This window comes from Podarcis filfolensis (genome assembly GCF_964270895.1).
Source record: "Podarcis filfolensis genome assembly, chromosome: 5".
NCBI classification, from domain to species: Eukaryota; Metazoa; Chordata; class Lepidosauria; order Squamata; family Lacertidae; genus Podarcis; species Podarcis filfolensis.
In genome coordinates, this window is record NC_139608.1 from 9,203,994 (window position 1) to 9,276,082 (window position 72,089).

The window sequence follows — 72,089 nt, forward strand, 5'->3', positions numbered from 1 at the left end:
ACGAAACACAGCCAGTGTTTGAAATAATTGCTTCTCCAAATTTTGCAACGCAGTTCTCCAGACAAGTCATGTTTGCAAAAATGCATATATTAGGCTAAAGGGTGCATAAAAACCACAAACGGATGTGCAAATGTGGGAAACCGGAATTAAGACTGGAAGAAAGAGGAACGCCTTTCCCTAGGTGGAGGTGGTCCAGGCAAGTTAGAAGACAATGTAGTGCAGGGCCAGATCGGCTGACTGACAGTTGGAAGGGGATGCAGCCGAGCTGGATGTCGTGGGCAGCAGTAACAATAGTCGTTCGCAGTTGTTGCAACCTACGGCTAGAACACTCGAAGCCTGTTCCAAGTGTTATTGTGTCCTGACGCAGCACCATACAGGGGAAGCTTCTGTAGGAAGGAAGCTTTCAGCTACCAGAGGACCACCATCACTAGGCTCAACGAAGCAGGTAACATTGTCAAGGAAAGTGTGAAAAGGGGTGTATAGTTTTACTCTTGGCTGGAAGTTATCAGAGAACATTTGATCTAAGGTGCAGCAGCCTGGGAGTCATTCTGGACTCACAGCTGTCCATGGAGGCACGGGTCAATTCTGTGTCCAGGGCAGCTGTTTATCAGCTCCATCTGGTACGCAGGCTGAGACCCTACCTGCCGCGGACTGTCTCGCCGGAGTGGTGCATGCTCTGGTTTTCTCTCGCTTGGACTACTGCAATGTGCTCTATGTGGGGCTACCTTTGAAGGTGACCCAGAAACTACAATTAATCCAGAATGCGGCAGCTAGACTGGTGACTGGGAGCGGCCGCCGAGACCATATAACACCGGTCTTGAAAGACCTACACTGGCTCCCAGTATGTTTCTGAGCACAATTCAAATTGTTGCTGCTGACCTTTAAAGCCCTAAACGGCCTCAGTCCAGTATACCTGAAGGAGCGTCTCCACCTCCATCATTCTGCCCGGACACTGAGGTCCAGCACCAAGGGCCTTCTGGCAGTTCCCTCCCTGCGAGAAGCCAAGTTACAGGGAACCAGGCAGAGTACCTTTTCGGTAGTGGCGCCCGCCCTGTGGAACGCCCTCCCACCAGATGTCAAAGAGAAAAATAACTACCAAACTTTTAGAAGACATCTAAAGGCAGCCCTGTTTAGGGAAGCTTTTAATGTTTAATAGGTTATTGTATTTTAGTGTTTTGTTGGAAGCTGCCCAGAGTGGCTGGGGGGACCCAGCCAGATGGGCGGGGTATAAATAATAAATTATTATTATTATTATTATTATTATTATTATTATTATTATTATTGGATGACTGTATTCTCACATGGCGAAACTCTGAATTACAGGCACTGAAAATGATAAAGGTGTTAAAAAGGATGGTTGCACCTTTCTTTCGCCACTTGGGGGCGCACTTGCACAACCATTAACGATGGAAGACTAGCAGGTTTTTCTGACCTCATAGTTTCGAAAACCTGCGAAAAACACACACGGGGGGGGGGGGAGACAAACAACATGTAAAGCTCACCCTTTCTCACGCAGATTTCAAAACCCTGCTATTCAGCTTGAGCAACTGAAGAAAGGGTAAATTTAGCTGAGGAAACAGTTTTTGTCATGCTTGCGCATAGTGTAATTAGCTTAATAAGAGAAGCTATTTTTAAACGTTCGCTCCGGTGAAGTGGTCTTGGCTTCTCTCCATGCACGTTAATTCACACGGCGAAAGGGTACCAGCCCAGTAGGTCTGGTTAGGCCTGCGGTTCCAGCCTAGGAAGACAGAAGAGGGTCCCATCAGAACTGTCACTCACTTTGACAACTTGATTTGCCACACAGCATTCGATGCCATGGCAACTGGAAAATCCCAAATTGAGCAATGATTTGCCGAACATTGCAGGCAAGGAAGGGGCTCTCCAATTCTACGTTACGAAAACAGATCTCAGAGTTACTAAGATTGGGGTGGAAAAATACGTGCTTCGGGATGCGAGTTTCACAATAAAAATAGCATCACGAACCAAAGCCACAGCACACCCATTTGCAGTTGCCCCTACTGCTTCTGGCCCGCCATTTAAAAATAAAATAAAATCCAGACTTCATTTCTTCTTCTCTGGCTATATGCAAGTACCTCAAAACTCCCTCGGACCTTCTTTTTTTAACATTCTGGATTTTAGCCTCCAACTCTGACAAGTTCCTGTGACATATACTTCAGCTTCAAAGAACATTAAATTCATGGCTCTGACACCTGCACCTTTCGTTAGTGAACTATAGAGAAGCCTTCAGGAACTACGATATCTTGACTTTGAAAAGTGAAGAGTGCAGCCCTGGACACCCTTGTGAGGATGAACGGGTTATAAATTGAACAACAACAACAGCAACAATTTATGGCTGTAATCATGTCAGGATTCAGATAAGCCCTTCACAAGCTCAAAGATGGAATACTCTAAGCTCTGCCACCAATGCTGTGTGTCTCATGACTGGGTTGCAGATTTGAACCCAAGTCTCCCGGGTCAACGTTTGACATTCTAAGCACTACAACACTCTGGCTCTCTCTAATGAGAGTAATGTGCCCCCAAGACATTTCACCTGGAGGTACTACCCCTACTGATAATGCTGGCATCCTCCTGAAAGTTCATCTTCTATGAATGCACACCCCACCATCAAATCTTGACATAGCCAATGTTAGTCAGAGTCCCTGGCACCTGGATCTCCCCTCCACCTTTGAAGATGGAGACAACATTTGCCCTCCTCCAGTCTGCAGGGACCTCACCTGTTCTTCAAGAATTCTCAAAGATTATAGACAGAGGCTCTGAGATCACACCTGCAAGCTCCTTTAGTACCCTTTGGTGCAGCTAATCAGGCCCTGAAGATTTGAATTCATTTAAAGTAGCTAGGTGTTCCCTTACCACCCTCCTTGTATTGTTTACTCCGTTCTCCCCAGGTTGGGCAATGCATTCCTTTGGGTGAGGACAGTGACAAAGTAGGTGTTGAGCTGTTCCACCTTCCCAATAGCATTTCTCCATCTTCTCCACATAGAGGACCTACTATTTGCTTGTTCTTCTCAACCCACTAGGTTTCAGTAATGCCTAATAGGTCATATTTGCCACCCTGTATTAAAAGCTCCAATTTGTTTTGCTTGTTTCCCATACTCTGTGCATTAGTATAGAGACAGCTGAAACCACGAGCCATTTCATCCAGCTGCTTCCTTCTTGTAGTTTCCTGCCCATTAGCAAATTTGCTAATTCATCTCAAGTTTGCAACAAAACTCAGTCCAGTGAATTAGCATTTGCAGTTGTTGCTTTCGGTCTATAAATGATACATTTCCCCTGGATTTGCATTGTGTTTCCTATGCCTTGAAACGAATGGATCGGAATAACATAACAACCATGTAACTTACTGACATAATTTCTCTACAGCAGCCAGCGAGGCAAATAATGTAATTTTTGGTGGAAGGAGAGATGCAGTGGAATAGAAACAACGCCGTATGCAACTAGTAGATGGTGGGATGGAAAACGATGCCTTCTTACATCCCTCCTTCCCAGTAACTCTTATCTATTTCATTGCAAGTATATTGTAAGCAGCTTCAATAACTAGTAGGTGGGATGTAAATACTAATTAATAAATATTGCTGTGGAGACCCCTTCCCTTTTCTGCTTGAAAGGACGCCAGAAACTTTCTAATCTCTTGCATGTTTGTTCTGCCCACACACCTTGATCATATAACCTTAAAGGGGAGTGGGGGGGGGGCACCAGCCAAGTGCATATGAGGCTACTTGTGTGCTTTCTGTGGCATTAGCATCTGCCGGGGTGCTGCGAGTCCCTGTATGTAAGAGAAATCCTCCCCGCGGGAGTTGCTTAGTGCGAGAGAATGATTAGCAATTGCTAGTGATTAGTAATTTTCTCCCACAGATGGCTTTTCTGCATTCCTGTAGAGCTCCACATACACGGTGGCTCTGCCAATGCACTGCAAAGGCAGAAAACACTATGTGGCAGGAAAGGAAGAAATATCTGGCAGGCTTCTCTCCCCCCCCTTTTGTGTTATTGTTATAAACAAGCAGCCTAATCGCACTGGCAAATAAGCAAGAAGGGGAACAAATGAGCTGGGTTCTGAATTATTTTGTACACATGGGGCGAGAATCATTCCATGTAAATCAAAGTTCTCCAGGGGATCAGGGCTACATTAAAGTGCATGTTGGGGTGGGGGGAGGTAGACGCCTGGTGAACCAGGCAGCTTAGAGGTTGAATTGCACACTTCCCATGAGGTTAGGAATCGTTCTACCAAAATAATAATAATAATTTATTTATACCCCGCCCTCCCCGGCCAGAGCCAGGCTCAGGGCGGCTAACACCAATAAAATTACAATAAAACATAACAGGGGAAACAAACAAACAAACAAAAACAAAACCAGTTTATTAAAATAAGGGTTAAAATACAATTTAAAATGCAGCCTCATTTTAATAGTAGCCCATAGATCAAAACCATAAGGGGAGGGAAACATAAGGGTCAGACTGAGTCCAAACCAAAGGCCAGGTGGAACAGCTCTGTCTTGCAGGTCCTGCGGAAAGATGTCAAATCCTGCAGGGCTCTAGTCTCTTGTGACAAAGCGTTCCACCAAGTTGGGGCCAGTACTGAAAAGGCCCTGGCCCTAGTTGAGACCAATCTAACCACCTTGCGATTTGGGACCTCCAAAGTGTTGTCATTTGTGGACCTTAAGGTCCTCCGTGGGGCATAGCAGGAGAGGCGGTCCTGTAGGTAGGAGGGTCCTAGGCCGTTGCTTTGGTTGTCTTGTTTTATTCCCTCCAGCCCCCCTGCAAGGTGATATTATCTCCAGGTTGGAGGGGGAGAGGAGCCTTGCTTGGGCAACCCAGTGAGCTCATGGCAGAAGTAAATTTTAATTTTGATTTGTTGCTCAGTCTCCTGGCCAGCACGCTAAGCAGTATTTCTGTGTGCTCTGGCACTCGTCATGGTCCTCCATGCGCCAGAAGCGGATTAGTCCTGCTGGCCACATGACCCCGAAAGCTGTCTGTAGACAAACGCTGGCTCCCTCAGCCTGAAAAGCAAGATGAGCGCCACAACGCCATAGTCGCCTTTGACTGGACTTAACCATCCAGGGGTCTTTTACCTTATTTACTGGAAAGGTAGGAAATAAAAATAAAAACGTGAAGTGTTAGAGAAATTTGACCCACAGTCTTCCCAAATCTGCTCCTGAGGCTTGGGGAACACCCTAAAACAGATTTGGGGAGGTTTAGGGGAGGAGAGGCAGAAAGTTCCATTGTGTGCTTTGGCTATACCCCCACACGTCTTAGTTTTAAACTGGGCCTAATCCTGTGGCCACCACCACATCTGGTAGCGATGAGTTCCAGAGGATAAGTGCACAAAGTGTGTGGAGAGGAAAGGACTTCCTTTTTATCAGGCCTCAAGCTCTTGCCTTACTCATTATTTCTTGTTTGCGTATTTTGCAAAGACCGTTTATTAAGCCAACAGTTTTAAGGCCAGAAGCAGCAGCCACAACAAAAAGGATTGTCATCGTATCCCTTAGAGACGGTGGATGATTCAGGAAAAGTCTTGCCAAGGCCACACAGGTAGACATTCTCCCGTCTAAACAGGTGTAATGACTGAGGGGACGGAGAAAAGGCGAGAAAGTGAGAGATTTTTTCACAGTACAGGAAAAAGAGTGATTCCAAGTAAAATGAATACTTGGTGGAACTCCTCCACCTGAATGGGATTGAAATATACTTGGAGTCAAGAATGGATTTCATGCTCTTTATTCAGCTCATAGTGGTGAGGAGGAATGAAAGTTCCTCCAGAATGTCTGCTTTATATACATTATTTACACAATGGGCCCCACGTGATTGGCTAATTCCGGGATTCTCCTGTAGGCCAATCAGGTTGCAGATTCACTTCCACCTGGAGCTGGATTGGGTGGCTCCTGTGGACCAATCAGACTGCTGCATTCTGGATCCTATTATTCTAGGACCAATCAGACTGCTGCATTTTGGATCCTATTCAACTCAGTACATAACAGGGACGTTTCCATTAACAAATATGGCCTTCATCTTGTTTACTTTTGAGAGTGTGTGCGTAGGGGGGAGATTAATGCATCCCTGCAGCTTGAGCTACTGGGGATTTAATTAAAACCACCTCTAACCCACATTTAAAAAGTCTTTTGTTTTTGCTCTGTACAATGAGATGGACGTTAGAAACAAATCACAGTGAAATTAATTTCCACATGCTCAGTGAGTCTCGAGGTGGGGAGAGAGGGGAAAAAATTGCACAGGCTTCACTCAGAGTCTTCGTTGATCTCTGCTGTGGGCAGAAAGGGCCTTCAGCATGTCTCTGAGGACAAAATGTTGGAGGGCAGCTTGAGCTCTTGCTGCAATAGCCTGGGCTACCCACCTTTCTGCCTTAGCTCCAATGGGAGCCGCATACAACATTTAGCCAACTTATCGGTTAGCTGCTCACCTGCTGTCCTCCAGATGTTGGGGTGACAACTCCCATCATCCCCAAGCAATGTGCATGTTATTTCTGTTGAACATATCGGTAGCTGCTTCTGCTGCTGCTTCTGCTGCTGCTGTTCATCAATGTGCATGTTATTTCACAAAGTCAGCTAATGTGCAGTAGGGGAATAGCATAGGACTAGGACCAGGCAGACCAAGGTTCAAATTCCCACTTCAACGGGTGACCTTGGGCCTGTCACATAGAAGATGGAACAACCTTATCGGTCATGATCAAATGGGCACAAGATATAGTGAAGGAATGGGTTTCCTAAATCTAAAAAATCTGACTGTGTAGTCAGTCTGGAACGGGCCCCAAAATCCGCATTTTTCCTTCTCCAAAGGAGCATTTCTAAAATGCTTTAACTTGAGCTCTTGAGCCAAAACCCAGCTGTATAAACAAGTGCTCAAAGCGCTCTCCTTTATCAGTCCGTGACGAGAATGGATGACCTTGGCTGTTCCAGTGGAGCAGGGATGGCACGTCTGGGTCTTATCTTACATCCTGACAACACTCTGATGCACAGACCTAGTCCAGGAACAGCGCCAGGAGACCTTCTTACCCCAAGATAAGGAATACAGGAACAGGAACACCCTTATATGGTCAAGAGTACAGGAAGAGGAACACCCTTCTATGGTTAAGAATACCGGAGCAGGAACATGTGTGATGTTAACCTGCGTGTATAAGCTGACGTGGCTGGATTCCTGGGGAAGAGGGGAGAGGGTGCCTGGAGGATATATATACTGCATGAAATTTCTCATTTCTTTGGACTTGCTGTGAACTGACCACGCAAGTGCCTTTCTGCTGCTTCAGAGAGCAGAAATAAAGAACTCTTTCTCTGAGCCATCCTCGGTGTCTTTTGACTCTTTCTTCCCTCTCCGGGAGCAAAGCTCACCCAACCAATCGGTAGTCTAATAAGGCTACATTTCGACATAATATACAATTTGAGGACTGGGGAAAATTGTGGAAAGTAAATTTGAAATTTACAGACTGTTCTATTTTGAAAGAAAATTATATGAAAATGATGTATAGATGGTATATTACACCAGTACAGATAGTAAAAATGTATAAAACCGGCTCAAACATATGTTGGAAATGTAAAGAAAAAGAAGGGACTTTTTATCATATATGGTGGGAATGTAGAGAAATTAAAAAATTTGGGGAAATGATATACAGTGAATTGAAAAAAAAAATGTTTAAAATGACATTTGTAAAAAAACAGAAGCATTTTGTTAGGGATTGCCAAGAAAAACAAAGAATCTATTTATGTATGCTACAACAGTGGAAAGAGTCTTGATAGCACAAGGATGGAAGAATGAGGAAATCATTTTCAGTGGCAAGAAAAATTGATGAGCTATGCAGAAATGGCTAAATTGACATACAAACTGTGGGACAAGGACAACTGTGACTTTAAGGAAGAATGGGAACTTTTTCCAAATTATCTAAAAAGACAACAAAAGGAACTGGACTCCTTGGCAGGTTTTGAATAAACATACACAAATTTATTGGTTGACAACATGATAATATGGACAACGCAAGGACATGTATAATTCTATAACATGCAAAGAATAATATGTGCAGAGAAATCAGAGAGAGGAGCTGAGGGAAGTCCCTGGTGCGGGAGGAAGGGAGCGATGGAAGGGGGGGAAGGGGAAAAAATAATGTATGTGATTATACGGTTTGATCATTTGTTATGTTGAAATTGCTTAATAAAAATATTTTTTTTTAAAGAAAAGAAGATGGAGCAAGCTTGCTTTCTCCTGCTCTCGAGGGTAGGACTCAAACCAATGGCTTCAAGTTACAAGAAAGGAGATGCCAACTAAAAGGAAGAACTTTCTGAGAGCAAGAGCTGCTTAACAGTGGAAAGGACTCAGGAGGTGGTGGACCCTTGGAGTTTTTAAGCAGAGGCTGGATGGCCATCTGACATGGCTGCTTCCATTGCGTTGATGGGGGTTGGACTAGATGCAGGTATAAATGCAGGAATCTTGGCACGAATTAATAGAAGCATGGTGTCCAGATCACGAGATGCATAATATCTCTAGCACTCCCATCACTTGATGTGCAAAACTGTTATGGTTCCTGGTCGGGTGAGTGGCGTTTATGGACAAAACTCAGTAGACATTGGGTGTGTGTGGTTTTGGTGGTGGTGGTGGGGAATAAGTCATTCTCTCATAACTCTGGCAAGTGGCAAGGTGACATGCCTGCTTAGGTGATGCATTGGCTTGTAATGCACAGAGGAATCTCATGTTAAAGTCTGCACAGACTGCATGTAGGAGATGTCGTCTCCCTTGCGATGCTCCCCTGTTGAAATATATAGAAAACTATCATGCCAGAGAGAATGAATCCCAAACTGCGGTCCACAGACCATCCGTGAACCTGGATGTTCATGCAGGTGGTCTGTAAAAATAGAATTAAAAACCAGGGAGCATCTAGGACAGCACTTTACAATAGCTGCAAGTGGCGGGAACAAAAACACATTAAGCAGTCCTCGAGAACCACTGGCCTAGCCTTTGCCCTGTGGTGTTGTTTTTCTACATGCAAGGGGATTTTTCTGTGCATTAAACAGAACAGAACAGAACAGAACAGAACAGAACAGAACAAAAAACAAAACAAAACAAAACAAAACAAAACAAAACAACAAAACAAAACAAAACAAAACAAAACACAAAACACCCTCCTTGTGCAGCCTGTAGTGATATAGACTGAGGAAAAGTTTACCACTTCCCTGCTGGTTGTATAACCTGGCCCAGAGTTTCCAGTCCTTACACCGTCTCCTGAAGCCTAAATGTGAAAAATAGACCCTCTGTGCTCAGAACAGGCCCTGGCATGTTGAACTGAGAGACCAGGGTTCAAATCCCCATCAGTGGGTGACCTTGGGCCAGTCATTGCCTTGGTTTACCTCACAGGGTTGTTGCGAGGATAAAATGAGGGGGAGCTATGTATCCTATTTATAGGAAGCGTGAGATATAAATCTAACAACAGCATAGAACAAAGGTACATCTTTGGTACCCAAACTCTGCTGAGTATGAGAATTTCTCCAACATCAGGTTTTCTTGAACCAGGAAGCATGTTTCTCAGCCCTGCCTGCCTGTTCACTCCTGTCAGACATTCCTGGGTTGAGTTGAGGGCCAAAACTGAAGCGACCGACCAGCTGTGTTTGTTCTCCTTAATCCTCTGTACAACTACAATCAGGTGCCAGGTGACGGGCATCTCCCCCCGCTTTCTGCCAAGGCTTATTTCCGCATGCGTTTTGATATTTACCTCATACGGGGTGGCGGCAAGTAGTCAAGTGTAGAGAACTGGAAATCCTAGTTTATTTTGGGACTTTTGTAAAGTCCACAAAACAGGCATTTGGGGGCAAAGTCCTGACAAGGGGTGGAAATGAGACTGAAGCCATGTTTAAAAAGGTAAAGGGACCCCTGACCATTAGGTGCTGTCTTGACCGACTCTGGGGTTGCAGTGCTCATCTTGCTTTATTGGCCGAGGGAGCCAGCGTACAGCTTCCGGGTCATGTGGCCAGCGAACCAGAGCAGCGCACGGAAATGCCGTTTACCTTCCCGCCGGAGCGGTACCTATTTATCTACTTGCACTTTGACGTGCTTTCGAATTACTAGGTTGGCAGGAGCAGGGACCGAGCAACGGGAGCTCACCCCGTCATGGGGATTCGAACCGCCAACCTTCTGATCGGCAAGCCCTAGGCTCTGTGGTTTAACCCACAGCACCACCCACGTCCCTCTAAAGCCATGTTTATTTTTTTTAAAAAAATGATATTTATTCAGAATTTCTTTAATACAAAAACAAAAACAAAACAGAAAAAATCAGAAAATACAACAAAAAGTAAAACAAGAAGAAAAAACCAAAAAAAGAAAAATACAAATCTCAAATTTACAACTTTCCATTTGCTTATTTCTTGAACCTCCTCACACCTCCCTTTTTGTATTCTAGTTTAATTCGTTATTTCAGCAAATTCTTCCCATGTTTCTCAATTTTAATTTAAATTATTAATCTTCACAATCTATCTTATCAATTAATTCAACATTGCCTTTCCATCTTTTAATATAATCTGTTATTCAATTTACCTTAATCTTTTTAACCTTATCTTATCTTAAAAATCTTAAAATTTCAAAATTTACATCATATTCATTCATATCTCCTTAAATCTTTTCTGCTAAAGCCAATTTAGTTCCTTTCCAGCATGTTCCCTAATATTTCATTAATGTTACACTAATTCCAAAATTAACAAAAGAATTTCCCTTGATATCTCTAGTTTTTATCCAATGTCCCTTCTTCCTGGTATCGGGTCATGTCATTACTTTCTGTCCATTACATCGAGTCCATCAATCTGGTGTTCTTATGTCCGAGGCCCTTAAGTCTCTTCTTGGCCCCCTCTGCACATTTTCTTGTCCTTGTTTGTGCTTGTGCACTTCTTTGTCTATTGTTAGCTTCTTGGGGAGTGGGTCTCCGGAGGGTTCCATCCAGTAATAATTTCCATTTTCCTTCATCAGGCAAGTCCCTTCCCCCCAGTCCCACTCCCTGTCGTCATCTTTGTAATCCAAAAATTATTTATCCAAAAGATAGTTGTTTGCCTGTTTCATAGTCCTACTAGAGTTAAGAACTTCCTTGACTTCAAACACTTCCCAACACACTCCAAGTTCAATCAGTAACTTTTGTTCCTGCTGGACTTTGGATCTCTCCATTCGTGTTGTTTGAGGGAGAATCACTGCCTCTTCCTTCTTCATCTGCCCTTGGACCTGCCTTATCAAACCAGATTCTTGAGTTGGTCGCTGTATAACTTCTTTATCCTTATTCCCTGTTAAATCATATTCACTAGCCACAGCGCTCATCAAATCCAATTTTTCATGCATCAAATTCATTTTTTCATGCAGCTGCTCCAGCAAGCCAAGGGCAGACACTAAGCCTTCCTTCCAACACATTTCTGCTCAAGGTCAAACGGCAGGTCCCACGATCCAAATCTTGCAGCTGTGAGCTACAACAACAAGCTGACAAACTCCCTCTAGGGGACACAGTTTCTTTTTGTATCCATTTTTAAAATGTATCCAACAAAGGAAATTACTTTCGATTTCAAATCCTTTCGATTTTCAAATACTTTGTATCTTTAAAATACAGAAATGCAGAAGGTGGCGTTGAAGTTAATTTGTTTCTCTTCTTTTTTAATACTATCTGTCAAAGCACTCCACTTTCAGTCAATGGACGTCTCAAACAATTTCTGTCCCGACACCCTGTCCCCAGGTTTGGGACGATGGAAACTTAAATTCCTTTACTCTCCTCTTGCAGGATTAAACAGTCAAATCCCCCCCCTTTTCTCCTGCTTTCAAGGGGGGTTTTATTAGTTGTAGATGCAGGAAATTTCCAACTTTAAAGCAGTTTTCCAGGCTATTAGTTTGCAAGGTCTTTGCTTCAGTCTATATACAAAAAGCGGAAGGCGGACTTCCTGTTTAAACCTTCCCGCTTGTGCCTAATTCATAAATTTTACAAGTTTCTTGATCCAATTCTCCGTTTTTACTCACGGGTACTTGATTTAGAGTCCAAATCTCATCAGGAAAAAGTCAGCGCTGTCCGGCGATGGCTGCGCGGCTTCCCTCCATGGAAATAGCGATCGGTTCGCAGCATGGCGCTGCTCACCCCACTTCACTCCAGAGCCCCGAAAAGGGGTTTCCTCATGAGTAGGGGAGGCGCTCTTGGTGCTCTGCCGAACCCCACGTTCCCAGGCTTCTCCGCCTGGGATTTCTAGTGGGCCCCCGCCTTCGCCGCGGCGGGAAGACCCAATTTCCACGGAGCCCGTTCCTCCGATCGGAGGAACTCCGCCATTCGTCGTTTGCGCTGACCCGGAAGTCCCCCTCTAAAGCCATGTTTAGAGAAGCCTTATTGAAATTCAGTTACTATATTTAACATCATGACTCTAGGCCCAATGGCTCCCGACTTTGGCCTTCCCCTCATTCTTCATATTGCAACTGTCTGCGTGGCCCTTGCAAGGATTTCCACTGCTCAGCCCCATGGCTGGAGGAGACATTTAGTTTGAGGACTGCTAAGCCGCTGGTGTCTAGAGGACTTCCTGGCTGCACAGAGCACCTCAGGCAGCAAAGCTACCCCTGGTCAGGTGCTTTGTCACCATCACAAACAAAATTCCTTGTGTTCAATGGGGCACATAGTGTGCATAGGACTGCAGCCTCGGTGCATGGCAATGTGTGGCTTGATAAGGGCCTACAATAACCATTACACCATTAGCGATCTGTTACAACCTGTGGTGTTGCAAGAAGCCCTTTGGTGTTGTATTAATTTTGCTCCACCAGTGCTGAATGGTTGAGCTTGTTCATAATTCAGCAGCTTACAAAGGGCTGTTTTAATGCTTAATCTGCTGGTAGTCGGCAACCCTAAAATTTACTGCCAAGGCAACGAGATTTGGTTTGCAGCCTCAGCCTCCCCTTTGCAAGATGTCCTTTCCCCAAAGAGCAGGTACAGCCTTGCGTCATGGGAGCTGGGCATTTCTTCTTTAAAAAACCAACACTTCCGATTTCTTTCTTCTTTGTAGCCTGGCCCGCGGCCGTTGTATTTCAGAGTGCCCTCTTTGTTCCTCAGGCCTGCAGTCCTTAAACAGAGAAATGGCTATTTAAGGAAGAATGCAAAATGCTTTAAAATAAAAATATTCACACACACACCCTTAGAACTCCCCCCTCCTAGGGTATGGGGTAAATCAGCAACAACAACAACAACTAAAAGATGTGGATAAGGCTTGGCCTATATTTCCACCCCCCCCATATGAAGTAAAATGTTGGCCACCTGGTGCCGCTGTTTACTTATGTTTTGGCTGGATTTCGGAGGCTTGAGCCGTTCTGTTTGACTCTTACAAAAGAGCCAGAAACAGAGAAGCTGCTGAGTTTGAACTGGATTGCCATTGGCAAAGCTTTGAGGTTCAGCTAAGGATAAATTTGTCACCTAGGGCCTCTCTGGAGCATCCTAACTTTGTGTGCAAAGAAGATAACAATTGAACATCTTCTTGACCCTCAAACAGCAATATTCATTTGCAGGGAAAAGCAATTCTCTGCTCCGGCCCCCCAGCTAGAAATCCACTGCAATTTTGAGTCCAGCGAGGAATGTACAAGCGTGAGAGTTACTGGATATGTGTGCGTCTATGAATGTAAGAAGGCACAGAACCCCACGCTTCTCATGCAGAGCTATTTCTGTTCCGCTGCAGATTGGCTTCCCACGAAAAGCAGCACTTGCCTTGCTGTCTGCTCTGGTGGAATTTTACATGATTAATTACATTACTCCACACCATTCATTTCAGTGCAAAGGAAACATAATGGTGGGTGGGAAGTAATCAATTACGTATTGTCTGTGGACAAAAAATAGCAACAGAGCAGACCCACCGTATTCGCTGGATTGATTTCCGTTCTAGTCATGGAACGGATATGTGGGCACAGGCAACTTCTGCTCCCATTTCCATCAGAATTCTCCAAAAACCCTTAGTATTATCATTATTATTTACCTGGCCTTCACCCTAAAGTCCCTGGGCGGGCATAGTATTAAAAGAAGAGTATTAAAAGCAGTTTTAAATTACTTAGAACCTTAGAAATAAGGAGGGTCCTAAAAGTGTACAAATGTCAAAAGCCAGGATAAAGAGGTGCATCTTCTATATTCGCCAAAAGCTGTATAATATGAATCATAGAAATGTAGAGTTGGAAGGGACCCCAGGGGTCATCTAGTCCAACCCCCTGCATCGATGGAATCTCAGCTAAAGCATCCATGACAGACGGCCATCCAACCTCTGCTTGAAAACCCCAAGGAAGGAGAGCTCACCACCTCTCGAGGGAGTCCATTCCACCGACAAGCAGTTCTTCCTGATGTTTAGTTGGAATCAACTTTCTTGTTACTTGAAGCCATTGGTGGAGAGGAGCCATCATGTCTAGTAGGCATGGATAGCCCAGTGAAGGTGTCAGATGCACATATAAGCAGGAGGGAGAGGCACAGAGAATGTCCACTCCTGGGCCACCCTGCCTGGTGGAATAACCAAGAGGATCCTCTCTCTCCTGCTCTCAACACCCAAGAGGATCTGTAAGGAAGGAGGCAGTTTTACAGGTATTTGAGACCCAGGTTGTTTAGGGTGGCGCTGTGGTCTAAACCACAGAGCCTAGGGCTTGCTGATTAGAAGGTCAGCGGTTCAAATCCCCACGACGGGGTGAGCTCCCGTTGCTCAGTCCCAGCTCCTGCCAACCTAGCAGTTCGAAAGCATGTCAAAGTGCAAGTAGATAAATAGGTACCACTCCGGCAGGAAGGTAAATGGTGTTTCCGTGCGCTGTTCTGGTTCGCCAGAAGCAGCTTAGTCATGCTGGCCACATGACCCAGAAGCTGTAAGCTGGCTCCCTCAGCCAATAAAGCGAGATGAGCGCTGCAACCCCAGAGTTGGCCATGACTGGACTTAACGGTCAGGGGTCCCTTTACCTTTACCTTAATTTGGCCTGGAAATGAATGGGCAACCAGTTGTAGCAGACCGTGTCCACTAGTGATGGGCAATGTGCCTTTTCTGCTCTGCCATTTTGTGTGTTTTTATTTTACATATATTATTATTTTATTAAATTTTCTGTTTTGCAATTTAAAATACTCATTTTACACCCTTAAGAAATCAACGACTTCCCTTCTTCTCTTTCCATGGTTCATTTTACATATCATAAATCCCTGCATATTTTACAAAAACTGTACCATTCAGTATTCCATTATTGCATCCATCAAAACTCATTCACACTGTTGAATTTATCTTCATGCTGCCAGCATTTTCAGCTGTACACAATTATTTCCCATATATTCAATAAAAGTTTTCCAATGTTCTTTAAACGTATGTTCATCTTGTTCTATTATTCTATATGTTAAGTCTATATGGTTGTGTGTTTTTAAAACCCCCCATGTCCTACACTTAGACACAGTGAATTAACTGTGCCGATCCAATCTCTAGCCTTCTCTCCCCTCCACTTTCATCTCTTCCCTTGGCCTGGGCAAAACTCTGTCCAGACTTGTGTTAACAGCTCTGTATGTGACCCTTGCTGATAAACCGACAAAATTAGCAGCACCTATGCAGAGCCTGAACCCCAAAGTCAAGATTCAGCAGGCAACGAGGACCCAAGTTTTGCAGCGCAAATGTCTGGATGTTCCCCAGTAAGTGCAGGCTTATTTGGTAGGCCAATAGACTAAAGCTTTAAATAATTTATTGCATAAAATGTATACGCCACTTGATTATTATTATTAAAAAACCTTCAAAGTGGTTTACGAAAAGAATAAAACAAAATTATCATGAAAAACAGCGAAAAACTACTTCAAACATTTTTTAAAAAGTGATAAACTAAAAAACACACTGGCATTCTACATAAACATGGACTCAGCTATACAACTGCAAATATAACATTTTAAGTGTGTTTTAAGTGCATTGTACAAATGTGGCACTAGATGGCGATGGTGAGCTAATGGCAAATTCAATATATATTTTAAATCTTTTTTAACAAGCATTTTCACTGTGTTTTTTTTAATATATGCCTGGATTCAGCCACGTTCTATGTTAATTCATGATAATATTCTTGGTTTTCTTCCCCACAGTCACTGAGGGTCCATTTTAATATGAGTTGCTGACTTCTGAGTAGACATGGTTAGGATTGCACTGTGAAGCCACATTTGATACTGATCTCCTCAGCTGAAACTTTTGAGGCATTTTGAGGGAAGCCAAAAAGACACTTCGGATAAGTGTGGTGAAATCCACCAATTTTGTTTGGCTGCTGGTTGCCTAAAGCAAAATTCGAAGCAATTGTGGGGGGGGGGGGGGGTTGGTCACAGAGGGAAGCCAAAGGGTTTTGAGAAGACTAAAGAGGTTTCTCAAAGGGTGCATGCCTCTTGAAAATCCCAAGTTTTTCATGACAGGGCCTGAAATTAACAACCCACCTTAATCTTTTAAAGACTGATTTGGTGCTGATCTGTTAATGAACAGTAGATTTTGTTCATTGAATTAGAATTCATAACTTCCACCAGTGCTTCATAAATATTGATGTTTTATCAAATGCACATTGTAATTCATTGATTGGTTGGTTGAAAGGCAGATGGGTTAACTGAATAAGAATTCTTGAATCATTTGGTGGCCCTGCTTTTTTGTTTATTAAAATTCATTTTATTGGGGCACGATCCAGTCAAAGGTAAGCAAATCCAAGTCCCCTTGAGCTCAGTGGGAAAATTAATTGGGCGTACATAGAAATCAGATTGCATCAAACAGCTTCCAAGGTTATGCACTCCTCCTCTCTATGGTTGGATAAAATCTCTGATGATATATATTTTTAAAAAATGCAAGCAGTCTCCACAAAGCTACCCCATACCACCTGACTTTTGCGGTGGTTCCTGTATTGCAGGGGGTTGGACTAGATGACCCTCAAAGTCCCTTCCAGTCCTATAATTCTATGATTAAAAAGATAAAGGGACCCCTGACTGTTAAGTCGCAGATGACTCTGGGGTTGCGGCGCTCATCTCGCTTTACTGGCCGAGGGAGCTGGCGTTTGTCCGCAGACAGCTTCTGGGTCATGTGGCCAGCATGACTAAGCTGCTTCTGGCGAACCAGAGCAGCGCACGGAAACGCCGTTTACCTTCCCGCCGGAGCGATACCTATTTATCTACTTGCACTTTGACGTGCTTTCAAACTGCTAGGTTGGCAGGAACAGGGACTGAGCCATGGGAGCTCACCCCGTCATGGGGATTTGAACCGCCGACCTTCTGATCAGCAAGACCTAGGCTCTGTGGTTTAACCCACAGCGCCACCCACGTCCCCATAATTCTATGATTACATGGTTTTAAATTGCATGCCAGGTGAAGCATTGCACCACTGGTATTAGATCGGGGCAAGCATCAGTTTTGTTGTTGCTGTTGTTTAGTCGTGTCCGACTCTTCGTGACCCCATGGATCAGAGCACACCAGGCACTCCTGTCTTCCACTGCCTCCCGCAGTTTGGTCAAACTCATGCTGGTAGTTTTGAGAACACTATCCAACCATCTCGTCCTCTGTCGTCCCCTTCTCCTTGTGCCCTCCATCTTTCCCAACATCAGGGTCTTTCCCATGGAGTCTTCTCTTCTCATGAGGTGGCCAAAATATTGGAGCCTCAGCTTCAGGATCTGTCCTTCCAGTGAGCACTCAGGGCTGGTTTCCTTAAGAATGGAGAGGTTTGATCTTCTTGCAGTCCATGGGACTCTCAAGAGTCTCCTCCAGCACCAGAATTCAAAAGCATCAATTCTTCGGCGATCAGCCTTCTTGATGGTCCAGCTCTCCATGAAGCATCAGTATAGCTGTATAAAACCAAACTGGGTTCTTTATTTTGTCATCTGGAAATGTCCAAGTACCAAGAAGACCTGAATGCTCAGTATCAGCTGAGGGAGAATCATACACTATTATAATATTATTGTTTTACTGTATGGATTTGGCACTTTCCTCACAAACGGCTTACAAAAACAATACCAGTTATATCAAACGAAACCAATAAAATCCACAACACGTCTGCATAGAGAAAATACAGGCCTTACAGGTCCTACCCCACTAAAAGAAGCCACAAATGACTGAAACTCTTCAAATTAAGGACCAAAAGCCTGGGTAAAAAGAAAAGCGTTTGCCTGGCACCTAAAAATAGATAAGGATGGTGCTGGGCATGCCTCCTTGGGGAGACCATTCCACAAGTAGGGAGCCAACACTGAAAAGGCCCTGTCTCATGCTATTTTCCAAACCTCTCATGGAGGAGGACACATGAAGAAGGGCCTCAGGTGATGATTGCAGGATGTTGGTTGGTTCATGTGGGAAAAGCTCCTTGAGGTATTGAGATCCTCAGCCTCATAATGCTTTCTTTTGATAATAATTGTTATTAGTTTTCAATTGCAATCTCATAATAGCCTCATTATATTAATACCAATTTATAATACAATTATTTTAAGCATTTAAGAACCATATTGTCAGGAAAGCTTTGTTCAATGTTTGGATAAGATATAAGGATTTATTGGAAAATAAAACCCCAAGGTGGCTGTCACCAATGGAAGCAAAAGCCCAGAAAAAGCTCAATATGGAGGCCAAATGGCCGAAATATTGGGAAATTTTGGAAGAGGGAGATAGACTAAAACTGCAGAGTTTTGAGAAACTAAAAAACAAAGTGCGAGATTGGCTTCATTATTATCAGATAATGGAGGCATATAATTTGGACAAGAAAATTGGCTTCCAGGTGGAAAAATCAAAATTAGAAACAGAACTGTTAGAACCCAAAACTAAGATTTTGTCAAGGATGTATAACTTGCTGTTGAAATGGAATACTCAGGATGAAACGGTGAAATGTGCTATGATTAAATGGGCACAAGATGTTGGACATAACATTATGTTTGCTGACTGGGAACAGTTGTGGACCACGGGTATGAAATTTACGGCATGTAATGCCTTAAGAGAGAATATTATGAAAATGATATACAGGTGGTACATGACCTCAGTCAAGCTTGCAAAAATATATCATTTGCCCGATAATAAATGTTGGAAATGTAAAGAAACTGAAGGTACATTCTTTCACCTTTGGTGGACGTGCCCAAGAATCAAGGCTTTCTGGGAGATGATATATAATGAAATGAAAAAGGTATTTAAATATACCTTCCTGAAGAAACCAGAGGCCTTTCTTCTGGGCATTGTCGGCCAATTGGTGCCAAAGAAGGACAGAACTTTTTTTATGTACGCTACAACAGCAGCAAGAATACTTATTGCAAAGTATTGGAAGACACAAGATTTACCCACTTTGGAAGAATGGCAGATGAAGGTGATGGACTATATGGGATTGGCAGAAATGACTGGCAGAATCCGAGACCAGGGAGAAGAGTCGGTGGAAGAGGATTGGAAGAAATTTAAAGACTATCTACAGAAATATTGTAAAATTAATGAATGTTAGAATGCTGTTGGATAGAAATTAAGTGGTTTCCAGCTGTAATGCTTTAAGAGAATATGGAAAAAGGGTTATAAATAGGTAAAAACATAATTAAAAAGATGTTGGATTGGAAATAAGTGGTATTAGCAACAAAGTTAATAAGAATATGCAAAAATGAATTGATAATGGATGAAAATACAGAGTTATAAAATGTTAAGTTATAGAGATAAGACAAATGAAAGAGGGTAGGGATTTGCTGATTTGATTATTTAAATGGGAATACAAGAAGGGGAGGTGTGAGGAGGTCAAAGAAACAAGCAAATGAGTTTTAAGTTATGAAAAATGGAATTGTTTTTAATTTTTCTTATTTTTTCTGTGTGTTTATTTTTATTTCTTTTTTTCTTTTATTATGTGTTTTTGTATATTTGTTTTTGTAAAACTTTAATAAATATTTCTCAAAATATATATATATAATACAATTATTTTAGTATATGTGCTGCCGAAGCGAGCACTTTATAATACAATTATTAATACCAACTGTTCAAATACCGAATTATATAATTTAGATAAGGTGGGGGGCCCCACGTGCTAGAATTGATGGCTTCATTATTTGCTTTATTTCTGCGTTCTAAAATCTTACTAATTTCCATTGCATTCCGGTCATCATCATAATAATCCCTTATACAACAACTGTTATATTAATAACTTCTATTCATGTTGACACATTAAATGATTTATAAAACTACAAGTGAGGCACTCAAACTATATCCATGTTCTTCCTGTGTGTGGCAATTATTCTGTCTGTGGTGTTTCTTTCTGTCCTTCTAAGATTTTATGTCTTTGTTTCCCCCGGTTGTTGCTGTTATCCATCATGCATTGGGTGTAGCTGATATCCCATTGTTGTTCCAGAAATTTCTCCATTGCTCTGTCCCATGCTTTGTTGTTTTGCAACTTTAACAACAGCTGCAAAAATGTCCCAATAAATAACCCGTTTTCCCAATTTTTCCTCTCATCTTGGGAAGAAGAGTAGTCTGTCGAACTGCAGATGACTCAGTAATGAACCTTATCAGTTCCTTGGCAAGTTCATAGACTCCTTTCATCCTTCCATCCAACAGAAAATAAATGAGCAATTATACTTCCAATTAAATTAAATTCCAAGTCCTCTTAGTGTTATTCCGTTCACTCCGTAAATAATAAAGGATGGGGAAAAGTCAGCTCTAAGTTTCCATTGTAAACCTTTTGCAAAACAGAGCTTCCCTCCCATTTTCCTTTTTTTTTACATGCACACAGTTCCATTTAATATTATATTCCATATCTATAATCCAATTTCTTCCCTCCTCACTTGTATAAATATAATTACTTTGAACTATCATTTAGAGGAGGGTTGCCGAAACATAAATGTAGAGAAGAAAACTTTAAATAAAGAAACTGTAGGCTCCCCTCCCCCAACCGTCCTTTGCAGCAAATCAAATCTTATCTCAATTTCAAACCTTAAAGTACTTGCAGTTGTTATTGTTCCACGGTCTGTGATTTCATCTTTTCTAGCATGCACCTGCACTTTAGTCCAATTAAACTCTAATTAACAGGAGAACCTCTGCTTCTTAATGGCGGCGTTGGAGGATTTTTGGCAGGAAAAGTGCTTTTGCACTCAGTGCCTCCCTGCCTCCTGCAATCCATGCCAGAGCGAGACCCAGATACCGAGACAAACTGCGAGTGAATCCCATTCCCCCTGTACCTGGGGGACTTTGCAAGGATAATTACCCTCAATCATCCTTGTTTTTCCTTTGCCAATGATCTCCCGCTGTCATGGGAGCTGCCTCCGGAACCGGAAGCTGCCTCATAACGCTTTCTAGGTCAAACCAGCACTTCGAAGCCTAGAAACTAACTCACAGCCAGTGCACCTTCGTTGAACAAGTACATTAAGCTGTTGATGTTCCTGTGTGCACAAAGATTTGAGGCCTACACTTGTATTCACAGGTAATGTTTGACAAATGCACAGTCCACGTACCTGCATACACAAATAGCTGAGCTGTACAATTAGACAAGGGTATACAAACACTTGTACATGTTATAGAGATAGCTTGTGACTGTGTTCAGTGTCACATGCCAATAAGCCTAAGGAATCAGTGGACACATTTAATCACTGGCGCCAACTCTAGAGGGCCCAGGGGGCCTGGGCACCCACCAATTTTTTTAAAAAAATAATTTTTATTAACAAACCAATCAAATCACATTAATTCCAAATTACAGAGCCAAATTTTAAATTTTTGTTGGGGGTACCCATATTTCGAGCTCCGAAAGGGATCCGACCATCTTATTGCTGCTGCTTTGATGTTCACAGTTCTGTCCAAATAATGTTCACAATTCTATCCAAGCCTCTCTTTGTTGTTTTCCTCATCTCTTCTTGTTGTTTTCGTATATTTTTCCTTTCTCTTTGTGACCTCTGATAGTCCCCGCAAGCGAGTTGAAAACAAGTATTTTTATAATCCTGTGTGGGTTTTTCCATTCATCCAAGAGTCATATTCAGATGGCAGACGCATTTCATCACTTCCATAGAAAAAACAATCTTACCGTCTGCTCATTAATCTTTGCAGGCCTGTCACTCCCTTCTCGATCTTCTAAGGGGGTTCTGCCAGGAGTCCAATATAATAACAAAGCCATAGCTTCCTCCCCCTTGATCACCAATCCAACAACAAAGCCTGCCAACATGGCGACTCTCTTTTTATAACTGTGTCATTCCAAAAGCCTTTCATTCTTTTCCAGAACTCCATAAGCCAAGCCTTTGGTTAGTAATTCATTTCCACACCGTTTCTTAATCATCCCGCTTATAGTCAGTTGTGCAACAGTTCTTTCTTGGGGAGGGATTGTTAGGTAATCACATAGAGAAAAAAAGAAAAGTCCCCCCCTTTCAGTCCCGTTCCGACATACCAACCCTTTGATGTATCTTCTTCTTGATATATTTTCCTGTTGAATCCAGCCCATCGCTCCGCTTCACAGAGGTCACTTCAATTAGCAGTCTTAACTCCTGTTCTTCACTCGAAATATGTGCATTTGCTTCTCTCTAATTGTTTATTTTGAGCTGCTGCAACCAGGCGCGCTATCAGAGACAGTGTCTGGGAGAGCCATCCCACACAAGTGCTGTGCACCTAGTGCCCTCACCCCCTTCTTTCGAACTCGGGGGTGATTTTTGGCAACCGAAGGCGAGGCAGTGTTTCCCCATTCCCTGGGGGAACAAGGGAGGCTGCATACTCCCATATCAGCCTCTTAATTACCTCATGTGAGCTGGAGATATGGTATTGTTGGCCATCTTCCAATGCGCCCCTAGTGGCCCCCCGGGCACCCACCAAAATTGTTGTGGGTGTTCAGTACCCACACCATGAGGTCTCTGACGCGATGTCCGGTGCCTCGAGAAGCAGCAGAAGTAACGTCTGAGGCCTCGCAAGACTTCTGACACGACTCCCGGTGTCTTGCAAAATACAGGAATTTTTGTGGGTGCTGGGCACCTTCCCCCCCCAGTGCTTCTGACGCGACTTCTGTTGCTTCGCAAGGCCCTGGAAGTTGAATCTGAGGCCTTGTAGGGCCTTGGAGGTCACTTCTGAGGCCTCCAATGCGATGTCTGAGGCCCTGCGAGACCTCGGACACAACCTCGGAAGTCACATCTGAGGCGTCGTAGGCACTTCCGGTGCTCCCAGGCCATGCAATGTAATGTGACATCATGTCACAATACGGGTGCCGTTGGGCACCTACAATCTGGGGCCCAAGTTGGGGCCCCTGCATTAAATATTTAAAAATATACACAATGCTTTCTCTGGAAATGGTTTGTTGGGCAAGCATTCACATAATGAGCCCACGATTTCCATGGATTCCTATGGAAACATTTCTAATCCAGGATTTTCCCAGTCTCTCCCTCCTTTTCCCCCAATGGTTTGTTCCTGAAATGACTGCAGCCAACCAGCAAAAGAGAGACACAGGAAAAAACTTATTTGTCCAATCTCTCTCGCTCCCTGATTTGTCCGATCTCACTTGGTTTCTGCGTGGCTTGTGCCTGAAAATGTCTGCTACCAACCAGCAAAGCATGAACAAGCAAGGAATTATCTAGACCCATTTCAATCTGGTTTCAGGCCTTGCTACAGTGATCCATGCGATGGTCACCTCCAGGCTTGATTATTGTAACTCACTTTACGCGGGGCTGCCCTTGAAGCTGAGCCAGAAACTCCAGCGGGTGCAGAATGCTGCAGCGAGGCTCTTTACAGGGTCCTTGCCACGGAATCACATTCATCCAGTGCTTTACCAGCTGCACTGGCTCCCAGTGGAGTACAGTTTAAGGTGCTGGTTTTGACCTTAAAAGCCCTATGCATCCTAGGACCCACGTACCTACGGGTCCACCTCTCCTGGTATGCCCTGTGGAGGACCTTAAGGTCCACAAATGACAACATTTTGGAGGTCCCAAATCACAAGGTGGTTAGATTGGTCTCAACTAGGGCCAGGGCCCTTTCAGTACTGGCCCTGACTTGGTGGAACGCTCTGTCACAAGAGCCTAGGGCCCTGCAGGACTTGACATCTTTCCACAGGGCTGCAAGACAGAGCTGTTTCGCCTGGCTTTCGGTTCAGACTCAGTCTGACCCTTATGTTTCCCTCCCCTTATGGTTTTGATCTATGGGCTACTACAGTGGTACCTCGGTTTAAGAACTTAATTGGTTCTGGAGGTCTGTTCTTAACCTGAAACTGTTCTTAACCTGTAGCACCACTTTAGCTAATGGGGCTTCCCGCTGCCGCCGCGCCACCATTGTGTGATTTCTGTTCTCATCCTGAAGCAAAGTTCTTAACCTGAGGTACTATTTCTGGGTTAGCGGAGTCTGTAACCTGAAACGTATGTAACCTGAAGCGTATGTAACCCAAGGTACCACTGTATTAAAATGAGGCTGCATTTTAAATTGTATCTTAACCCGTATTTTAAATTGGGGTCCCCCCATTATGTTTTTATTCTAATTTTACTGGTGTTAACGGCCCTAAGCCCGGCTCTGGCTGGGGAGGGCGGGGTAGAAATAAATTATTATTATTATTATTATTATTATTATTATTATTATTATTATTTATGGGACGGAAGCAGTTTTGTTCACCTTGGGGGGATGACGTACACCAGGAATTGGACAGGGAAAGTGTGTCCCTGTTGGTTCTGCCAGAACTCTCAGCAGCTTTCACTACTGTCCACCACGGTGTCCCTTCTGGGCTGTCTTCCTGGGATGGGACTTTGAGGCAATGTTTTACTGAGGCTCTGTTCCTTCTTGGGGGGGACGAACCCAGAAGGTGGTCTGGCTACTTGAAGTCTGGGCTCCCTAGCACATGGCATCAGCAGGGGTTGCTGCTGGATGCTGATGCCAGCCTTGCTCCTGTGGTTTCTTCCTAAAGATCTTACTGGAGAAGTATGAAATTCAGCCACAAATGCAAGTCCCTGCCCTTTTTGGGCCATCCTCTCTCTGCCTGGATCCCTGCCTTCCTAGTCCTGGGCAGACCTCCTGCAAGATTGCCCTCCCTGGGCTCCTTTGGCAGAAAGGGGGGAATACTGTATAAGTTTAATAGAGAAATGAAGAGATAGATAAATGTATAAGATGTGATGGCCTGGGATTCGGACTCGGATGCTGAACCTGAGGATTCCCAGCCTGCACAGGATTCCCCGCCTCCAGAACCAGCTGAGCTGGGGCTGGGGCTTGAGCCTGAAGGGTCCTCACCTGTGCTGGATCCTCAGGTGCAGGCACCAGCTGAGTCTGCTCTGGCTCCTGAGGTGATGGAGGACCCATTTCCTGCAGGTGCTCCACTCTCAGCCCCGTCAGGGGAAGCTGAGGTTGCCTCTGGGTCTGGTAACCCTCCAGCGCTCTTGAGCTGCAGAGGCTCAGGGCAGAGAGGTGGAGGGAACTAAGTTCCCGCAGGAGGAGTGCTCGCCTCCAGGCCAGGAGAGGCAAGTCACCTGTGCACCGGGGCCACCCTGTGCCTCGGGGCAGATAAAAGCCAGCCAGCCCAGTCCCAGGTTGCGGGAGCAACATTGTTGGTAGGCTGTTCCTGCCTGCACCCTGTCCTGCTCTTCTGCCAGAGTTCCTGACCTCACCCGACTCCCTGTCTTGGACCCCGCTTCAGCTTTGACGGACTGCCTCCATACTGCACCCTTGACCTCGGACTGGACTCGGACCTCACCACACGGTTAACCCTTGGGACCAGCACATAAGATCTGCCAGTGCATTTCATTTCAAATGACTGGGATTCCTGCCTTTAGCACCCTCTGTGGATGGCTGCCGGAATCCCACCAACTGGGGACCACTCAGGGCTGGCACAGCCATTAGGCAGAGTGAGGCCATACCCTCAGGTGGTGGAAGGCCCCAGGCAGCACCCCCACAAGCACCTTGCCTGCGCTGCCACCTCTACTGCCAGCATTGGCGCAGATTTCGGGCGAGACTGTGCTGGTTCTGGGCGTGGTCTTGCCGAAATGGTGTAAGCTACTGCCACAGCGCGTGAGATCTCGTGCGATTTTGGTGCTATCCCACCTGAAATCGGCGCGATCTCGCCCGAAATCGGCGCCGGAGCCGGCAGCACTCCTCCCCCGACAGCGGAGGTGGTAGAGTGGGCGGTACAGCCAATGACAGTGGCTGCTGGGAGCACCGCCCCAGGGGCCACTAAATAGGAGGAAGGGGCCTTTCCGGGTCACTCTTTGGCCATCGTTGTCCTAGGCTTACAAGAGCCCTTAAGTTTCAGTGGCAGAGCACATACTTTTCAGGCAGCAAACCTCAGTCCTCCCAGTTGGGAAAGGCTGTTGTCTGGCATTCTGGAGAGCTGGTACCAGTCTTTGCAGACAATGTTGAGCTGCAGAGAGCAAAGGTAGCTCCACATGTTGGCTATGTTGCGCCATTTCTGAAGTAAAACGTGCCACGGAGCATCCCTGTGGAGAGAACTACCTCTTATCAAGAGACTACTGGGTAATCTAATTATCAGCGGAAGCACGAACCACACCTCCTTTCCCCATCCCTGCAGATGTTTCCACCATATTTTCCTCAAGGCCCAGTTTTGTTTTAAGTAATAAAGGAATGAATGACTACCAGCAGACGTATTATTCAATATTGAGCATTCTTATTTGAAATGTGGCCTCTCTGTGTTTCACATTCTGTGGGTTGCGCTTTTTCTTTTTTTTTAAATCCACACGGCATAATTGATAATTGCATGAAAAGCTTTGGGAGGTTGGACAAGATAATAGCAGTTTTGCAAGAACCCAGGAGACACTGCAAACTTTTGCAGGATTTTCTTTTTAAATGTATAATTATTATTTTCCCCCCATTTCCCCCCTCATACTTAACGGTTGTTCCTGGCATAGTTTTAAATGGTTGGGTGGACAGTGTGTTTAATGTGGTACTTCTGTAAGATGGATTTGGGTTCTGCCTCTGATGTGTGGGATATACCATGAACCCACCCCTATAGGAAAAAGGGGTGGTTATCGATAACTGGTCTTGTAGCAAAGTACTGAATGGTGTTTAAACCGCAGCCATGAATTAAGATGACAAACCTGCTGTCGACCAATATCTAACTGAAATGAATGTAATAATTGCAGCATTAGACCAAACTCAGCTTCAGAATGAATCACTCTGCCGTATCTGGAACATTTTCTCTGATAACTGCAGTACTATACGGTATGTGGCAGTCAGAGCTGGTGGTCACAAGGCAAAGAAGAACCGAAGAGACAGTGTGCCTTAGTGGTTAGATTGTTGGACTAGGACCTGGGAGACCAGGGTTCGAATTCCGCCTCAGCCAGGAAGCTCACTGGGATGACCTTGCGCCAGTTACCATCTCCCAGCCTAACAGGGTAGAAATTTTGACTTTCGCTTAAGCTGCTTAACTGAGGAGCAGTGTTCATAGATTACCAGATTTCCCTTCAGATTGCGGAAGAAACTCCCTCCAGATTTAAGCCAAGGTTAACTCAACACACACCCGCATAAGGTGAGATATTTTAAATTTCTCTACCCCCCCCCAGCATTTTGGATGCAATAAATAAATAAATGTCCAATTCGGACTTAGTTTAGTTAATGTTGATACTTTGGACTTTGACTATGAAAAGCGTTCCATATGCATTATGTCAGCGGTTTGTACAACAACTCTATAAGGCAGGACAGCATCATTATGCCCAAACTGCAGGTGGGGAAAGAAACTGAGGCAGAGAGATTGTTAACTGACAAAATGTCCACATATCTCCCCCTTATTGCCCTCTGCGTTACTATATTTATTTATATAATATATATTTATTATACTGTCCTCCTGACTTGAGCTCTAGGGAAATTATTTATGAAGTGTGTTGTCTGCCAACCTTCAAGCAAAGCAACTGTGTGTGTGTGTGTGTGTGTGTGTGTGTGTGTGTGGAGATTATGGTGTCTGAAATCCTATCTATTTTCTTTTACCTTAGTAAACTTCTTCCAGGTTCTTTTTTAGAAGAAGAAGAAAAAGAAGAAGAAGAAGAAGAAGAAGAAGAAGAAGAAGAAGAAGAAGAAGAAGAAGAAGAAGAAGAAGAAATATCCAGACATATTATTAGCAATAAAATGGCTTGTTGGTGGGTTTTTTTTGGTTTTTTTTTAAGGGCTAACACCGTTCTTCACGAAAACAGTATTTCTCATTACATTAATCTACAGCCTTTCAGGAAAGCTACAGTTGTAGCAGCCCATTATGTCCTGCTGTGATGACGCCACGGGTTCCTCTTTCTTTTTTTTAAAGACAAAGATTTCAGGGCCTTATTTCTCTCTCTCTCTCTCTCTCTTTCCCATCCCCCCCTTTTCTTCCTTTAAAGAAGGAAGCTTCAGCCCGGCACACCGAACACAGAAAATGTTACCCTGCCAAAGCTCTTTTGGGAAGAGGCTTTCATCTCCACCCTCTGCTTCCTCCTCATATTGTAAAGCGTGATGTAAATTCTTTTTGTGTTCCTTATTCCTCGTTTCTTATATCCTTGCCAAACCACGGAGGTCTTTGTGGGAGTTACTGGAGTGACCCTCCATGGCTGGGAGGGATGTCAAATTGCCAGGTTTCTCAGACTCTGAAATTTTAGGGCCTGAGACCTGGGGTGGCTCCTGGTGATGTCCGGGGGAGGGGGCAAGGCCTAGTGATGTCACAGGGGACAGACCCCGGTGATGTCATTACTCACGACACATTGAGATGACTGAGAGCATGCCATTCAAATAATAATAAAAACCCCATGAAGTCTAACAAACGACCAAACGTGTCACCGGTTGGAAATTAAGAGAGATGCCACAGAATAGTTGGATGCAGAGGAATTGGGGGAGGCACCAGTTGGGGAACCACCAAGGGAAGAAGTCCTGGGAGTGGTGGTGGGACAATGGTGAGTGGTCCGAGGGAGAAGACTGCGAAGAGGAGGTGTTGGAAACTGAAGAGGTATCAGGGCTCAGTGAGCAGGGGGAGTCTGTGGCAGAGAGAAGTCCAGAACTGGGTGCAGAAGCTGAAGCAGGCAAGTGGGAGGAGGCAGAGATAAGTCAGGGGACGAGTCCCTCCTACTGCGACAAGCTCCCCTCCCTAGAACCAGAAGAGGGCTGAAAAGGGCGGAGCAGCACCAGGCCACACGCAGGCACAGTCTCCGATTATCGGTACTTGAAGAAAGCCCTGGAGAGGAGCTGACTTAGACGGTTGTGGGGACACTCAGTCTCGGCAACTGATCCATGCAGGAAGACCTACATGTGCAGATTGTGTTTTAGCCAGGGGTGCCGACTTGGGCCCCAGATTGTGGGTTCCCAGCAGTGCGCAACACCACACAAGGCCTCAGACTTGAATTCTGTCTCACAGTGCCTCGGACAACCCCCTCCGAGGCCTTCCAAGGCTTCGGCCTCCACTTCCAATGCCCCTCGAGGTCTCTGACGTGACTTCCTGTGGTTTGTGAGACCACGGAAGTTGCGCCAGAAGCCTTGCGAGGCCTCGGACGTGACTTTCACTCCTTCTTGAGGCACCAGAAATCATTTCGGAGGCCTCGCGGTATGGGTACAGAGCACCTGCAACAATATTTTTTGGGTGCTCAGGACCCCAGGGCCTGCTATAGTTGGCACCAGTGGTTTTTGCCAATAGTTAACTCAAACTTTGAATGGTGTGATTAGCTGCCGGTTTGCTCTGTGACAATAGAAGACTTTGATAAAGGGTGTATTTTAGCTGAAGTGAGAGGATCTTGCCTTTTCACCTCAGGAGAGTCCCGAGAGCCACACAGAGAGTTTTGGGGGCCCATATTTGATTTCTGGGCCTGAGGTTCCCTGCTCCTGTTCTGAAACATGCTAGAATTGATGCATCACAGATCACAAAGACAAGAATGTTGCAGAGAGAGAGTTGGTGTGGCAGAATATATGCTGCCCTGTCACTAGCTGCAAAGTGAGATTCAACTGTCAGTCCTGTTGGCTTCTGTATGAGGAATGAGAGGGGCGGGAGATGCCATCTTGTGTGCCTCAGGCAGCACAATGTATTGGGGTGCTAAACTTCTCCCTACATATCTCCTCCCCACAGTGTGCTGACCAGGCAGGGCCTGAGAGGCAAAAATATCCAACTTTTATTTTATAGAGACATCAGCAGAAGGCCAATGAATGCCTTTCAGATCATGAAAGATATGAGCATAATAATAACAAATGGAAGTCAACAGCACTTTATACACAAATGACTCTTGAGGAAAGGAGAAATAAGGAACAGTGTATGCAAATAATGATTATATGGAAAATTATATGTCCCCTCGTCATTTCTTCCCAGGTGATCTCCAAGGTCAAAAATAATCCACTTAAGAGGCGGGGCTTGTGCAGGAAAATCCTTAGCAGGCAAGAGAAGGGTTAAGCACCCACCTCTCACCTCTTAGGAAAGCTCTCATGTTACCATTATTTGGCAAGCGTGAATTTGGGAATGCGTGCCTTTTGCTTAATATGCAGCTGCAGCCAAAGACTTCACCTGCCCCATGAAAAAAGCTTTTTTCAAATGAGTTGTTCCACGTAGCAATATGGAGACATGCACTCCTATTCCATAGTTGTTTCTCACCGTTTAAACAAGATTTTCCCCCTCCCTCTTTTGTTTCCCCGCGACCGAGTTAATAGATTTATTCATCAAGTTCTCTAAATTTAGACATCAAACTGATGTCTTTCTCCCACTGTTAATTTTATTCTTAGCAGCTCTTTACTTAAATAGTTCGAAAGAAGCAGGAAGGTGGAGTGGCTTGGGAAAGGTTAGCAGCAGCAGCAGCGACAACAACAGCAGCAGCAGCAATAACCGAGGAAGGGTCAGTAGCAGAGTGTCTCTGCCTTGCAAGCAGAAGGTCCCAGGTTCAGTCGCTGGAATCTCATTTAGTTGAAATTCCTGAATTGCAGGGGGTTGGACTAGATGACCACTGGGCTCCCCTTCCAACTCTACAATTCTGTGATTCTGTAGGACGCTATAATGCAGATGGGGTCCCTCATCTCTCTCAGTCTCATTTTATATACCTTCAATCAATGCACGCAGTGCTGTGAACACATTTTGCTGGGATTCCGTTTCGTACATCAATGAGGGGGGATAATATCTATCCTGTGCACAGTGGTACCCCGGGTTACAGACGCTTCAGGTTACAGACTCTGCTAACCCAGAAATAGTACCTCAGGTTAAGAACTTTGCTTCAGGATGAGAACAGAAATCGTGCTCCGGCGGTGCGGCAGCAGCAGGAGGCCCGATTAGCTAAAGTAGTGCTTCAGGTTAAGAACAGTTTCAGGTTAAGAACGGACCTCCGGAACGAATTAAGTACTTAACCTGAGGTATCACTGTATATATTTGGAACCCATTCAGTATAAATTCTTCAGGTTTGTTTTGTAAAAGAAGATTGTTTCCCCCTGCGGACAGGACAACTAATCACTCCCCCCCCCTTTGATGCTTAAACTTGTCTCTTCCATTTAGCTTAATTATTTGAGCCTCCAGCATCCCCGAAGCCCATGGTCAAAGGGCTTCTTTCTCTTCCCAGTACATGGATGTCATAGCCATTAGTATCAATGGGAGTCAAGTATGCGCCCCGGCACAGAGTGTAGAGGGAAACACTGGCAGAGACAGGAAGAAGAGGAGCGGAGGGCCAGTTAGCTAACAAATAAGTGTAGTCGGCTCTCTTCCTATGCCAAATAATCTTTTAAGATAAACTAGACCCATTGCAATTTATTGGTCCAGACTATTGTTTCATAAGGCACTGCTAGGTGCATGATCAGCACATGCAGGGCTTTGTAAAATTAACCTTGCTCCTTCGTTCTTTTTTCTTAACTGGCCTCTGTCCAACATGGCAGAAAAACAACCTGTGGCCCATTCCAGAACGCGGGGAAAGATTGTGCTAACCTGATGGTGGTCACTCCAAAGTAAACTGGAATTGAATTGGCAAAGAAGCCTTCAGGAAGCTCACATTTGTGCAGGACGGGGCTGCCCTGGATGCTTCAGTTGAGATTCCTGCATTGCCGACGGTTGGACTAGATGACCCCTGGGTTCCCTTCCAACTCTATAGTTCGACGATTCTTTGTTTAGTCATTTAGTCGTGTCCGACTCTTCATGACCCCATGGACCAGAGCACGCCAGGCACTCCTGTCTTCCACTGCCCCCCACAGTTTGGTCAAACTCGTGCTCGTAGCTTCGAAAACACTGTCCAGCCATCTCGTCCTCTGTCGTCCCCTTCTCCTTGTGCCCTCAATCTTTCCCAAAATCAGGGTCTTTCCCATGGAGTCTTCTCTTCTCATGAGGTGGCCAAAGTATTGGAGCCTCAACTTCGGGATCTGTCCTTCCAGTGAGCACTCAGGGCTGATTTCCTTAAGAATGAAGAGGTTTGATCTTCTTGCAGTCCATGGGACTCTCAAGAGTCTCCTCCAGCACCATAATTCAAAAGCATCAATTCTTTGGCAATCAGCCTTCTTTATGGTCCAGCTCTCGCTTCCATACTGGGAAAACCATGGCTTTAACTATACGGACCTTTGTCAGCAAGGTGAGGTCTCTGCTTTTTAAGATGCTGTCTACGTTTATCATTGCTTTTCTCCCAAGAAGCAGGCATCTTTTAATTTCATAACTGCTGTCACCATCTGCAGTGATCATGGAGCCCAAGAAAGTAAAATCTCTCACTGCCTCCATTTCTTCCCCTTCTATTTACCAGGAGATGATGGGCCCAGTGGCCATGATCTTCGTTTTTTTGATGTTGAGCTTCAGACCATATTTTGTGCTCTCCTCTTTCACCCTCATTAAAAGGTTCTTTAATTCCTCCTCACTTTCTACAATTCTGTATCCCACCATTTCTTTTTTTTTTCTCCTAGGAACTCAGAGTGGGGCATATGGCTCTCACTGTCCTCATTTATTCCCCACAAAAACCCTGTGATGTAGGTTTGGCTAGGAGGCATGACTGACCCAAGGTCAACCAGTGAGCCTCATGGCTAAGTGGGGATTTGAACCCTGGCCTCCCAGTGCTCTAACCAGGGGGCCACACTGCCTCACATACTGGCTATATCAGATCAGTGGCCCATCTAGTCCAGCATCCTATTCCCATAGTGACCAATCAAATGCCTTTTTTTTTAACCTTATTGACACCCACACTACACCAGTGTGGTGTAGTGGTTAAGAGCGGTAGACTCGTAATCTGGTGAACCGGGTTCGCTTCCCTGCTCCTCCACATGCAGCTGCTGGGTGACCTAGGGCAAGTCACACCTCTTTGAAGTCTCTCAGCCCCACTCACCTCACAGAGTGTTTGTTGTGGGGGAGGAAGGGAAAAGGAGAATGTTAGCCACTTTGAGACTCCTTCGTGTAGTGATAAAGTGGGATATCAAATCCAAACTCCTCCTCCTCCTCCTCCTCCTCCTCCTCTTCTTATCCCCCATAAGCCATGCATTTATCAGTTGACCAACCATCCACCCATCAAGGTGAACTATGATCTAATGGAGAAAATGCACAGCATCTCAGGAAGCTACATGGCCCAGAATTCTTGGAGTGGTGGTGCTGATGGCACGATAATTAAAATGGTATGAAGCCAGTTTGCCCCACTTCAGCCCAAAGGGTCGTTTAGTAAAAAACCTCTTCTTTTTTACAACTTCCGAATTTATGCGAAGCACCTGCAGATGTATTTCTACGAGCTGCCTGAAAAAGTTTGAGCCCAATCCACCGCAGTCTACCAAACCTCTTTTTTTTTTGGGAGGGGGGTGGTAAAACAATTATGTGAAAAACAATGGGGAATGTGAGTCTTTCAAACAATGTGTGATGTTCATAGTTATGGCTTTCCCTCTCTCTCTCCCCCCCCCCCCGGCTCTCTTTTGTTCTAGCTTACTTTGAATATTTAATAATAAGATCAAGATATTGAAGATAAGAATAATCAATCACAGTGGGGAAACTGATGTGAACGAGAAGCCCGCGCAATGTGACACGGGGCTGATCAGGCGTATTTATTTGGTTGCTGAGGAACATTTAAGAACACACACACACACACACACACACACACACACACACACACACACACCAATCTAAGACAGAGACCCTAACTCCCCCCAATACATGCATCCTTTATTTACAGCTGTTCACTTAGTTCTAGATGAATGCAGGCGACTCACTAGTACATGCGCTCTCTCTCTCTCTCTCTCTCTCTCTCTCTCTCTCACACACACACACACACACACACACACACATCCTTCCCTCTCCCCCTCTTGTGTTGTAGCTTTATATGCGGCTAATGGAGCAAGGCAATGCTCAAACGTCAAATTAAACTGCACAGCTCTGTAATCACTCAGACTGACATGCCATAAAAGGATAATTAGTAGTTCATTACATGGGACATTGTTTGTTCAGCTAAATTGATTTCTCTCAGCTGCCCATGTTTTCTGTTTATTTAGCGAGCGCTCCGCTGCACATTTTTTATTTGTGAACTAGGAAATCCCTTCTCCTGAAAGTTTTTTTTAAAAAAGTAACCCACCACACCAAACCATTCCCCTCTCCCCCATTTTGGTCCCTGAACTTAAAAAGATAAAATAAAAATAAAAATAAAATAAAAAATCAGTTGCTTGAGGTAGGTGAACTACTAAAGCAGGTGCACAAGGAACAATCACTGGTGTAGAGTGATGTACTCTAAAAACTGAGCTGTGTGGTTAAGGAGGCTTGTTGGATGAGCCCACAAAAAGGCCCAGCACACCCAGTTGGTTTTGTGTGCGAAAATTCCTTGCTTGGTTTTTCTCTCTCTCTTTACAGTTAGAGGGAACCTTCCCTTTCTTGTTCGGTCTCACGAACGGGCACAGAAACAAAAGCAGAACCCACATAATCCCTCTGCACTCAGGGGCGGAAATTTTACAACAAAGTCTTCTGACAAGCCTCTCTTTTGCCCCGCGAGGCCTAGAGAAAAGGGAAAGGTGGGTTGTTGTTTTAGGCAGGCTGTTCGTTCCAAGTCCCAACACAAACACCTGACTTCAAAGCGTTCCAGCTTTGCTACTTCATTATTTCGTGGAAGCAGGTAGCTTTCACAGCGAGTGTGACAACGAGAAGGGTCCAAAACACACCTGAACTTTGTAGGGAGGTGGTCCCACTAAACATGGTGGCTCCTGTGAAAGGTGAGAAGAACATCGTTGAGGAAAAAGTATTCCTCTCCCTAGAGCATCTTCCCCCAGCTGTGAGGGTCAGCCCAGGCTTGTAATGATAGACAAAGAGGACTAGACTATGGTTGTCATTGAGGGCCTTGAATCCATGTCTGGGCTGGGTCATTTTAGACCTCAATGTGGGAGCTCACTGATGCTCCTCCACATGAAAACATTCCTTCCACATGGAAACCAAGCATCATCAAGGGATGTGGAACCCTGACATGCTAACTTTCTACGGGTTGGGAGGGTTCATTGCTGCTGTTTTGTATGGAAGAAGAGTTTGGATTGGATATCCCGCTTTATCACTACCCAAAGGAGTCTCAAAGCGGCTAACATTCTCCTTTCCCTTCCTCCCCCACAACAAACACTCTATAAGGTGAGTGGGGCTGAGAGACTTTAGAGAAGTGTGACTGGCCCAAGGTCACCCAGCAGCTGCATGTGGAGGAGCGGAGACGCGAACCCGGTTCACCAGATTACGGGTCCACTGCTCTTAACCACTACACCACACTGGCTCTAAGAGGAACATCTAATCGTGTGAGGCCTCACCTACGATCCGAAGTGGAACTAGACAGACATAATTTAACCACTTCAGGGAATAGAGTGTATATATAATACTTCTGTAACACATTTCCAGTTAAACATTAGACTGCACAGAAAGTCCCATATCTATCCTTACCTGTTGCACATATACATATATTTATTCTGTTCCTTAGGCCAAGAATATTTGAAATTTCTTGCACTGCTCTGTTGGTCTTAGGATCCGCTGTAGTGTGTTGAGAACTGAATCTGATGTCAGCATTAAAACAAAAAAACAAAAGCCACAGCCACAGGGATTTGTGTTCATTTGAGGTAAAAATGGCTAATTTCTTATCAGTTTCAATCCTTTTTCAGAGTATTTCTGAACGGTGCATGCATTATTTCATCTCTTGTTCTGCTATATTTTTGCCTTTTATAAACCTCCTGCAAAGCTCTGCGACTCAAACTTTAGAAGCAATGATGGGTCTTAACTGTGCTCGATTTAGAGATTAGAAACCATTTTGCAAAGGGAACTTGCTAAATAAACCCTTATGGTAACGCCCTATGGCACGTCTAGTTGTTGTTAAATCACATCTACAAAAGGTTAAAAACGACATGTGGGATGGGGGCGGCGGCTTCTAAGGAGGGGAGGAGCTCAGCAGACCCAACTGGTCATGTGGACCAGCCCTATGAATTTACAGTATTAAAATGTGTTTACGTAGAGGTCTCTTAAACACCATGCATTTTAAACACATTCAAAACACACAATTTCCCCCAAATAAAGTTTGCTTAGGATGTTGAAAACTGTGGTTCTGTGAAGGTAACTACAGTTGTCTGGATTTGGGGATGGGGGAGTGATATGTTTTTAATGTATTGTGTGTTTGTGGCCACTATTAGCAGCAGCAACATTCCCCCCTCCCCCAATATCAATGTCTGTGTAATTCCTGTTTTTCGGGTGGGTCAGGATCATGTCCCACTGCAGATGACATAAACTAATCTGAACACTAGCTGTGCCTGTGAATACCTTCTTTATCCTGAGCAAACCTTTTTGTATGATTGGGTAAGGTTGAGACTGATATTTTCTAATTTTTATGGTTTACCACACATTGTAATTGGAGTGCTGTTTTGTTGTTGTTTTTTTAAATAATATTTATTAAAGTTTTAAGGGGTACAAAAATAAAAAATAAAAAACATCATTTTATACAAAAAACAATACAACACATCACAATAAGTAAAGAAAAAAAGATAAGATACAAAGGGGAAAAAACAGAAAAATAAAATCCGTTAAACAAAAAAGAAAAAACAAAGAAAAATACAACAAATCTTCCCATTACTTATCTATCATTAGCTTATTTCCTTGACCTCCTCACACCTCCCTTTTTTGTATTCTAGATCGATTATCTATTTCAGCAAATCCTTTCCATCTTTTCAAATTTTAGTCCTGTAATTTATCTTAGTATAATGTAGCTTTACTTTCCCTCCTTTCACCAATTAACAATCAGTTTTTCCCAAATCCTTTATATCATTCCTGCTAAAGTCACATAACATCATTCCAACATCCTTCTAACATTCATTAATTTTACAATGTTTCTGTAAATAGTCTTTAAATTTCTTCCAATCTTCCTGGAGTGCTGTTTTGTATCATGCAGCTTTTCGGACTGATGAAGCGTGTAGCAAAACCTGTAATATATCCGGAGAACAGGTCTCCTTTTGCCCACTTGCGTTATTCTCACCAGGGGGGTGGCTTTGATTTGCCTTCCCGTGATCGATCCATGTACACGGCTTTGTGTTTCCAACTCAAGACCCATTGAAGAACATCTCATCCAGTTCAATCTTTGAAAAACAGCTTTGAAAAACTTTTCCATATTCTCCAGTGTGCCACCCTTGCCGTTGTGGCAGCACGGGGTTGCCGTTCCGTGATTGGACTGACGCTACTTGTTGAACGGTTCATTTATCCAGTCTGTATAACGTTTACTGTACATGTAACTTGTTAAGATAGGAGTTGTACATTTATCCACTCCATGTTTACAGTATCTCCAGGCTTTGTCTTTCACATGGCACCTTAGTATGTTTGTTGTTTGAATGGTTATAAGTCTATCTCTATTCTAGCTATTATTCTAGTAAATTTGGTTTTATACTTATAAGCCAGTTTGTGGTGTCGGTGTTTTGTTGCATAAACTTCCCACCGACATTCCCATTCCATGCTGGAACCTAGGCTGAAATATGTCTCTCCCCCCCCCCCCCCCGGATATCAAACCTAACCATGGGATGACATCAGTGTCCCACCCCCTTGGCCTAAGTTTGGAAACAGACCAGGAATTAACTCATTTGTGCTTCCATCCACGAAATTAAAAGACGCCTGCTTCTTGGGAGAAAAGCAATGACAAACCTAGACAGCATCTTAAAAAGCAGAGACATCACCTTGCCAACAAAGGTCCGTATAGTTAAAGCTATGGTTTTCCCAGTAGTGATGCATGGAAGTGAGAGCTGGACCATAAAGAAGGCTGATCACCGAAGAATTGATGCTTTTGAATTATGGCGCTGGAGGAGACGCTTGAGAGTCCCATGGACTGCAAGAAGATCAAACCTTTCCATTCTTAAGGAAATCAGCCCTGAGTGCTCACTGGAAGGACAGATCCTGAAGCTGAGACTCCAATACTTTGGCCACCTCATGAGAAGACTCCCTGGAAAAGACCCTGATGCTGGGAAAGACTGAGGGCACAAGGAGAAGGGGACGACAGAGGACGAGATGGTTGGACGGTGTTATAGAAGCTACCAGCATGAGTTTGACCAAACTGCGGGAGGCAGTGGAAGACAGGAGTGCCTGGCATGCTCTGGTCCATGGGGTCACGAAGAGTTGGACACGACTAAACGACTAAGCAACAACAAAGCTTCCATGCGATTTCACAGTGCTTCACCTCTAGAACGGTTTCTCATGAATCACGGACATAAAAGGCCTCAGATTGGGGACCTGAGGGCTTTTCCCCAGGAGGTCCTGCCGCTTGGCAGGTGAAGAAGCCACCGCCAAGGGCTGCTGCAGCAACGTCCTCAGGTGCAAGGTCTGTTGAAGACCAAGGAGCCGTTCCCATGAGCTTTCCACCTATGGCTTCCTGAGCTGGGTCCATATGGCCAGCAACTTGTGTCTGTCGCTTGCTCTTGCATTTTTATCATTTCCCATTCACATTTATATCCCATCTTTCATCTATCGGCATACATTTATTTATCAGCATTTATAAACCGCTAAATATTTTTTAAAATCTCTAAACAATACAAAAAAACCACCCCAAATTAAAACAAATATACAACCTAAACCCAGTGAAACAGCTGCATAGAAATATGTAAACGCATATCAAAGACAAAAGAACAAAGCTCCAGCAGTTTCAAGTGCTTAAAACAGTGTCCAATCTTATGAGTTAGGCAAAACCTGAGCAAGATATGTCTTTTGAAGACATCTGAAGCAAATGGTGGTTGCTGCATCATCATCACCATCATCATCATTAACTACCTGTTGATGATCAACTACCTGTTAAACAACTACCTGACATTCAGAAGACATCTTAAGGCAGCCCTGTTCAGGGAAGTTTGTAATGTGTGACATTTTAGTGTATTTTTGGTCTCTGTGGAAGCCGCCCAGAGTGGCTGGGGAAACTGAGCCACATGGGCGGGGTACAAATAATAAATTATTATTATTATCATCATCATCATCAGCAGCACCATCATTATTATTTACATTTATATACCACCTTTATCTTCCAAGGATTTCCAAGTGGTGAACATGGTTCTCCTCCTCCCCATTTCATCCTCACAACAACCCTGTGAGGTAGGTTAGGCTAAGAGATGGTGACTGGCCCCAGGTCACCCAGTGAGCTTCATGGCTGAGTGGGGATTCGAACCCTGCTCTCCCAGTTCCTAGCCCAACACTCTAACCATTATGCCACGCCGGCTCTATGTATGGCAGAGGGAAGGACCTTCCATAGCATATGTGCAACAGCAGAAGGTGCCCGGTTTTCATGTTCCCGGACAGTGCCCGTCTAGACCTAGACCTGCTCAGCCTCAGCAACACGGTGACCTCATATGTCTTCAGACCACACCCTGTGACTGACAGATGTTGGGGATTAACTAAGAGGGGAAGCTATTTCCATTGCTTTGGAACTTCTTCTGGAAGAATCCCAGTAGGAATTCTACAAGCCACCTCCTTCTCCTCCTCCTTTCCCCTCTAAGGACTCAGTTGGGGACCACACTAGATTGCTGGATGCATTTCTGATAACATGGGACCCTTCTGTGCCTCATGTATAGCTCACAACCTTTCTTGATCTGCTCTCTGGAGAGCTGGAACGCAGATGACTTGAGGATACACTTCCATTTTTTTTATTTTACACACACATATATATAAAATAATTTAATATACTTAAAAAAAAACCACACAACAAGTTATCTGCAGGAATAGCAAAGTTTCCAAGTGATTGCCTAGCAACAAAGCCCAGAAATCCATTTGCAAAACATTTTTGCATTCTTCTTTTGACAGATGTAGATTCAACATACCTTACTGAGTTGATGGAGGCTGCTTTCGCTGTGCCTGTGTGTGTGTGTGTGTATACAGAGGAGAAGAGACATGCTTCTTTCCCATGGCCGTTTCCCTGACATTTCCCTAACCATCAATTTCTGCATTATATTTGGGTTTTTGCACAAAGTCAAAGTCACTTCTGGAAATTTAGTGGGATATGATGGAAATTTAATGCTTATTTCCCTGCTAATGGCTTCCAGAAAAAAAATCCTTCTGCAACCCCATTAACCCGGCAGAGTGACGAAATTTGGGGTGATTTACTGACATACGTTCTTTCCTGCCATTTTCATGGATGAATCATGGGGGAGCAGAAGCACACAAATCGCAGGAAGGGTATGGGAGCAACAACGTTGTCTGACAGGTAAAGGTAAAGGGACCCCTGACCATTAGATCCAGTCGTGACCGACTCTGGGGTTGCAGCACTCATCTCGCTTTATTGGCCAAGGCAGCCGGCGTACAGCTTCCGGGTCATGTGGCCAGCATGACTAAGCCGCTTCTGGTGAACCAGAGCAGCACACGGAAACACCGTTTACCTTCCTGCCAAAGCGGTACCTATTTATCTACTTGCACTTTGATGTGCTTTCGAACTGCTAGGTTGGCAGGAGCTGCGTCCAAGCAACGGGAGCTCATCCCATTGCGGGGATTCGAACCGCCAACCTTCTGATCAGCAAGTCCTAGGCTCTGTGGTTTAACCCACAGTGCCACCCGCGTCCCTACGTTGTCTGATGGTTTGTGTCAAATCCCACCCTCTGGTGAAATTAAGTGTGACAGGCATGTATATTGGTCAAAAACCATTGACGTGACATAATGCAACATAGCGTCTCAGAGCTATATATCACAGTATGGTATTGTCAGAGCTGCCCAAGGTCCCAGCTCACAAAGGACCAACGCTGCTTCGTTGTTAGGTACAAAGTCTTTATTGAAGTTCAGTTTCACTTCCAGAGCCGCAGCGCGCAGCTCTACGTCTCAACTGTCAGACCGCTGATGCTCCGTCTGAGTCTCCTCCCCCCTGACACCAATTTAAGATTCTAGCCTTACTCCACCTCTTCCTCAGTTCCTTCCGCCTCTGGTTCCGCCTGGCCGTTGGGGTCTTGCCCTTTCTAGCCTCTTCTGACGCTGAGTCCCCTGAGCCTTCCCCCTCCCTCCGGCGGGCTTTAGGAGCTGGTTCCCCATCCGGGTCTCCTGCTGTTCCCCGCGCCTGTACATTTGAACTTGGCGCGCGCGCCCAGCCGGTAACTTTCCTCCTGACCGTTTCACTGCTGCTGCTGTCACTGCTTCCCCCTCTGGGGGGGCTAGCTGCAACTGACCTCCCCTCCGTTGGAGGCGTGGTCAGCCCTGACTCACTCTCTCTCCCCGCTGGAGGAGACGCTGGCCCTGACACATGTGACTCTTCCCCCCCACTACACTCTGGTGGGGAAACTGGTCCCGATCCCCCACTGCTGCTTTGGGGTTCCCCTCTGGCTCCTTGTTTCTGGTGCATCCCCCCTGGGACCCCCCTTGCCCTGACCATAGACGCCCCCTTCTGGGAATCTTCTGATTCGCTGGAGAAGCTCATGGAATCTCTCGGGCCACTGTCATACTCCCCTACGCTGCCCTCGGATTCTTCCCCTTCGCTCTCCATTTCCTCTCTCCCCAGTGCTCCTGCTCCTGAGTCCCTGACAGGTATATATCTCTATTTAACGATAAAATAATAGATATAAACCAATTGCACACGTGGAACATTTACATATGTACAAACAATTTCAAATACCAACTTGGAAGGCTTGTTGAAAGAGGAACATTTCCAACAGGCACCGGACAAAAGAGAGGTGGTACCTGACTGACATGCTGATTGCCACAGAATATAATATTCACAAATATTTGACATTCGTTAAATTTTCTAGTTTCGTGAAATTGTGGATTCAGCATCTAAACTTTGGGTGCCTTAGGCTGCTGGCTGCAATTCTAAACACACTTAGACTAGTAGAATGGTAGAGTTGGAAGGGACCCTGAGGGTCATCTAGTCCAACCCCCTGCAATGGAGGAATTTCAACTAAAGCATCCATGCCAGATGGCCATCCAACCTCTGCTTTAAAATATCCAAGGAAGGAGTCTGTCAAACAGCTCTCACTGTCAGAAAATTCTTCCTGATGTTCCGGCGGATTCTCCTTCCTTGTAACTTGAAGCCATGGGTTCAAGTCCTACCGTCCAGGGCAGGAGAAAACAAGTTTGTTCCCTCTTCCATGTGACAGCCCTTGAGATATTTAAAGATGACTCTCAGTCTCCTCTTTTTCAGGTTAAACATATCCAGCTTTCCCAACAATTCCTAATAAGGCTTGGTTCCCAGACCTTTGATCATCTCGGTTGCCCTCCTCTGCACACCTTCCAGATTGTCAATATCCATCTTAAAATGTGGTTCCCAGAACTGGACACGCTACTTGGGAGCAAGCCCTGCTGGACCCAAGTTATTCTAACGAACCAGTGTTATCGGTTGGGGAACGGGGTGACACAACGTTTCTCTAGTGACATCTTTTCATTTTCATGTAAAATGCGGTGTTGGGAAAATGATAAATTAATGCCTAGGGATGGAAGAGAAATCTGGCTTGATTCAGATTTCAGTGTGAACCAACGTAAGTTGAACTTCGTCAAAACAATGCGCAAACCGAAACACAGCTACGCTTCAAAATTCGCACGTCTCTGAATTTTGTGATGCAGTTCTCCAAGCAAATAATTGCACAAATGTTTGTGTGTTAGGGGAATGTGTACATACAAATGCATATATTAGAGAGCGTAACCTAAAAATGCATTGTATTAGGGAAACTTGTTGGCAAAACTGTTTATCTGGGGGGGGGTATACAAAAGTATGTATACAGTTATACCTCGGGATGAATACGCTTCAGGTTGAGCATTTTCGGGTTGCGCTCCGCGGCGACCTGGAAGTAACGGAACGCGTTACTTCCGGGTTTCGCCTCTCGCGCATGCGCAGACACTCAATGCGCGGAAATGGCAAAACGCAACCCGTGCATGCGCAGACACATTCACTTCAGGATGCGAACGGGGCTCCGGAACGGAACCCGTTCGCATCCAGACGTACCACCGTATTAGGAAAAATTTCACTAAAATGCTGTTGAATTTTCTTGAATCACAGACTGGTGAAGGAATGTGGAGATCTGAACTCGAGACTCGAAAATGAGACCAGGGATTTCCAAACCTGTGGTCTATGGGCTACCACTACCCAGAGAACACGTCCCAGCATTGAGGCTGCATGGTTCAGCATGGGAGAATGGACACTGTAGGTCACATAGGAAGGTTCTATGGGCTACATATGTCTGTGGGCCTGCATTTCTCCACCCCTGGGACCAGGGGCACCAAGTGGGGGACCAGGGCATCCCCAAAATTTCAAATCAAAGGGGCAAGCCCCCCAAAAGTTCCATGGTGGCTGTGCGTGCGTGCCACAGGGTGTGCGCAGTTGACGTCAGCATGCCGAAGGGGCATGTACGCACGCAACAAACGCACCATGGGGTACGCTGATGTTGTGTGCACACAGTGTGGTGACATCGCATAGCCCCTGGCCCTCCTCAATCATGGGGGCAAGGCAGCGTCCATCCAAGACTTGAAGAGGCTACCAAAAGAGGGTGCAAGTTGAGCTCTAAGCTCTTCTCTCTTCAGTGTCCAGCATGTATTTGCAATGGACATACAGGGTTCCTTCTTCCCTCTCTCTTTCCCCCTCCATTTAATTACATTATAGATGTTGGAGTGGGCTGTTGGTACAGAAATAAAAAATGCATTGCATTATCCTTTTTTAAAACAAACCAGGCAAGGTTATTGTTTCGTCTCAATGTATCGCAGTGAAGGGGAAATGATGACCTAAATATCCTCTTGTGCTGGTGGGGAGGGCGGAACTGTGGCACTCAATCTGTTTGAAACGAGTGCTTCTTAGGAATTTAGAATTTTCAAGTAAGCAGGGCAGAGCTTTGTAGTTCTCCGTGAAGGAGATGATGTGCTTCAAATACCACAGCACATCTTTGTAATTAGTTTTAGAGTCACAAAGAAGTGAAGCAGATTTTCGACAATTACTCATTTTTTTAAATTAAAAAAACCCCCCACAAAATAAAAAACCCCCAAAGGTTAACGGTATGAATTTTGTTTCTCCCACAGACAGCTTTATATAACCGCTGTGCAAAACGGAGTAATTCAACCACCAACATAATGGCATATCTTAAATGCAAAATTGCTTTCGAAGGGTTGACGCAATGGCCTCCCCTCTCCATTTTACCTTGGGCTCTCTTTAAAAACAAGGCCCTCAAAGCAAGGCTTGCTATCCCACCTAAAGCTGAGTACTCTGTTGTATTGCATATTGATCCTGGCTGCTTCCAGACAGGTGGCTCCTAACTCTCGTAATAATTGCTACTCCACTGTAGGCAGCAAAAAGAATTGCCATTGATTTCCCACGCATTCAGTTTTTCCCAGCTATGCAAAGTCACTAAAGGAGGGTACAGGGCAGGACTAGTGAGGGGCGTGGCCTCAATAGGGGCGTGGCCACAGGTTTAGGCTTGTGCTTCCCCACCCCTGGAAAAAAAATTGGGACAAGTGCAACTCTTTGTTAGCAAAAACAGATTCTGCACAGGAGTGTCTGCACAGGAGCACAGAAACTCATCTCCAGCAGGTGTTTCCCCCATGAAGAAGTTGCTGGCAGGGGCGTATGAAGTGGGGGGGCAGAGGGGGCAGGTCACCCCGGGTGCCACTCTGGGGGGGTGACAAGATGACCCCTGCCTCCCCCCAGCTGTAGAGCGGCTGAGGGCTTGAGCAGTAAGGGCTGCCTCTTGCACGGCGACTGTACAGGCTGCCACACATGCACACTCCATACGGCCTGCCCCGCCCCAGGTGCCGGAGGAGTTTGGATTTGATATCCCACTTTATCACTCCCCTTCAGGAGTCTCAAAGCGGCTAACATTCTCCTTTCCCTTCCTTCCCCACAACAAACACTCTATAAGGTGAGTGGGGCTGAGAGACTTCAGAGAAGCGTGACTAGCCCAAGGTCACCCAGCAGCTGCATGTGGAGGACCGGAGACACGAACCCGGTTCCCCAGATTACGAGACTACCGCTCTTAACCACTACACCACACTGGCTCTCACACTGGAGAGGGTTCCTCCGCCACTGGTTGCTGGGACTGAAGGTCCCCACCTCCCCACAGCTGCCTAAGTCCCCTCTTCTCCATGCTTCCCCCCCAAGCAATTGGAGACTGTGTTTTCACGTCTCTTCTGGTTCTGCCAGTGTGGTGTAGTGGTTAAGAGTGATAGACTCGTAATCTGGGGAACCGGGTTCGATTCCCTGCTCCTCCACATCCAGCTGCTGGGTGACCTTGGGCTAGTCACACTTCTTTGAAGTCTCTCAGCCCCACTCACCTCACAGAGTGTTTGTTGTGGGGGAGGAAGGGAAAGGAGAATGTTAGCCGCTTTGAGACTCCTTTGGGTAGTGATAAAGCGGGATATCAAATCCAAACTCCCCTTCTTCTTCTTCTTCTTCTTCTTCTTCTTCTTCTTCTTCTTCTTCTTCTTCACAAGCGGGGAAGGGAGCTTGCCACAACAGGAAGGGGAGACACCTGTGCTTCTTCACCTGCCTGACTCATCTCTGTCTCTTGGCCTCTCTCCTCCCACCCTCCTGCTTCAGCTTCTGCCTCTGATTCTGGACTCCTCTCTGCCACAGACTCTCCCAGCTCACTAAGCCCTGTTAGCTCCTGACACCTCCTCCTCCCAGTCTTCTCCCTCTGACCACTCATCATTGCCCACTACCAATCCCCGGGCTCTGAACCTTCTTCCTTTGGTGGTTCCTCAGCTGGTTCCTGCCACCATTCCTCTGCATCCAGCCAGTCTATGGGAGCATGTGTGCGTGAAAGATAGAAATACATATCTGTGAAATATACAGGATTTTTTTGGGGGGGGCAGGTTTAGCTGTGCAGTGTTGTTGTTGTTTAGTCATTTAGTCGTGTCCGACTCTTCGTGACCCCATGGACCAGAGCACGCCAGGCTCTCCTGTCTTCCACTGGCTCCCACAGTTTGGTCAAACTCATGCTGGTAGCTATGAGAACACTGTCCAACCATCTCGTCCTCTGTCGTCCCCTTCTCCTTGTGCCCTCCATCCCAACATCAGGGTCTTTTCCAGGGAGTCTTCTCTTCTCATGAGGTAGGTATTGGAGCCTCAGCTTCAGGATCTGTCCTTCCAGTGAGCACTCAGGGCTGATTTCCTTAAGTATGGCTAGGTTTGATCTTCTTGCAGTCTATGAGACTCTCAAGAGTCTCCTCCAGCACCATAATTCAAAAGCATCAATTCTTTGGCAATCAGCCTTCTTTATGGTCCAGCTCTCACTTCCATACATCACTACTGGGAAAACCATAGCTTTAACTATATGGACCTTTGTCGGCAAGGTGATGTCTCTGCTTTTTAAGATGCTGTCTAGGTTTGTCATTGCTTTTCTCCCAAGATAGCTGTGCAGCAGTCACCTCTAAATCTGTCAGTCGCTTCCCTTTAGAAGCCCACATTGTTGCCCTTTCCTTGGGAGGCCCAATCTCCTCCTTCCTGCTAGTCTTATCTGAAAAGCCCTGTTGGCTGCATGTCGAGAACCAACGCTCTCAGAACTCTTGAAACCATAACAAGATTCAGATGGAAGGGACTGGGATGAGAAAGGTCTAAGCTCAGGCATCTGTGGCTCTTGGAGGAGATGTGAAAACCAATGCTTTAAACATAAATTTCTCCTTCCTGAGCTTCTGGGTGCTGCCGATTTCTGCTCAAGTTCAGCTTGTTATCATCAAGATGCTGACTTTCAGCTGCCTTCTTGTAGGGATGCTCTCTCTAACATCGCAGATCCTGCCCAGAGAAAGAAATGCTTCCAAAGACTTGTCATTTGCCTATTAAAAAAAGAGAAAATTTACTAACAGAGGCTGTCATTCAAAGTCTTCTCTTAGTTTTAGACTGGACAGCTCTTCTGTTTTAAAAGTAAAGAACCCTAAGAAGGGCAAATGAGACATCTTACTAGAGACCCATTAAGCCTCTTGCTTATCAATACTTTTAAGATAATAGTCTTTAAAATGATTGCAGCCAGCAATGAGGCTGAAGTTGAGATTCACGATAAAGCAATCAAGCCCCTGTTCAACTCCTATCAGACAAAGGTATGGTTCTATGGGGTTTTTAACTGCAGCAATTTGTATTTTACAGCAGCTGAACTTTATCTGTATTAAGGGATTTCCTTTCAAGTTTTTTTTTTAACTAAAGGACAACAACATACATTGTTCTTCCAGTGAAGGCTGGAAATTGCACAGCAATTTTGAGGAAGTAGATTCAGATGCATATTGGCCATGATTTATTGGCTGTAGATTCAGAAATTGCCCTACTGTGTGTTGTGTGTATGAATTGTGTACAATTCTTTGCGAACAGGAATGTAGATTTCATAATGCTTTATTATATTAGCCAGGGCTATACTGAATGCCACTGTACATTAAGCAGAGGAGTTCTCTACAGCTCGGGACACAAACACACACATATGGCCAACGTTAGCTATGGGGCCAGGCATTTGCCCAGGTACAGTTGCCAGGCCTCTATTAGGGAGGGTATGTGAAAGTGTCAGCACCATAACAAACAAAAAGAGTCCATGTGTGTCTGTTCCTCTACCTGTCTGCATCAGAGAAAGATGACAGTGAGACCTCCCCACCCTTGGCTGAGCTGGGCAAACCTGTTGATTTCAGTTTCTAATCAGTTATGAGAAGAAGAAAAATCCCAGTGAAAATTCACCTGGGAATTTATCTTGATGCATTTATTTACGTTTGCAATTTTCCTCAAAGGAACCCATTTTTGCACGTTGCTTTCACCAACACACATGCACACTTTACCTGCACATTTGCACTTTTGTCTGCATTGCTTGCCCTGGAGAACTGCATTGCAAAATTCAGAGAAGGGAGGATTTCGAGAGTCCTTTTGGAAAGTGTGCATTGGGCAGGTTCTCCTTTAAAGGTGAGCTGGACCGAATTTCTCCCCCCCTCCCCAATTCAGAATCGAAAAGCTGAAATGGGGCTGGGGAGGGAGGGATATGTCTGCAATGGAACAAATGACCCCGAGGCAGGGGGAGGAGATGGCCTGGATGGAGATATGATGTCACAGATCCCTTGGTGTATGTATCCCTTTATCTGCCAATTAGATTAATCCCTCCCGAGTGCAATTTGTTGCTGAGGGGGCATTGGGTTTCATGCAACAAGGCCAATGACTTTCCTTTTTTGTTGGCCTTGGAACATACAGTATCCCTATCTGGAGATCAAAGCCCCCTGGAAAGTTGGTAAATAGAATATTCTACCTTTGATGCGTGCATAACTTTCCTTGAACACATACACCTCCAGAGGAAAACGTATCCTTTCGGCGACACAGTAATGTACGCCCAGCTCTGTCCACTTAACAGTTGCTGGCAAAGAGGAACAGATTTCAGGGAAGACTTAACAAAAATATTTCCCCTTTGTTCTTTCTTGGAGCTATTACAGTGCCTTTTCTGTGGGTGATGAAGGATCTTTCCTCCCCCCTCCCCCCGCACCCTCGGCATCTTCTAAACCAGCTCAATAGCTTTCCAGAGCAGGTAATATATAACCAGGTTCATTGTGATGCTAAAGAGTTCTATTTAGCTGTATTTAAACTGGATATCATGACTCCACACGATGACCTTTCACTCCTGGGAAGTAGTTTTAAATTCAATCCGCGATAAAGGGAAAAATCCTTCCAATTCATTGGCTCTCAAAGGTCACAAGTGAACTGTGTTTTGATGCTATCTGCTGCTTTGTGGCTTCGGTTCTCAATATACATGAGCATCGCAGCAGCTTGAATTGCCTCTTTGTCTCGCTGGACGGAGCTGCAAGGAGCCTGAGAAAACACGGAGCCAGGGCAAGGATACCTGGCGAAAAGGGCCAAGCTGGAGGGGCCAGAGCTGAACTGGGCCCAGCACGTGCCCATAGGAGGTCTTGGGTTCAACAAAGGACAGCCCATTAAGAAGGATTTGGTGTTACTGGGCTGGGAAAGTCCGTTCTGAAGTTTGGGAGTTTGTGATAGTAGCCAAAACCCCTAAAAGGATCTATAGCAGGAGCAAGTAGTGGGGTTGGAGAGCTGAAAGTAATTTCACATCTGGCAACCAATGTGCCTCTTGGGTTTCATACATGGGTAGACAAGTCTAAAAAGCCTGGGACACAAATTTTCACAGCCCTCTAGCAGCTATGGTGGGTCATTTACCATAAGTAATGTATTTAGTGTTAATTCTGAAAGTGTATACAGTGGTACCTCAGGTTAAGAACTTAGTTCGTTCCGGAGGTCTGTTCTTAACCTGAAGCACCACTTTAGCTAATGGGGCCTCCTGCTGCTGCTGCACCGCTGCTGCACGATTTCTGTTCTCATCCTGAAGCAAAGTTCTTAACTCGAGGTAATATTTCTAGGTTAGCGGAGTCTGTAACCTGAAGCGTATGTAACCTGAAGCGTATGTAACCCAAGGTACCACTGTATTAGATTCTGACCAAACTAAACCTCCTGATGTATATTGTGCTTTAGTTTGGTCAGAATCGAGTACACTCTTCCAGAGTTAACACTAAATACATTACTTCTGGTAAATGTAAATAGAACCTTAGCCACTAGAGAGCCATGAATATTTGTGTCCCAGACTTTTTAAACTCGTCTACCCATGTTCTTTCTGAAACCAAAGGGGCACATTGGTTGCCAGATGTGAAATATATTGGCATTATTTTCAGCTCTCCGCCCCCACTAAATGGACCATTCCACAGCCCAAGGGCCACATTCCCTTCTGAGTAAGCTTCTGAGGGCCAAATGCTGGTGATGTGCGGGTCCAGAGGCAAAAGTTGCTACAGCAAGAAATGTGAATTTTACCTTTGCACCGTAGACTAGTTTCTACACACACAGCCTTCATCCAGGGGCATCACCAGTGTTGAAGGACACATTCTAGTCAGGGACGGGCAATTGTCAATTTTCCTTTCGAAAAGCCCTGCATGGCAGCCACCACTGTTTTAATTTATGGGGGAGTCCCAGGGTGCCGGGAGGCCAGCTTTACAGAAAACCTGGCCTTGTGCACAGCCTTGCCTTTTGTGAACTTTTGGGGTCCTTCCAGCTCCTGAGACTAGTGTTGAGAGCAGGGATAGCCAATATAGAGTCCTCCAGATGTCTGCTGAAGGACAGCTCCCATTACCCCTGACCATTGTCTGTCAGGGCTGGATCAGCAGTAAAGAGACAAGCAGTAAAGTCGATTCCTTATTCAAGGAAACAGACTACAAACAGAGAAACCCATGGAGAGACTGGCTGCTGGTAAAGCAGTTGCCAGAACTGACACATTGGGCCTCCTACTTCCCCTTAAGTCTCCCCATCCAGCTGTTTTCCCATAGAACCAGCAGGCTCCTGTGAATCTGTTCCAGCCCCAGCTCCCACCTCTTCCTCAGTTGCCTGTCCTGTGTCTGCAGTCTTTTCTGCCTCTTCTTCCTCTCTCTCACCCAAGCCTGCTGCTTGTTCATCATCCAACCATTTTGTTTCTCCTTCATCCTCTGACCCGTCTTTTGCGTCCCAACCACCCCGGCTTACAACTAATTACAACTAATCCAGAATGCGGCAGCTAGACTGGTGACTGGGGGCGGCCGCCAAGACCACATAACACCGGTCTTGAAAGACCTACACTGGCTCCCAGTACATTTCCGAGCGCAATTCAAAGTGCTGGTGTTGACCTTTAAAGCCCTAAACGGCCTCGGCTCAGTATACCTGAAGGAGCGTCTCCACCCCCATCATTCTGTCTGGACGCTGAGGTCCAGCGCCGAGGGCCTTCTGGCGGTTCCCTCATTGCGAGAAGCAAAGCTACAGGGAACCAGGCAGAGGGCCTTCTCGGTAGTGGTGCCCGCCCTGTGGAACGCCCTTCCAGCAGATGTCAAAGCGATAAACAACTACCTGACATTCAGAAGACATCTTAAGGCAGCCCTGTTCAGGGAAGTTTTTAATGTGTGATATTTTAGTGTATTTTTGGTTTCTATGGAAGCTGCCCAGAGTGGCTGGGGAAACCCAGCCAGATGGGCGGGGTACAAAGAATAAATTATTATTATTATTATTATTATTATTATTATTATTATTATTATCATTATCATTATCATTATCATTATTATTATTACTCGGAGTCTTCCTCTTCTGAAGTTTCCTTAGGGGGTTCTACAGCTGGAGCCTCTGACCATTCCTCATCGTCCAGCCAGTCCCTGACATTGCCCATGTTGGCTGAGGCTAATGGGGCTGGGGCTAATGGAGCTAATGGAGCTAATGGCTAATGGAGTTGAACAATGTCCAGAGGCCACCACACTAGTCCAGAAAATAGAGAGCATTTCAGAATGGCAGAAGTGGGCCATCCCTGTTGTGTAACATCTCATAAGCCTGCTTCCCTGCCCCCAATTTGGTTCCGTTGGCCCTTCGCAGCAGCAAATATAGTGTCAGAAATTCCCATGTCCACTCTGTAGAAGGTCAGGTCAGAAGGTCATTGCTTGAGTGAGAGATGGCGAGCCAATTTCACCCTATGGGATATCCCACGATTCGATGTAAATTCCTTTTGCGCTCCACTCTGACATAAAGATCACCCTTGTAAGCCCACCATGCTCAGCGAGGGCCTTGGACGATGGCTGCCTGCGGCTAGTTTAAACTTGCGCATTCAAAGTCAAGACTAAATAAATGGTACTGTAAGTTTAGCATTCATAAATTAACGTTCCCTTTGGTTTTCCTCCTCTGCCCTTCGTGACTTCTGCCCTCCTCTCCCAGATACCCAAAGAAAGTCCCATTGTGTTTAAAAATAATGCCTGACACTCCACATAGATTAACTAGAAATGACACTTCCAGACACTTTCAGGCTAACACTCTGTTATATGTCAAAAGTACGTAGGCAGATCTCTTTAGCTCTCAACATGAACAAGTCTCCTTACACATACAAGTCTCGCAACAGCAGTGGCAGCCTCTTTTGAGGTTTGGGTTTCCTCCAATCTTGGGGTGCAATAGGTGGAAAAATGATATATGGTTATGCTTTAGTGTGTTTACATCCTCCATTTTCTCAAAGGAGCTCAAGATGGAGGATATCCCACTTGACTGTCACAAGAACTCTGTGAGGTGGGCTTAGCTGAGGGAGGGTGGTAGGCCTCAAGTCGCCCAATAAGCTTCATAGCTGTGTGGGGATCTGAACATGAGCTTCTCCATCCTAGTCCAACATGCTCACAACCACAGCAAACCTGCTCTCCAAATGGTTACAGGTGCAAGTCTTCTTCTTGTCCCCCTCATTAGTTCACATTTTGCGATAGATTTAATAGTATTGTTTTCCCTCTCAGTTTCTTTTTTTTTTAAAAAAAACACAGTTTATTTCATCATTATTTCATTAATTAATATGTTCATACAAATGACACTTGATTTCTCCCACATGTGACACTGGATATGTGAGCTGGAAAAACATTACAGGGAACGACCAATTTGTGCGTGCCCAGTTGACTTCTCTCTCTCTCTCTATATTTTTAAATGTGCCATTGATGTAATAATAGTGCAATTGTGGTGGATTTATACTGGACTGTCTACACATCATCCCGCTTCAGTCATTGTTCTGCAATGCTCCCCCAGAGTCAATGCGTGAGTGTGAGTGTCTGGAGGCGGTTGGAGGATGGATGGCAGCTAACAGATTGAGGTTGAATCTTGATAAGACAGAAGTACTGTTCTGGGGGGACAGGAGGAGGGTGGGTGTGGAGGACTCCCTGGTCTTGAATGGGGTAACTGTGCCCCTGAAGGAGCAGGTGTGCAGCCTGGGAATCATTTTGGACTTGCAGCTGTCCATGGAGGTGCAGGCGAATTCTGTGTCCAGGGCAGCTGTTTACCAGCTCCATCTGGTACTCAGGCTGAGACCCTACCTGCCCGCAGACTGTCTCACCAGAGTGGTGCATGCTCTGGTCATCTCTCGCTTGGACTACTGCAATGCGTTCTATGTGGGGCTACCTTTGAAGGTGACCCGGAAACTACAACTAATCCAGAATGTGGCAGCTAGACTGGTGACTGGGAGCAGCCACTGAGACTACATAACACTGCTCTTGAAAGACCTACATTGGCCCCCAGTACATTTCTGAGCACAATTCAAAGTGTTGGTGCTGACCTTTAAAGCCCTAAATGGCCTCGGTCCAGTATATTTGAAGGAGCATCTCCACCCCCATAGTTCAGCCCGGACAAAGCGCCAAACTTAATCCATTCCAGAAGTCCATTTGACTTCTGAAATGTTTGAAAACCAAGGCACAGCTTCTAATTGGTACAGGCGCCTCAGAAACAATAGCCGACAACCATATCAGACATTCAGCTTCCGAAAAACGTTCAAAAACCGGAACACGTCCGGCTTTTCAGAGTTTGGGAACCGAGGCGTTTGAGAACCAAGGTAGCACTGTACATTTGTTGCGTGATTGCTGATTGGTGAGTATCAACCTTGTGACTAATGTGGCCTAACTTACTTGACTTGCCCTCTTCTGAAGCAATCTTTCTCTCTGTGATCTCTGATTGCCTGGGATCATTCACACGAATAATTCAGGAAGAAACACAGAGCACCAGGAATGAGGTGGCAGGAGTGGAAGAGTCACAGAACCGCCATTGCCAGGTTGCAGGACAAACAACACCTGTACGAGCTACATTCATTTACTCAGCAATACCGTACCTTGTACTGCTTTAAAAGCAACGTGGGTGTTTGTTATTTTAGTTAAATCTGCCTGAATAACATAATTGTGTTCTAATGTGTTGTCAGCAGTTGCGTGGTGTGAATGGCTAGCTGTGCACTGCATGGTGGCTAAATATCATGTGAATGTGCTAATCTGCATGTGTACTATAGACATGTCTTCCCTGTGTGCAGTTTAAGTTACAGAGATCTAGGAGAGGTGGCTAAAAATCGGAAAAATGACAATTCTAGCAAGTAGCAGATCGGAGTAACTCTGTTTTTAAGGCACCCCTTGCTCAAATCTCCCCCCAAATACACAAAGCGGGGAAAGCAAGTTAGAGATACACCAAAAATAATCAGCATCGTTCCTGAGTGTATACGAACCACCTTCTAAGCAGCCAAGACGATCTTCTTCTTTCAACTTTTATTTAACACGTGGACGTCCTCCTTGGAATTTGTGGCTATGTGTTTTTAATACTGCCAATAAATGTCTTTCCTGGAGACTCACGATGGCAATAATGGAAGCTGTTAACAAAGTGTGAAAGGCAGAGGGCCAGCAAAGGTTAATCATATGGCTGTCCGCTAATGACCTCTCCAGCCCCTGGTTTTAAAACTCTCCGCTACTTGTAAAGACCAATCACGTGAGCAATTTCCTGTCTGAGGTTGCCTTTATGGAGAAGAATAAAAGGCTGTCTTTATTGTGAAAAAAGAGAGCGCCCAGCAGGGGTGGAGGTTATTATTTTTAAGCTGATCTAAACACCTGGGCTTCCCAGTAGAGCCTATTAAACGTCCTCCATTATGTCTAAATATTTCACTAATTCCCAACCCCATAGTAGATTAGAGTATTATTGCTTAAAGCAGAGAAGGCACAGAGATTCTGGACACATGGGGCAAAAGGTTGTACCCTGCATAAGCCACTGGCGGGAGGCAGCTGAGATAGTATTGGGCATTTCGTTTTGTTCACGTGAATGTGCAATAGAAAGTTGTGAATTCTTATTCAGCTGGCAGCCAGCAGTGAAATTATTGGGTTTTAAGGGTGGGGAGTTCAGACCCCACCTCTGCCTTGTACTCACCCTGTTGGCCTCGGTCAGTCACTTGTCACTTATCACTTATTTGTGATGTTAGCCGCTCTGAGCCCAGCCTTGGCCGGGGAGGGCAGGATACAAATAAAATTTATCATCATCATCACCACCATCATAGAATTGCAGAGTCAGAAGGGGTCCCGAGGGTCATCTAGTCCAACCCCCTGCAATGCAGGAATCTCAGCTGAAGCACCCATGACATACGATACGATAATCTTTATTGTCATTGTCCCATACAGAACAACGAAATTGAAAAAAATCTACATCAGACATTCAAAAACCAACAAGCCTGCTATCCTAGCTATCCCAGCCTGGTTAACCCCCTAAACCTCTGATACCCCATAATTAAATACAGTATATTCCCACAGAGACTACCTTACGCTGCGTTTAAAGCCAAAATCGCATTTGGATGAAAACTGTTTTTCAGGTGGCTAGTCCTAGTCTTTGTAACCCTGTACCTTCTTTCCAGAAGGCAAAAGCTGAAAGAGATCATTTCTGGGGTGCGCACTATCCTGCACTATCTCTGCAGCTTTCTTATGACACCCGGAAGCATAGATTTGATCCAAGGTGGGAAGAGTGCACCCAATTATTCTCTCCGCAGTCTTTAGAAACCCTGGACAGCATTGTTTTCCCCCTGACTGTGCAGCTCCCAAACCACACACACAGACCATAAGTTAATACGCTCTCAACAGTACAATGGTAAAATGCCATCAACAGGTCCTTTGAAAGATTATTTTTCTGGAGGATTCTCAGTAAATATGACAGGTGGTGATCCAGCCTCTGCTTTCAAACCTTGAAGGAGAGAGAGCCTACCACCTCCTGAAGGAGTCGGTTCCGCTATCAAGCAGCTCTTACTGCCAGCCTCAGTACTTTGCCTTCTGTAATGTGGACACTGCGGCAGCTAATATGGAGTCCATAGCAGTTAAAGAGTTGCTTGATATTGGGGGCTTCAATGCCACCTTTGCAAGGTTTGTGTATCTTGGGCAAAGAATTTGACTCCACCTAGTCCAGAATTAACCAATTAAAGCTATGGTTTTCCCAGTAGTGATGTATGGAAGTGAGAGCTGGACCATAAAGAAGGCTGATCGCCAAAGAATTGATGCTTTTGAATTATGGTGCTGGAGGAGACTCTTGAGAGTCCCATGGACTGCAAGAAGATCAAACCTCTCCATTCTGAAGGAAATCAGCCCTGAGTGCTCACTGGAAGGACAGATCCTGAAGCTGAGACACCAAGACTTTGGCCACCTCATGAGAAGAGAAGACTCCCTGGAAAAGACCCTGATGTTGGGAAAGATGGAGGGCACAAGGAGAAGGGGACGACAGAGGACGAGATGGTTGGACAGTGTTCTTGAAGCTACCAGCATGAGTTTTTTTTTTAAATAATATTTATCAAAAAAGTTACAAAAATGTGGGAAAAAAAGATAAAAAGAAAAGAAAAAAAAGAAACAGAGAATACAAAATACAGAAAAATAAGAACAATTAAAAACGTTTCCATCTTTCCATGTCCTGTCTTTCATTTACTTATTTCCCTGACCTCCTCACACCTCCCTTTTTTGTATTCTAGTTCAATTAAATATTTCAGCAAATCCTTTCCAGCTTGGTTTTTATCCTAATAGTTTATCTTAATGTTATAATTTTAGACTCTCGTCTTTCAGCAGTTAAAAAATCGCTACCAGCATGAGTTTGACCAAACTGCGGGAGGCAGTGGAAGACAGGAGTTCCTGGCGTGCTCTGGTCCATGGGGTCACCAAGAGTCGGACACGATTAAACGACTAAACAACAACAAGTCCAGAATTCTGCTTCCAATAGAGGCCATTCAAATGCCTGGGAGAAGGTCTCCCTGTTGCTTGTCCAAAGCCTACACTGTTTAGAGACATGGGTCCCTTTCACATTGTACAGCGGTACCTCTGAATACACACACCTCCGGTTGCATATCCTTCAGGATACGAACGTGGCAAACCTGGAAGTATTTTCCCGGGTTTATCGCCCCGCGCGCATGTGCAGAAGCGCTCTACCGCACCGCACGCATGCATAGAAGCGGTCCCTCCGGTTGCGGAAACCTCAGGATTCGACCAGAGCTCTGGAACAGATCCCATCTGCAACCTGAGGTACCACTGTACTTTACTGGGGACTCGGTGCTGCTAATGCATGCCTTTATTTATTTATTTATTTATTTATTGCTTTTTTTATTTATTTTGCAGCATCTACACAACATCATCCTAATCAAAGTCCCATCCCAGATTATTTGCCTGCATTTAATCTGGATTTACTGTTTCCACTGCAAATCTGACACAGCTTGCCCTTGTGAAAAGAGGAAATCCAGAGTAAATTGGGAGATCAGACCCAAAGACCCACCTTGTTCAGCATTCCATACTCTCCAACATTTCTCCAATGAAAAACCGGACATCCTATTCCACAATAATAATAGTTTTATTATTTATACCTTGCTCATCTAGGCAGCTTCCAACATATATAAAACATAATAAAACATTAAACATTTAAAAAAGAAAATCTCCCCTATATAGGGCTGCCTTTAGATGTCTTCTAAAGGTTGTATAATTACTTATCTCCTTGGCTCGGGGGTCACATAACTCCATACCCTCCAGGGAAAATAGGGAAGTCCTACCATACCCTCCAACATTTCTCTGATGAAAATAGGGACGTCCTAAGGCAAAGTGGGACTTTCTGGGATCAAACCAGAAACTGGGATGGCTTCTGTAAATCTGTCACTGTCCCTGGAAAATAGGGACACCTGGAGGGTCTGGAATTCTCACAGTGGTCAACCAGAAGAAGCCTGCCAGAGGACCATGGGAACCCCACAAACCGGACATGAGTGCAACAGCACACTTCAGACCATGACCCCCTGCAACTGGTGTTCAGAGATACGAATGTACGAAGAGCCCCACTGGATCAGGCCAGCAGCAAATCTTTGTCCACTGGCACCAATTATAGGGTGCCCCTGATGCCCAAGCATCCAAAAATAATCGTTGTGGGGACTCAGCACCCACACCGCAGGGCGTCCGATGCGACTTCCGGTGCCTCACGAAGCACCGGAAGTCATGTCTGAGACCTCACAGGGCCTGAGAGGTGGTGTCCGAGGCCTCGCGGGGCCTCAGACATGACTTCCAGGGTCTCCAGGTGCTGCTGCAGGGCACGCAACGTCAAGACCTCATGTAATAATAATAATAATAATAATAATAATAATAATAATAATTAATAATAATAATAATTTTATTATTCATACCCCACCCATCTGGCTGGGTTTCCCCAGCCACTCTGGGCGGCTTCCAACCAAATATTAAAAACAATACAGAATCAGACATTAAAAACTTCCCTAAACAGTTGTCTTTTAAAAGTAAAATAGTTTTTAATAACAAAGTATTTCTTACTGGCATAGCTGGCAACCTTAGAATATACTTTCCCCAATTTTACCCCATGGAAGGATCCTGGTGAAGTACACTCTTCTATTTCTAATAATAATAATAATAATAATAATAATAATAATAATAATAATAGTTTATTTATACCCTGCCCATCTGGTTGGGTTTCCCCAGCCACTCTGGGCAGCCCAACAGAATATTAAAAACACGATAAAACTTCAAACATCAAAAACTGCCCTAAACAGGGCTGCCTTCAGATGTCTTCTAAAAGTCAGATAGTTGTTTATTTCCTTGACATCTGATAGGAGGGCGTTCCACAGGGCGGGCACCACTACCAAGAAGGCCCTCTGCCTGGGTCCCTGTAACCTCACTTCTCTCAGCGAGGGAACCGCCAGAAGCCCCTCAGCGCTGGACCTCATTGTACACCACTGGTCACCCACAACCTGGGGCCCTGCCCACTGGAGGAGGAAGAGGAGTGCGGGGGGAACGCACCACCCCTGGCAGCGCGGTCCCAGTGGGGTGCCATCGCAGCTGCCCCCCTGCCTGTGCTGGGTGCCACACCCCCACAGGTGGTGTGCCACACCCCAGGACACGTGCCATGTCCCTGCAGGTGGCACGCCACACCCCCAGGATGCGCGCCACGCCCCTGGGACGTGCGCCAGCCCCGCCCCACCTGTTCTCCGCCCCCCAGTGCTGGAGCATGAAGCTCCAGCACTGGCCCTGTCTTGGATGGAGGGGAAGTTGTAGTCTCTGCCTGCCTTCCAAAAGAGGGCGGTCAAGAGATGGTGAGGGTGCGGCTGCAGAGCCTGGGCATGCAATTGTTCATTTATTCCTGCTCGCTGCTTCTGCTACTTAACCATTTCCTGGCCAACGAGAGCACCTCTCCTGCTAAGCTTACTCAGCAGTTTTTGGCTGGGTACCTTGCCGAAAGCTTTTTGGAAGTCCAAGCACATTATGTCACCTCTAAGTACATGCTTGTTGACATTCACGAAGAACTGCAATAGGTTTGTGAGACAGGAGTTGCTCACGTTGACTTTGCTTTAGCAAGGCATGTTCTTCTATTCTTATGGGAAGCCCATGAACAGGACATGAGCTGGAAAGTCTTCTCTCTCTTGTGTTCCCCAGAGGCAGAGCCTTATTGTCCGCGGACTTATCTAATCCAGTTTTCTAAATTGGTGGCTGCCACCACATCTTGAAACAGCAAATTCCATAGTTTAACTACGTGCTGGTTGCCAACCAATTATGGCTTGTCTGGAACAGTTCAGAAATTGGACCATGCTGTTGACAAAACATTTGGCCTCTCTAGCGGATGTCCAACGTCTAGAATGTAGCACAACAATACGACGCTAAATATATTTTCGCTTTTAACGTAGGAACAGATTGTGAGAGGCTGGCTTTGCATTGCGCACTTGTAACTATGGCTGCCACCGTTTAACCTGATAAATTGCGGACAAACCTGATGTACGCCCTATCTGTGGGGCAAAATGAACGTGACATCAAGGGCCTTAATGAGGACATGGTATAATCATTGGCATCTAGTCACATTGTTTTAATTATTTTAATTGTTAAGCACAGAGTGGGAAATCAGGTTCCTAATGCCTAATGATCATTATATAGCCTCTTATTATCCTACACAGCAATTTCCGTTGCTATTTTTCCAGAGCAGGTCTAGCATACAAAATAACACTATTATGCATTATTTTCTTACAGAAACAACTCACACTAGTTGTTTTTTTAAAGAAGAAAACTTATCTTCTGTTGCTCTTGAAGTTACATCTTTGTTTCAGGGACGGATACAATGTGTTTTTATTGCATGTTAATGAAAATGAGCTCCAGCAGTTCAACCTTCTAATGTCTGTGCAGAAGTAAGCCCCATTCAGTTCAATGGGACTTACTTCCAGGTGAGGATTTCAGCAAATGGCACCATGCATTGCACAGCCTGCCAGTTCAGACCTGCAGCCATGCACATCTCTACTGAACAGCAGTTAGCCTATTTTGGGTGCATGAAGTTTTTTCAAATACCAGAAGAAGATGCACCCTTCCGACTTTCAGTTTGAAGGAAGAGGAGCAATTACAGAGTAAATGAATGGAGAACAGGTCTTTCAAGGTGACTGGGGGCTTCGGCAGTGGTCTAGGGTTATAAGAATTGGAGTACAACAAATGTATTTCTGTTTTGAACTGCAAAAATTTTAGGGGGATGCAAATGCACCCACCCACCCAGAATTATAGCATGGCTTTGTTATAACAAAGTATTTCTTAATGGCATAGTTGGCAACCTTAGAATATACTTTTCCTAGTTTTACCCCATAGAAGGATCCTGGTGAAGTACACTCTTCAATTTCTAACAACAACAACAACAACAACAACAACAGTTTATTTATACCCTGCCCATGTGGTTGGGTTTCCCCAGCCACTCTGGGCAGCCCAACAGAATATTAAAAACACGATAAAACTTCAAACATCAAAAACTGCCCTAAACAGGGCTGCCTTCAGATGTCTTCTAAAAGTCAGATAGTTGTTTATTTCCTTGACATCTGATAGGAGGGCGTTCCACAGGGCGGGCACCACTACCAAGAAGGCCCTCTGCCTGGTTCCCTGTAACTTCGCTTCTCGCAGGGAGGGAACTGCCAGAAGGCCCTTGGTGCTGGACCTCAGTGTCCAGTTTGAACGATGGGGGTGGAGACGCTCCTTCAGGTATACTGGGCTGAGGGCATTTAGGCCTTCAAAGGTCAGCACCAACACTTTGAATTGTGCTCAGAATCATACTGGCAGTCAATGTAGGTCTTTCAGGACCGGTGTTATATGGTCTCGGCAGCAATCAACTCCATCACATATATAGATAACCTGCTATTGCATCTACTTAATAGCTACAGCTACAAACCCTATAACCACCTTCAAAGCCCTCTTCTTAAGCCACTACATATTTTGGCTTAAGAATATGTAATTTTCTTAATTTCCATATATAATTTAGAGGTAAATTGCATACGTCGCCTGGCTTGGCACATTCTACCGGTGCACCCTGTGCTTTAGAGACGAGTAGTTTATGAGCATGTTCAAGAGAAAGTCAGAACCGGTTTTTTAGGTTCTCCCTTTCTGAACCATTCTGCACCCAGCTTTAGACCAAAGGCACCTATCATTATTATTATTTTTTAAAAAAACTGCTTGCAATTGGCCTAATTAAAAACTCTCATTGGTCTCTCCCAACCCTGTACTTATTCCCTGCCCACTTTAATTGAGCTCCTATTTTTGCAGGCTAGTGGAGATGCGAGAAAAGTTTCTGCATCTTCAAACAAGTTTTTTTTTTTAAGTGTGTTTTGATTGTTGTGGGAGCCTCATTGCTATTCCCAGAATGTCGAGTTGAGCTTATGCTGATCGGCAGGATTTAGAAGCGTGAAACAGAAAAAAAAGGAGAGGGAAAAAGGGTCCTTTCTTCTCTTCTCACTCCTTCATGGTTCCCCCCTCCCCCTTCCCCATTTACATTGAAAGTTGGCCAAGATCAGATCACGCTCTGTCTGTGGCCTCTGAATTAAAATGGGGCTAGTTGCTCCCCCCCCTTAACTTTATAGTTCTTGCAGAACTTCTTCTTGAGTTTAGTCCTTCTTGAGAGAAGTGTTCTTCTCCACCCCACCCCCTTCAAATGAACTTCTTTTGCTTTTTTTATTATTATTTAAAGAGGTTGGAGTTTGGGTTTTGTTTTTTAAACTCCCCCTTTTTTCTGTCCCCAGATCGAGAGTTTGCATTAAAAGAAGGGAGGGAAAAGAAAGAATGCACTGTTTGCGTCTCGAGGTAAAAAACAGTCTGCTCACCAGCAGGTGCAGGGGTCCACAAACAGCTGTTTTACTGCTCTTGAGTTGAAGCCTATCACGTCCCCCCCTCCAAGCCAAGAGCTCTTCATTTAATCCTCTCCTGCAATTCACACTGTAATTGCCGGAGATCCAGACAGCTGGGGTGGGGTGGGGGGCCTCGTTTTATTAGTTGTATTCCACCCCTTCTCCACAAATAACAAGATCCTTAGCAAATAAGGGACAAGGCCTTTTAATTAGTTTTTGAGACTTTGAGCACAATCTCGTGGGGCTGTCCGCAGTGCGGGCTTTGTTGACAATGAACGGGAGTTTGCACACGCCCAGTTCAACAGGGCTGGGGCAAGAGACGTACCTCGTGGATTGTGGCCCTGGGCAACTGTAGCCAAAGTAAGCCACATGAAGCCAAATGGGCATCCCAATATCTTGTTGTTGTTTAGTCGTTTAGTCCTGTCCGACTCTTCTTGACCCTGTGGACCAGAGCACGCCAGGCACTCCTGTCTTCCACTGCCTCCTGAAGTTTGGTCAAACTCATGCTGGTAGCTTCTATAACACCGTCCAACCATCTCGTCCTCTGTCATCCCCTTCTCCTTGTGCCCTCCATCTTTCCCAACATCAGGGTCTTTTCCAGGGAGTCTTCTCTTCTCACGAGGTGGCCAAAGTATTGGAGCCTCAGCTTCAGGATCTGTCCTTCCAGTGAGCACTCAGGGCTGATTTCTTTAAGAATGGATAGGTTTCATCTTCTTGCAGTCCATGGGACTCTCAAGAGTCTCCTCCAGCACCATAATTCAAAAACATCAATTCTTTGGCGATCAGCCTTCTTTATGGTCCAGCTCTCACTTCCATGCATCACTACTGGGAAAACCATAGCTTTAACTATATGGACCTTTGTTGGAAAGGTGATGTCTCTGCTTTTTAAGATGCTGTCTAGGTTTGTTCTTGCTTTTCTCCCAAGAAGCAGGCGTCTTTTAATTTCATGACTGCTGTCACCATCTGCAGTGGTCATGGAGCCCAAGAAAGTAAAATCTCTCACTGCCTCCATTTCTTCCCCTTCTACTGGGCTCCAAATACCTGAGAGACCTTCTCCTTCCCTACAGGTGCTTCAGATCAGCGGCAGGGGCCATCTTGACAGTTACGCCACCCTCAGAAGTTCACGGTTGGTGGCCTGGGAGAGGGTATTCTCTGTGGCTGCCCTTAAGTGATAACCACCAAGTTGTACGGCTTTCACGTATACATTTTCGTGTGTGTTTTCCCCTGATATGTGTGCATGCTTTGGTTGCAGAAGCCTTTATTCACACTGCCAAACAAACTCTACTTTTCAAGGCAATTTGTAGTACAGATTTTACAGAATTTCCTCAGATAGTTGCCTGTCTTTTATATATGAATTACATAATGAACATACGGCACACAGAAAATTTACAAAACGGAGACACATCAGATATAAAAAGGAGGAGCTACATTGATAAGAAATATGTTAATATTTGGCTGAAACAGAACACTGCAATATAAGTATTCTGGTGTGCTTAAATGAGAAGAGTTAATTTTCCTTCTGTTTATTATGTTGCAAGCTACCTAATGCTTTCTCAAGTTTGCTAGATGCATATATGTCAGCGTTTTGGTAACACGCAGATTCATTTAAATTTAGATGGTAATAGTATACCTGTCTACTCAGAGTTGTAGTTCAGTAGGACTTGCCTCCTCTTAGAAGTGTGGACCCATTAATTGGTTGAAAGACAAGTAATCAAACTTAAATAATCTTGAATAGGTCAAAAATTTTAACAAAAGCACAAGTTAACAAAAGTCTAGAAGACCCTCCATACGTTCTGGCACTCTAACTGCCATTAGTCTTAGCAGTGAGCATAGCCAGTGGTCAGAGGTGATGGGAGATGAGGTTCAACAACATCTAGAGGCCTGTGGATTAGTCACCCCTGCCCTAGAATCACGATTATGGGACATCTGAAATATCTACCTTTTAGTATATGGAGATGTTGATAATTTTATAAAGTACATAAGAGTACGTAAAATAAGTTTAATTTGGCTGGATTTGCCATGCTGACTTTACTTTATTACTGATTATTTACTCTGCTACGTATTTTGGAAAGTGATTTGTGTGTCTATCTGTCGGTTCTTTACGCAACCAGGTGCCTTTTGAGCTCCTGTTGCCCAGTTTGTCACAAAGGTTCCCAAAGTAGTGATGGTGGTCTTCATCCATGTTTGGACACTGGACACAATTTTTGAATCAAAGCGGTAGATCAAAATGTTCCAGGCTGCACTGATTTGGTCACCTCCTGAGATATTTGGTATGACTTCCAGAGAATGAGGAGCAGGTTTTAATCTATGTTTAGCGACTGCCAGACATCATTTTGCATTCAGATTGAGAACTTCAACAAATGCCAGTTTAGGCGCCTCTAAAGATACCGTCACGCAATCCGGCATGACTTTGCCCAGTTTGGTGTGATGGCTCCAAACTCAACTGATTTGGATGCCTCTGAAGATACTTTTGCCCAGTTTGTCATGACAGGTCCAAGCTGTGGTGATTTGGGGGTATCTGAAAATATCGTTTCACGATTTGAAACGACAGTTTCCAAGAGCAAGGAGCAGGTTTTAATCTATGTTCAATACCATTGGATGCCATTTTGAATTAATATGACAGACTGAACCTTCCAATTTGGACTGCCAATTTGGACGCCTCTGAAGATATTTTTTCCTTCCAGTAGCACCTTAAAGACCAACTAAGTTAGTTCTTGGTATGAGCTTTCGTGTGCATGCACACTTCTTCAGATACACATGCATGCACACGAAAGCTCATACCAAGAACTAACTTAGTTGGTCTTTAAGGTGCTACTGGAAGGAAAAATTTTGTTTTGTTTTGACTATGGCAGACCAACACAGCTACCTATCTGTATCTGAAGATATTGTCACCCAATGTGGCAAGACACCACCCAATTTAGTGCAACGGTTCCAAACGGCGTTAATTTGGATACGTCTGAAAATATCAAGGATATCTAAAGATATCGCAAAATAGTTCAGTGGCCAGCCCACATCATACGTCTTTCTTCCTTCCCCAACCAAAATACATCCACGGAATTCTGTCAAACAAATATGGGTGAGGCCCACCTCAGACTTGCTTGAATGATATTACCTTGTTTCGATTTTGGAATTATGGTTTCATCTAATTTTTTAAGCCTTCTTCTGTTGTTGTCTTCTTCTGATTTAGTCCATTATTTTTTACAGATGCTATGTTGTTTTAACATATTAGAAACTGCTTGAAAAGTGGTGTATAAGAGTTTAAAGCAAAGAAACAAATTCCCAATGGGTGGTGCTATGAGCACTACTCTGGAATACTTACTCTTCTGTTAATCTCTCTCTCTCTCTCTCTCTCACTCACTCACTCACTCACTCTCTCTCTCACACACACCAGTGTCATCTGCAAATCTCATGTTGCTTCCAAAGCTCTTTGCCAATCCAACACGCCCCCCCCCCGGCGCAGTGGTACTTTCTTCAGCAAAACTTTAGGTCTCCCCCACCATCAACAGCCCCTGTCAGTTCTCAGGCAACCCTCTTCCTTTCTAGATTTGACGGGGAGTGAGCCAACCAAGACGAGGGGAGCAGAGTGGGAAAGACTGGCATTTGTAGATCCCGAGGGCAGCTTTTCACCCCCTGAGGGAAACAGGCAGTTGGCTCCCAGACACTTCCCTTTTATGAGCCAAAAGGGACATATTTGCCAGAGTTGTTCTCTGCTCCCGTTTCATTCCTCTCTTCGTTTAATTTTCAGAGTGGGGCACCTTCACCATTTCATAGCCCTTCTGCTCCCCGCTGTCTGTCATCCCTTGTCCCCCCTCATTTCTTTTCTTCCTTTCCCTGCACTTCCCCCCTCCCCATTTCTGCCCCTTTCTGAAGCCCCCAAGATGACATGGCTCATTGATGCATCTCCCTCATTAGCATTTCAGCAGCTTGGCCCTGGAGTTTCAGAGACTATCCATCATGAGAAAACCGAAGAATGTGCCCCATTTGCATGTTTCTCTGCCAGAACGAAACCCTTCCCTCCCTCTCAGCTGGTCATTGTGCGAGCTTTCCCATGAAGTCTCAGAAACCATATTTGAGATTTTGCAGCGCCCCTGTGAAAATGCTTGGCTAGTTTTCTTAGAAGTGCTTCTTTAAAAGGAAAAAAAAAAGAGAAGAGAGCAACTTGCATGCACCCCAGCTTCGCAGTTAATTGCGTCAGTAGATTAATCCGTAATAATATGTTTATGCTGGTCTGTTGCTGTCAAAAAGCTTTGCCTAAGATGAGATGAATCAATGATTTTGAAGCAGCGATGGGGGGAGAAAGAGGGAGAGATTGATAGCGGTGAAAATGAGTGGTCAGGCACAAAAGACAACCATAAGTTAGCTATCCTTCCCTCTAATAGCAAACTTGGGTGGTTGAGTGCTGATCAATTTGGAAACAAACTAGGGCCACATACAAGCAAAGCAGAAGTTTCAGCATGCCCAGGGGAGCCTCAAGGTATCTAGAAGCACATACACACACGCTCAAACACACACATTTAAACATAGCCTGCGCAAAAAGGAGCTTGTTGGCATCCATCTGTCTCAAGTGGGTGAAGTCAAATCGCTGGAGAATCACAGCGCCTGCTGTGGCTGCAGAAACAGGTAACTCATAACTGCTGCCTCTTGTGTTGTTTCGGCTGTGTTAGCAGCACCAAAGTGACTTCTCTGGGGTGCAAACCTGGGCAGTGCATATGGAGGACCTGGGCTGCCCAGACGGCGAGACCCTACTCTCCGCCTCGCCAATGTGGTCCACAGGAAAGCAGATCAATGCGTTTGGTGACAGCTTGGTGTCTGTGGATGTTGTGTTCAGCCTCACTCTGCATTTTAATCCCTCACTGTTCCTTCTGCTCTGTGCCGGAGGCTTGTGTGCCCATGTCATTGTTGGTGTTTTCAAAAAGGCCCACAGTGGGTGGGATCACGTCAGAAGAGATGCTTTTTCAGCCATCAACTCTCCACCTGTGCTCACTGATCTGGAGGCTGCTCTCAGCTGACTCACAGCAGGAGAATCCTGCATCAGGTTGGAGGTGGGTGAGGCAGTTCAGACTGAGAGGGTGGCTTTGGATTTGGAGACCTTTTACTCATTTCGGGGGGGGGGACCGTGACAAAAAACCCAAATAAATAAAGGGGGTCCATGACATTGGGGTCTTTGGGAGATATGTGCAGCAATGGAAGTTACTGTGTATGTGGAAGGAGTTTGGTAGGGGACCCTGACCAACTTGGTATGTAGCCTGGGAGGAGGGTTGGGGAATAAATTCAACTCAGTTCACAGTTAAAGGTGAACCTAACTTGTACTTCCCGAAACAATATGAAAACTGAACAGCAGCCAGCCTTTGAAATTCCCAGTTTTGCAGTGCAGTGCTCCAGCCACATAATTTATACAAAAACACTTACGTTAGTGAAACTTGCATAAAACGATGCATTATATTAGGAGAAATTGCATACATAAATGAGTATATTAGGAAAAATTCACACAAAAATGCTGGTGAATTTTCACCAGGCCTTTAAAAAATTGCAAACTGATGTGAAAGTGTGGAGAACTGAATTTAGGGCTGGAAAAATGAGAAATGGAGTCAGATTGACATATTTACCTGTCCCTAGTTGGGGCAGGCATGGGTGTCAGTGAACAGGATAATCGTAACCATCTCTAGTATTCCATATGTCTGGACCATTATTGAGCCCAATTCCTTGTGCCCAATATTTCACTGTTCGTGTTGTCCCCTGTGAAAATCCTTGTTATAGTAAACTGAGAATCAGTCCAGTGCAACAAACTCACCCGGCCCTCAGCCAGAGAAGGTCATAGTGACCCAACCACTATCTCAGGATATCTCAACAAGTAGCAATTTCTAAAAGCCAGTACATAGAAAATTGCTCCCTGTTAGATTTGGTTGCCTATGGATGAGTGGAGCAGATAATCACCCATGTGAATTTTTTTTTGGGGACAAGCAGTCTTCCACGCCAATCAGTATGGTTTAAAGATACCTGTTGATTATGGTAAGATCCCTTGACAAGGAGACATAGCTCACTATCAGGCTGCTCAGATGAGGGGCAGGGGGAGATAGTGGACTAAGTCAGAAATCCTGATAGCAAGTTAGTAATTTCTGGTGTAGTAATTTCTGGTCTAAAATCATTAGCTGGGGCCCTAAGTTGATAGCAAGGAGGTAGATAGCTGTTGAGGTGAAAGATTTTGACAAGTAGCCACTCTTATCAATCAGAGTGAAATCACACATTATAGGGAGAGATGTGAGTGGGATTGATCCATGTATGCCCCATGAGACGCGATGGCATCTTGCTAGTGTTTTCCAATGTACTGCTCTCTTTTACTGCTTAGTGATTAGGTAGTTAACATCATGTATCATTTTCATATATTACATGTTCCTGGGGAGACACCCGTCGGCATGCCCAAGTCTCTGCTTTTCATAGAATCATAGATTTGTAGAGTTGGAAGGGTCCAAACCCCTACAATGCAGGAATCTCAACTAAAGCATCTCAACTTGGATTTCAGAGGGTTGGACTAGATGATCCCTTCCAATTCTAATGATTCTATGACAGATGGCCATCCAACCTCTGCTTAAAAACCTCCCAATGGAGGAGAGTCCACAACCTCCCAAGAGACTCCGTTCCACAGTTGAACAGCTCTTACTGTTAGAAAGTTCTTCCTGGTGTTTAGTTGAAATCTTCTCTCTTTTAACTTGAATCCATTGGTTTGGGTCCTACCCTCCGAAGCAGAAGAAAACAAGCTTGCTCCATCTTCCATCTGACAGCTCTTTAGATATCTGACTCATATCTCCCCTCAGTCTCCTCTTTTCCAGGCTAAACATGCCCAGCTCCTTCAAATGTTCCTCATATGTCTTGGTTTCCAGACCCTTGATCATCTTGGTTGCCCTCCTCTGCACATGTTCCAGCTTGTCAACATCCTTCTTAAATCGTGGTGCCCAGAACTGGACACAGTATTCCAGGTGTGGTCTGACCAAGGCAGAATACCGTGGTACCTCAGGTTACAGACGCTTCAGGTTACAGACTCCGCTAACCCAGAAATAGTACCTCGGATTAAGAACTTTGTTTCAGGATGAGAACAGAAATCGCGCAGTGGTGGTGTGGCAGCAGCGGGAGGCTCCATTAGCTAAAGTGGTACCTCAGGTTAAGAACAGTTTCAGGTTAAGAAAGGACCTCCAGAAAGAATTAAGTTCTTAACCTGAGGTACCACTGTAGAGCAGTACTATGACTTCCCCTGATGAGGACACTATACTTTTGTTAATCCATCCTAGAGTAGCATGAGATTATTATTTTTTGCTACTGCATCACACCGTTGACTCATGTTAAGCTTGTAGACTACTGAGACCCCTAGATCCTTTTCACATGTACTACTGGCAATCCAAGTGTCCCCCATCTTGTATTTGTGGAACAGGTTCTTTCTGCCTAATTGCAGAACCTTACATTTGTCCCTGTTGAAAATTATTTTGTTAGTTTCGACACAGTTTTCCATTCTGTTAAGGTCCTCTTGAATCATCATTCTGTCTTCTGCGGCATTAGCTACTCCTCCTAGTTTGGTGCCATCTTCAAATTGGATGAGTATCCCCTCACATCATGGGGCACTTGGCGGAGGATAACAAAATGATACGGTGTGTCTTATGCCACACGGGAAGCAGGTCAGATTGTTTGTCCATCTAGCCCAGGGATGGGGAACTTGTGGTCCTCCAGAGATGCTGAACTCCAACTCCTTTCAGCCCCAACCAGTATTGACAGTAGCAAGTGATGATGGGAGTTTAACCAGCAATATCTGTAGGGCCACAGGTTCCCCAACCCCTGATCTAGCTCAATATTGTCTGGGTCCCTAGTCCAGGATCTCAAGATGACATGGACTGCTCTATGTTCCAGATGTCAGGGCCTGGACCTAGAACCTTCTGAATACAAACAATGCACTGAACCACAGCACTATTTTCTCTGGACCTTTGAGAGGCTGCTTCTGTTCTTTTTCAGAGTGGGATGAAACTGGAGAGATGACATTTGGAGTTTTGTTTATTCCGTATTATGTGACTGGGTTTATAAGTATGGAAGTTCAGGGGAAACTACCGGCTCATTGTGATTCCTGCATTGCAGGGGGTTGGACTAGATAACCCTTGGGGTCCCTTCCAACGCTACAATTCTATGATTCTACGATCTGAACCATGCCAAATTTGGCTTTCATGCAGGATTTTTAAAAAAAAAACTCTGTAGCCTGTAGTTGAAGTTTTCTTGATACAGCAGACCACCATTGCAACAGGTTTGATTGATTGATTGTTTGTTTTTTTGAAGGTTTTTCCCGTGTTTTAATTGTTTAATCGGGTGTGTGTTTGCTACCCTGGGCACGTTTGGGAAGAAGTACAGAATATAAATTTAATAAGTAAGTAAGTAATTTCCACACAAGCCAAAATAAATTGCTGACCAGTATTGCTTGGGGAGAAAAAGATCTATACAGAATTAGCCTATTTTGTCTTCCCCTCAGAGCATAACAATGAAACAGATCTGGTATTATATTTTTTTTTTAACGGTGGGACAGGGGCATCCTAAAGGTATTGCTAGATGTTATCTGAACTGGGTTTGGTGGGCCGAGAATAAAATGGAGGTTTGTTGCATTTTTAAGCAATCAGTTCATGCTCGCCTCCGTTGTAAAAGTTCTGTTTTTTAACATCTGGATGCATGTTTAAGTAAATAATAATAATAAAAAATACTCCCCCACTCAACCCTTTCAACCGGGCTGTGGATTTAAATGAATAAGATGTGTTTGTGTTCTGTTTACAGATGTCCACGCTAGATTCATGCCAAATGAAAGAGGAACGAGGGAGCAAAAACCTTTACGTAGCCACTTTTGAAGGGGGGGAAAGTTTGTCAAAACAATAATTAAAAAACCGAGTTTTTCCTCTACCTTCCCCCCCCCACCTGCATCTTCACCTTGGAGTTATTTTGGGGGAGAAGGAAAGTAGGGTGGGCGGGGGACGAGGGTGGGAGAGAGAGAGAGAGAGAGAGAGAGAGAGAGAGAGAGAGAGAGAGAGAGAGAGACATTGGAGAGGGCCAAAAATGCTGACCTTAATTAATAGAAGATCTACTAGAGCCAAAGAAAAAAGATTTGGCTCTCAGGCCCGGGCCTCCCCTGATCCTCTCCTGGGTGTAATGAGAGAGTTCAGCTTCATTATTGGCAGCTGAGGCAAAGGGTCACTGGCGATGGATTTGTAAGGCCTGCATTGAGAGACTCGCTCCATGCTGAGAGGAGCTGGCCATGTTCTTGGACACCTGGTCATTAACATTGCTAATTAGTAGCCATTAATCAGGGCTCTCGTTCTTTCCCTCCTCCCCCCGCCCCTCTGTTGTGTGGCACCGGCTCAGAGGAGCCCAGCGAACAACAGGACTGTTTCATTACCTCCACAAGAGGTGGAATAAAAGCCGTTCCCATCAACTCAAGTTGAGATGGATTAAGGGAAAGGTTAGACAACAGTTTAAGATGAGCTAGAGCTTCGGGAGGAGAGGCAAGGCAAGGGAGGAGGGGAGGGGGAGCGTGGGGGGGGACCTGAGCTGTCCTCGGAGGGGAAAGCCAGTCACCTATAATTAATGACATCTTCCGTGACCTAATTCTAATCACCGTGTGAGCTTTCCACCAACAACTGAACCTCTGTAGTTTAGAAAGGGCTCCAATTTATCTGTTTGCACATGAAATTAGCCAGCAGTCAAAGTAGCTCCTTGTTTAAATTTTGCGCATGGAGTGCCACAGGTTTCAGCGAGATGCCAGTCCATAGATATGCCATAAAAGTGTCTACATGAGGAAGAAACAGCAGCACTGTTACCTCACCCTAAGAGGTTATGCTTTTCCATCATCATGCAATACACAGTTATTTCTATAATTAAGCAAGCCCCACATTTGTCTCTCTGTGTGTGCGCACACACACACACACACACAATTGTGCATTGCGTTTCCATGTTACGAATTAACAGGAAACTCAATAACCTATAAAAGAGAGGTTAGAAAATGATTAAAAAAAAGGTATTTAGGTAGCTT